Here is a 72089-nt window from a genome sequence, read left to right as displayed (position 1 = left end):
GATTAACACCCCCTGAGTTACAGTCTGGTCCTTTATGGAGAGTTTTACCTGAGTCAAGGATCGAGGAGGAAAGGCAGAAGCAACCCTGCTCACCAGCGCCCTCCTCCTGGCTGATGAGCTTGATCTTTTCCCGGGCAGGTGGCGAGTTGATGGCCCAGCTGTCCACACTAGAAGCAACAGCCCTCCTGTAGACGACACTGTCTCTGCTTTGCTGAGATCTTGGTCCTCCCCAGCTGCATCGGCTCCTCAGATCCTTGCGATGATGCTGGTTTCTCGGGACCTGTCGTCGTGGGGAAGGAAGAGGTCCTTGAAGGTCGGATACCCGGAGGAACTGCAGTCCGTTGTCGTTCTCTTTCTCTCTCTCCGAGTCTGTTATCCGCACGAATTGACATGGCTATGATGGCTTCTAAATCCTGGGGTAACTCCAAGGGAGCCAAATTATCTTTTATGGGTTCTGAGAGTCCATTCATAAAAGCGTCTATTAGAGCTGGTGTGTTCCACCCGCTATCTGCGGCTACTGTGCGGAACGCAATTGCATAATCGACTACTTGGCGATGGCGCTGCTTGATCTGCATAAGAGCCAGAGAGGCTTCGCTAGCAGGTGAGGTGTGATCGAATATTTTGCTCATGGTATCTTGAAACACTGTGAGTGACTGGCAGATGTGAGAGTCTCTGGACCATTCTGCTGTGGCCCAAGTAGCAGCTCTGCCAGTTAAATGAGACACCATAAATGCAACTTTAGCTCGGTCCGACACAAAAGCGGCTGGGTTGTGCTTGAAGTGCAGATCGCACTGAACTAAGAAAGTTCTACAGTCCCCTGAGTCCCCCGAAAACTTCTCCGGGGAGGCCAAACGCAGAGACATGGGAGCCGTCTGGCTAATGAGCGGTGCGGCTATGATGTTCTCCGCCGGTGGGGCTGCTGGAGGTGGCGTCCCCAGGTGAGTGAGGACTTGGTGCAGTTGCTTCGCCAGGTGGTTGATCTGGGAGGTGACAGAGGCTTGAAACCCCTCCTGACGCTCTGTGAGGTCTTTCACCCCATGACCGATTGTGCTCAGCTGTACCTCATGCTGCGATATCTTGGTGCCCTGTGCAGAGAGGGCGGTTTGGAGTCTCTTCGAGTCGGTTGAGTCCATATTTTGGTCAGTTCGTTCTGTCACGACCTGGGACAGACTGAGGGACTCAAATGCACGACTCTGTTCTTGGTGTTCAACAAAAAGTATTTATTTCCTTTTCTTTCGTGGAACAAACAAAAAACGCTCTCAAAAGAGGTTGCAAAATAAACAAACAAAAGGCGCTCACAAGGAGGATCAACTACAACGACCTACACTAGATACTGGACAGGAGTACACCTAAACTGGGCGAACGCATCCATGACATGAACAAGACGAACTGACAAGGACAAAGGGAGACGAGGACTATTTATACATGAGGGGAGTGAACACAGGTGAAGCCAATCAGGGGCGGGGCAGACAATTACCAAGGCGGGAAAATAACACAAAGGGAGGAAGTCTGGGTCTGAAACGAGAGGGAAAAGGTGAGTACAAAAAATAAAACAGGAAGTGCTTGAACACAAAACACTGAACATGAACATGACTAACTTCAACATACTTGACGAGACATAACACCTTGGTGAATATGGTGATTGCCAATAATGCCATCACTTTGAGGGAGATTCAAACCCGCATTATTGAAGACCAGGCAATATTTCAAGGGACAAACAGCATAAGCTTTTCCACCATTGACCGGGTAATACAGCGGAACCACATAAGGACGAAGCAACTTTACTGCGTGCCTTCTGAGAGGAATTCCGACAGGGTTAAGGAGCAATGATTCCAATATGTGCAGGTAATTGCTATACTGTACAGAAATGCTATAGTATGTAAAGACCCCTCTTTAATTCCAATACACACAGTACTGTGTTTGAAGTAAAATGTGTGTTTTTTGACTCCTGTAGACTTTGAGATTGATGCAATGGCTGACCCTCATGAATACATCGTTATCGATGAGGCAGGGTTCAATCTCACAAAAAGGCGCAAGAGGGGCCGCAACATCATTGGACAGCGTGCAATCACACAAGTTCCAGGCCAGAGGGGAGGCAACATCACCATGTGTGCAGCCATTAGCAATCGTGGCATCCTCCATGCCATACTGGGTCCATACAACACTGCACTACTCCTTCAGTTTCTAGATCAGCTGCACAATAACATTCTCCAACAGGGAGGGGAGCCAGGGCAACCAGAGCAAGCCCAATATGTTGTCACTGAGGATAACGTGAGCTTCCATCGGGCTGCTCTGGTTCGCACCTGGTTCAATGACCAACCCAGGTTCAGGGTCCTTTTTCTGCCAGCATACTCCCCTTTTCTGAATCCAATAGAGGAATTTTTCTCAGCATGGCTGTGGAGAGTCTATGACCGCAACCCATACACACAGCACAATCTCCTGGAGGCAATGGTGAATGCCTGTGAGGATATTTCTCTGGAATCTATCCAGGGTTGGATCTGACACACAAGGGGATATTTCCCACGCTGCCTGGCGAGAGAAGACATAATGGGCCCTAGTTTCTTAGACCAGGCGTAGTCAGCACGCAGCGCACCTGCGCCACGCCGACGGGGTGTGTCCGCCTGGACTTTGCAAGTTTCGTGCACCACGCAGGCTAGCACAGGCATTCCTCCCGTCACTCCCACCCACAGTGGGAAAGAGGGAGGAGAAGAAGGCGTAAGTGGGAGACGAGGAGGAGACAAGGCGTGGACTGGGATTAATACAGCTGATTCAAATCTTCACCAATCAAATGAGCTCCTCTCCTCACCTTTAATGCGTTAGCAGCGCTGCCGCTCCCACCACGCGCATCACGTGCCGTGCATGCATATAGTCATAATAATTATAATGCCGATATTATATCACTATAGAAATTGTAGGCACATTTTAGGCATGTCTATCACAAAACAGGGTCAGGGCGCACAGCAGTAGACATAATAGTGGAGAACCCGGTGCCTGCATGAGCCGGCCGGGCCATTCATCATCATCATCACCGTCTTCATCATCTGCGCTCCACAGCTGCACCGGATTCCCCGTCCAACACCAGAACGGCGGGACACCGGGACCTTGCGTGCCCCTCAGACCAGCTGCAGCCCCACTCCGGTTCCAGCTCGTGGCAAAGTTGCGCGTTTCCACGGACACGGACACTGTATTTTTAAGATTTTTTCAGGTATAGACGCATTTTATTAGCAGTGGATAGATATGAAAAACAGGAGAGAGAGAGGGAGATGTTTTGGTCCGAGAGGTCCAAGTTTCAGCTGTTAATTCAGTCAAGCTGAGTTTCCGTTTTGGTGCCATCCGCCTTTGATCTGACGTCAGATGTGACGGGACAATCTATATAGATATAAATTCACGTGTTGATTCAATAAGTTGCATTAAAGTGTTTGTTGTGATTATTTATTGCATTTACAGTTTTCTCAATTGTTTACACACAAATAGTTTTAAAACACACTTTTTTCAAAACACTACACAGAATTCTCTGCATTTGGCACAATTTTCATGAAGAAAATCTCTTGTTTTCACAAGGAAAACACTGCCATTCAAAATTCTAAAGTTAATTTCCCTACTATGCACACTGACTCATCACATGGGCAAACACCTGCAACACAGTTTTACAATTTGCAATCAGAGCATTAGCATAAAAGGGCAACAGGTGAGCTCTTCTGTTTTGGAGCAATGGATGCCAACATTGGCAACAGAGGCAGAGCCAGAGGAGTGAGAGTACGAGGAGGAGCCTAGCATGGATTTGCCATGCTAGGCGATATTTCCCCCGCTGCTTGGCCATCGCTTGCATTGCCTGTGATGTGGATGAGGTGCTGTGGCCAGACCGAAACAGAAGAGAGGATGCGGGATAGTTTTAGTTTTTTTTGTAACTGTATACAGTAAATTCTTCTGGTTTTGTATGTAGACCACTGTATATGCAACTTGTTGTTGGTTGGGATGAAAACTGCATACATTACAGTATTCTTGTGGGGAAAATAAAATATATAAAAACAATATTCTAAAATATTTTACAACACATATATCTATGTACTGTCTGTAGTGAGTGTAACACTGAATAAAAAAAGGCCTAAGTCATTATGGTAAATGGAGAAGAAGTGTTTTCCATTCATCGTGTTTTACATTGAGCACATCAGTGTTCAACTGGTTCTTATAAATGTCTATTCATATGATGGTTTGTGTGTGTCATTTGAAAACAAAATACCATTTTGAGAAGAAATAACATTGTTTTGAATGTAAAGTTTCATTTTGCAGGAGTATTGAGGGGTTTTCGCCCATTGTGTGTGTGTTTTTTGATTTGTGTGTAGAGTTTTGAGAGTATGAGGCATGCGCTCAGAAAATGTGGAACTGTGGAAACCTGCCTGTGAGGTCTTGTTGACGTGTGCGCACTGCGTGCCGGTCAGCCAAACTGCCACTCCGCCAGCTGTAATTCGCCTTACGCCAAGAGTAGACTAGGTTGGAGCTGGCGAGCTTTCGGCGCAGTCTCGGCGAGGCTTTTTGCCAGGAAACTTCCGCTGCACCAAGCTGAATCTGTGACGCCTCCCCCTGCTGCGCCGCCACACCCATCTTGGCGCAGGCGATCCACCAAACTGCCAAACTGACCATGCGCAAGGCTGCGGCTGGTCGAAACTTGTATTACGCCGGCTCCGCCACCCTGCGCTGCGCCACGAAACTAGGGCCCAATGTGTGAAGTTGATGAAATACTATGGCCTGACCCTGACCTGAGACAAGATCATGCTGATGTTGATGCCGATGCTGATGAACCTGTATATGTGCTCAATATGGAAATACTGTGAATTAACCCTATTCTTGACATTTTGGTTGCAGTGTGTTGAATTAATCCCTCCTGTGTGTAACAAACACTCATGTAGTCTGTGTTTTGACCGCTTGTGTGTATTGTCTGAGGGTAAAAACTGATTGGGACCCAGAAGTTAGATGTTTGTTAGATGTTTGTACTGTTGGGTGTGAGTTTTTAGAATTGTGTGTGAAGATTTGAGAAAATAGTTAGTTGTTCCAGGAATTGTGTCTAAGCAATATAGAAAAACTGTAAATAACATTTTTGTATACTTAAGTGTAATTGTAGAAGTATACTGATGACTAATCATCGGTATACTTCTACAATAGTCTGTTTATGATTCGTAATTATTACAGTTTTTCTCGATCGTTTACACACATTTTCTGAAGCATGCCTCATACTCTCAGAACTCTACACACAAATCAAAAAAACACACACAATGGGCAAAACTCCTCAATTCTCCTGCAAAATGAAACTTTACATTCAAAACAATGTTATTTCTTCTCAAAATGGTATTTTGTTGTCAAATGACACACACAAACCAATATATGAATAGACATTTATAAGAACCAGTTGAACACTGATGTGCTCAATGTAAAACACGATGAACACTTCTTCTCCATTTGCCATAATGACTTAGGCCTTTTTTTGTTCAGTGTTACACTCACTATAGACAGTACATACATAAATGTGTTGTAAAATATTTTAGAATATTGTTTTTATATATTGTATTTTTCCCACAAGAATACTGTAATGTACACAGTGTTCATCCAAACCAACACAAAGTTGCATATACAGTGGTCTACATACAAAACCAGAAGAAATGACTGTATACAGTTACAAAAAAAACAAAAAAACAACAACTATCCCGCATCCTCTCTTCTGTTTCGGTCTGGCCACAGCACCTCATCCACATTACAGGCAATGCAAGCGATGGCCAAGCAGCGGGGGAAATATCTCCTAGCATGGCAAATCCATGCTAGGCTCCTCCTCGTACTCTCACTCCTCTGGCTCTGCCTCTGTTGCCAATGTTGGCATCCATTGCTCCAAAACAGAAGAGCTCACCTGTTGCCCTTTTATGCTAATGCTCTGATTGCAAATTGTAAAACTGTGTTGCAGGTGTTTTCCCATGTGATGAGTCAGTGTGCATAGTAGGGAAATGAACTTTAGAATTTTGAATGGCAGTGTGTTCCTTGTGAAAACAAGAGATTTTCTTCATGAAAATTGTGCCAAATGCAGAGAATTGTGTGTAGTGTTTTGAAAAAAGTGTGTTTTAAAACTGCAATTTGAGTGTAAAGCAGGAATTGTGCTTGCAGTTTAGCAGAGTTAGTTCAGGGTGTTGGTGCATGAGTTACATGTTGTGGTCATTGTGTCTCAAGTACCAGTATTTGTGTGTAAACAATTGAGAAAAACTGTAATGACTAGTTAAATTAGCTATTTTGGAACAACTCATTTTGTGTGTTAAAAGTGCTATTATGGAAAAAGTATGTAAATATGTATACCTTTGATAGATTTCGAGATAGATTTGGGAGCAGAGGATATATTTAAATATATGATTTTGCTACAGAGGACCTTACACCAGCTAGCTATTTAGTAGTATTATAAAGTTATCATGCGCCTGCAGACTATATGAGAAGTGGACGTCATCATGGTGACGTTACCCATTGGTTTGTGGACTACGTTTTTGCAGAAAACGAGCTCATCCTTAGAAAGCAGAGCAACATAACTGCAGCAAAGTAGAGACAGTTGGCTTGGCTGACTTAATGCGTATAACTGAATGAAACAGTCGATTAATCTAAAGGTGATAAGTCTTTATTTTCAACTTCGCTGCATGACACTTCACTGTGGTGTAATGGATAGCAACACTGCCTACAGTGCAGGCGACAAGGGTATAACTCCCGTCGTTCACGAAGTAGCGGAATGAGCAAATAACCATTTTCATGTAGGTGTAATCCCCCCAGGCACAAAAAGAAAGTGTCTTCAACTGAAAATTATGCATAAGAATATTGCACAAATAGGTAGACTAAGGCATATGATTTCAATCATATTTCATTTTAAACAGTAAATATAAGCGGCTATTTCAACAAAGACATTTTTCAGAAAACTCCCGTTCGCAAAAAGAGCTAAAGAGCTCTTCAAAGAATCTGGATCATGTCCGCGATATGAAATGTTGAAAATGACGGAGAATATTGTATAGATATGCGATTGGTAGGAAAAACGGTAATTTTCTTCTAAGTAATCAAAATCCTCTCCCGACGTAAAGCTGCTAGAATCACTTTTATTTCCATATCGATGGTTGATGAGGAAAGGACGGCACATTTCTCCAGAGTTGGTTGAACGGGGCCCTGGTATGTTGAACTCGCGTCGTAGTATAGGGCAAACGACAACAACAAAAATAAAAACAACCCCAAAAAGAAAAACACAACGACAAAAAGAAAAACACGACATCAACAAAAACACGACGAAACAAAAACCCAACCACATTAACAAAAACACGACAAAAACACAACCACATTAACACAAACATGACATTAACAAAAACACGACTACAAAAACAACAAAAAGAAAAACACAACAACATCTACAAAAACACAACCACACAAAGAAAAACACGACATTAACAAAAACACAACATCTACAAAAACACGACATTAACAAAAACACAACATCTACAAAAACACAACGACATTAACAAAAACACAACAACATTAACAAAAACACAACGACATTAACAAAAACACGATGACAAAAAGAAAAACACAACTTCATCATCAACTTCGTCGTGTTTTTCTTTTTGTCGTGTTTTTGTTTTTGTGGTTGTGTTTTTGTTAATGTTGTGTTTTTGTTAACGTTGTTGTGTTTTTGTTAATGTCATTGCTGTTAGCCCTTCTGGGCCACCGTAAAGGTTATTATCAATGTCACCCCTCGGTGAAACAGACAGAAAGGAGAGACACTGGATGAAGCGGTGTGCCTGTTAATTACACTAAAACACAGTAGAGACTCTTGACAACGTGTTTTTTCTTTTCTTTCGGCTGAGGTGCGGTGACAAACACTTATAATGTTGGAGAAAACCCTGATGCTCTCGGCCCGAGATAACAGATAACAGAATAGATTTGTTTTGTTGCTGGATGGACACTTCAGCGTGAGAAATCAGGGGTTTGGCGTCAGAGAGTGTGAAGCCAATCATATGCGTGTCTCACGGCCAATGCGTGAGAGTTGGCAGCCCTGGTAATAGAATGATGCTAAGTTAAAAACAGTGAAGCTACAAGCTAAAGTTATGTAGACCAAGTCCAGCAGTTCATTAGCTTTTTATGCTCTGTTACTTTATGGAATTAGCAAGCAAGCTAGCTAGCTAATTTTATCATGTGCCTGCCGACTATATCAGAAGTGGACGTCATCATGGTAGTAATAGAGTGGCGAAGTCCCGCCGCTTCCACTAGACTACCATGGGACCTCTGAGATCTTAAAAAATGTATGGGTCTCAGTGCAGCTAAAATAATTATTTGCTGGTCCCAGTCGTTATATGCCCCGAAGTAGAAATATGTTGTTTGTGGATTTAAATGATAATTTTTCGTGTCAAGAGTTTGACCGTTTATTTTGCAATTATTCAGTTTAAGGCTGTAGAGGAAACACAATGAGAAAGACTACATTCTTTCGCGTCTGTGACGTCACGTCATCACCCTTTCTCACAGAGATTCAGTGCCGATCAAACGAAGATGCAGGTGTGTTTTGTTCCTGAATGTTCCCATTACAGCACGGCTGTAGATGCTTTTGGTTGTGGAGCAGAGAAATGCCCATGTCTGTACCTCGTGTACAGCGTACCAAGTGCGGGTGGTGACGTATAGCCTATCATTCAGCAGCGAAGAGCTGTAGTTCACAAAGCGGCCTCATACAAAACCTACCATTATCAAACTTCTTCGGGATAGATCGTAGTTTTTTTGAAGGAAAACATTTCTTTAAAAACCTAAAAAAAACTCAAATAAAACATATGTGAAATTCATGGCACAATTCAAATGAGACCAGAAAATAATTTCGATCTCACCATAGGAATACATCCATCAGAAATGCATAAGTCCCATGTACCGGAAATAGAAAGACAGGACTTCGCTACTCTATTGGTTTGTGGACTACGGCTTTGAAGCGTTGGAGTTCTGCTCCAATTACTTGGAAATGTGAAGTTGCACAGCATGAATTATTCCTAATTCCGGCATGCTAGCAATTAGCATTAGTGACCAGTGATTTCTATTAGCGGTAGCGATTAGCATGAGCAATATAATATTGATCTTTTGTGTTTCTATATAACAGTTTTAATTTTCTCAACAGAGATGGTATTCTGTTTCCTGCCCAGGGACTACAGATGTAAATTAGCTCATAGCTAACTCTAGTACAGCTTAGAAGCTGTGCACTGTCCATGTTAAATAAACAAATAAATAAATAATGGCAATCATTTATTCATTTTTTTTTTGCCCAGAATTTGCAAGCTAGCTAACTGGACAAGTAAATGCTTCATCCACACACTGTTGTCACAATGTAGGAAAGCACATTTCTAGATAATCGCCAGATAATTAGTCAATAACACTGATTCACCAGATAAACCCAATTTTCAGGGTTGAGGCAAGTCTTTAGGGTTAGGTGTAGGTTGGGTTTTTTTATCAGCTGAGAAGCTTCTATGGTAACTATAGATAATCTATTCATTCATCACATTACCTCTGTCTCTTCCCCATATGAACAAATAACTGCACTAATATTGAAGAGAAAGTGACATGACAAGGAGAAGAAGTCCTTCATTTAGCTTCATAGTGACCTTACTTGGAATGTGGGTGTGTCTGGATTCCATCACCTAGCTTTGTTTTTATACTTAGTGAAGGAAAACAACGGAATAATGTTTCCTTAAGGTGATATCCAAGAAAGGGTCAATATTTGGAGGGAATGTAATATTTAAATAACATGACTCACAGAATACAGTCCACTGGCGGAAGCAAGTGCAGATATTTCACGTTGTTTTCTAAAATTAAGTAATTCACAGTAATGAAAATAGCATGATCATGAAATCTTTATCACAACATCTGATCCATACTTATCACACTGGTATTTCCTGGCTTGTGAGAGTTAATGAAAGACAGCGCTCTCAATTAACCTGTCGCTCAGTGGCTCACTTGCTGGAGACGGAAAGAAAAGCTCTCCATAACACTCGGCTCAGATTGTGTTTCTGCAAGAGATTGAGCAGAAGGCAACACACCAGATCTCAGCCTCCCCACAGTTTTAACTCCCTCGCCCCCCTCTAACAACTCTATTATTGGTTGTTCACGCACTTGAAATCAGATACTTTATTTACTGAAACCAGCCTATTATCTGAACATGGGTTATAAGTATGAATTTTATTGTTGTTATTATGTATTTTTATGTATGGAAGTGACGCGTCGAGATGCCGAAAAGATATTGGTATCAATTTTCAAATGAATGGACTATTTTCCACTTTCTATGTGCTCGTTTTCTCAATAAGCATGAAGTATGATGATCAAGGTGTGAAGTAGGAGGCCCTCGTTTCTCCCCGGTTGCCATAGTGACTCACAGTATCGGAGCTCTGTTGATGAAGGCTTTTTACAGTCGGCAGGCACGCACGTAACTCAGAGTTAATAGACTCAGAGTTGATTGAACTAATTCAGAACAGCTGTTCTGTAACCGAAAATTCCCATTGCAGGGTTGGTCGACTCAGAGTTCAGGGTATGGTTCTCCCTTCGTGTTCACACTCTACTGCTCTGAGTTCAGATACTGCTCACAGTCCTGCCACCTGCAGATGTTTTTAGATGACTCTGCGGTTGTGGGCTGTATCAGCAGGGGACAGGAGGCGGAGGACAGGAGTGTGATGGAGGACACCACCTGCAGCCCAACGTCACAAAGACCAAGTAGTTGGTGGGGGATTTGAAGAAGGACCCGTCTCAACCCAGTCCGATTTATTTATTTATTTATTTCGGGCATGTCAGTTAAATCATCATCATCACACTTTGTTCAAATAATACAATACACATGGCCGAAAGGGAAAGCGGGAGAAGCCAAGGCTTACCTAGTCCCGCCCCCATTACCCACAGGATAAAATCGTCATCATAATATTATCTTATCTTTAGCATTTTCCATTTGACATAACATTTTCTTTTACTTGTGACATTTGACATAACATGTTACAGCAGTAGGTGGTACAGAGAGCTGTACTCCCTGCTACGTACAACTGACATCGTACCATACAAGCTTCTCAGGTTCAACTTATTGTTTGGGTACATAACTAATGAGCATAACAATGTTCATAAGTTATGCTCCCATCCCGACACAACACCATGTCTGCTGATTCGTGCCTCAGACCTTTTTCAACTCTCATGCAATAATCTGTACCGGTCAACGGTTGAATTTACATACTTTTTCTTGAAGACACTTAGTGTTGCTGATTTTTGGACTTCTTCTTCTAACACATTCCATTGTCTAACACCTGTGACCGATAAGGAAAAGGATTTTAACGTAGTTCGTACCTTCCTTTGCCTGAAAATCATGTTCCCTCTAAGATTGTGTCTCTCCTCTCTTTCTAGGAAGAGTATTTGCAGGTTGTGAGGGAGGCTTTTGCTAGCAGCCTTGTACATCATTTGTACTGTGCGATAGTTTATTAAGTCATATAGTTTGAGTATTCTTGATTCGATAAATAAGTGATTGGTGTGTGCCCTGTAGTTGGCATAGTGTAAGATTCTCAAGGCTCTTTTTTGGAGAATTAACAAGGGCTGTGTGGAGCCTTTATGTGTGTCCCCACACCTCTGCATAGTATTGCAGGTGCGGAGAGACTAGTGCGCAGTATAACAGATGAAGTGCTTTTTGATTTAGTATTTTTTGTACTTTCCAAAGTATGGACACACTCCTGGCCAACTTCCTTTTTAATTGTGTTATGTGTGGCTTCCAACTTAACATGTCATCGATAATCACTCCCAGAACCTTATTCTCACGGACCCTCTCAATATTAACTCTGTTTACTTGAATGTTGGGACTGTTGTTGCAGCCTCTTTTCCCATATGGCATGTATTTAGTTTTCCCAAGATTTAGTGATAATTTATTTATATTAAACCACACTTGAAGTTTGGCCATTTCCTGATTTACTGTTTCCACAAGTACCAACTTGTTCAAGTCACTCCCCGAACAGAAAATATTTGTGTCATCCGCGAATAATATTAATTTCAGAGTATTTGACACTTTGTATATATCATTTATGTATAGTATAAACAGCTTTGGACCCAGAACTGACCCCTGTGGGACCCCACAGACTATGTCCAAGCTAGTCGATGTGCTATCATTTATTTTGACATATTGGGATCTGTTGTGTAGATAGCTCTTGACCCACTGCAGTGCTACACCTCTAAGGCCATATCTCTCCAGTTTAGCTATTAAAATATCATGGTTAACGGTGTCAAATGCTTTTGCAGTCCGCATCGAAGGTGCAGAGGTCGACATTGTGGATGATTACAAGTATCTGGGCTTCCACATAGACGTTGGACTGGGCTAATGTATGTCTTGTTATACAAGACAGATGTCTTGTATAAGAATCGTCAGAGTGTATTTTCTCAGGAGACTCAGATCTTCCAAAGTCTGCAGAACCATGATGTTTGATTACCCTATGGTGGACAGCGTCATCTTCTACGCTGTTGTGTGTTGGGGCAGCAGGGTCAAGGCAGCTCATCAGGAAAGCTGGTTCTTTAGTGGAGGTGTCAGAGAGAAGGATGCTGAGGAATCCTCTCAGTATTTAAGCCATCCATCGTCTACCACCTATCCTGTATTCCAGGGCTAACATGTAGAGACAGACAACCATTCACAATCACTGCATGTCTTTGGACTGTGGGAGGGAGTCGGAGAACCCAGAGAGAACCCACACTCATGCTACCCACTACTCTACTGTGCAACCCCCTCTCAGTATTATGCACAACAATTCAATTCCATTGTATTTATAATGTCCTATCACAACAAGAGTCTCAGGACACTTAACAAATAGAGCAGGACTAGAACATGCTCGTGATTTTCAGGATCAATGACACCTCTCCCCCCTGAATGCCACACTGGAGTCATATTGTTTTTATTCTTTGTGATTGTATATGTGGGCAACATCTTGGATTAGTAAAGTTCTATCTTATGCAATCTTATTATTAATGGTAGTTTTATTGCTCATAGTAACAGAAAAAACTCCATCTCATATGGTCGAAAGCTCCATAAAAGTTAGCAGAGCGGCTGTTGTGGTGTGAAGAAAGCTAAATTCCATTCCTCAAAATAAACTACTGAGAGGCCTATAAATGAAGCCTGAACTCAAACTGTCCCGTGAAAACTCTGGTGGGTGTTTTGAAATATTGACAATAAAATTGTCGACCGTGTTGTTGTATAACTTTGCCGTGTCAGAACATGTGCTTTATACAGCTTGAGGGTGTAACCACTGGAGCTGTGATTGGGGTGAATGGGCTCTTCAACTCATGAAACCATACTTGCTCTCCTGTTCACCTTCAGGCTGGCTGTAAATCTCAGTCCCTCCTCTACCTCTCTCCCCCTGGCCTCTGGCTGCAGCTCCTCCTCCTCCTCCTCCACTGATCTGAGCCCAGCCCCCTTTTATTTTTCCCAGCTGGAGTCCTCACACACTCACACACAAGCCGCCCAGCTAGACGAGGAAACTCAGCGATCATGACCCTGCTCAAGGACAACGTCCAACAACGGAGCCTCGAGGAAGTCTCTTGAGAAACGTGATGAGGAATCTCTGAGGAAGTTCTCCTCCTCTTTGCAACCTCACTGCTCTGCCTCGTCCTCAACCTCAGGGATTGTTAGAGGAACATGAGTATGAAGAGGAAAAAGGCTGGACTGGTCATCAGCTGGCAGAAGTCCTTCTCCATCCTGGCTCCTTGGAGGAAAGGTACATCTTCTTATTTTATGCCTTTACATGTGTGTTTGACCTTGCTCACGACCTCTGATGAGGGAAGATGGGCTTATCTTTACTTATCTGACTGTATACATCGAAGAAGAGTGAAAAACCTCCAGAGCTGACACACAGGGCCACTTTGATGGGAAGTAAATCTGTGGTTGGTTAAAAGACACAAGCAGCTCCATCATATGAGTCACTCTGTTTAATGAGAGCTTAATTGGATTCCCATTTTTCTTTCTAAAGGGCAATAAACATTTAGGAGGAACTTTTTAAGACTTAATCTTCTCTGTCTGTATTAGATTTAGAGTGGAGCTGGAATGAAAACTGCCCTTTTTACCCTTTTAGATCACATCTCCATTCAACAATATATGGTTCAAAATAAAAAAAAATATTCTGGTAAAAACAAAATATGACACATTCTAACATCATTTAGTACCAACCAATTAGATCCTGACATCCATCCATCAATCAATCTGAAAGCTAGAGAAAGCAAGGTAATCTTTCTAACCATCAAATTACATTCCTCCCAAATGTTAAGTCCCGCCTCCTTTCCTGTTTCACTAGAAACTCGTCACCATACGGAAGATAGAAATTCTGGAGAAGGGAAGCTGTAAATAGTGTTTCTGGTCTGGTTGCCCCACATGTAGAACTCATGTGGGCCTGTAGTCCTCCTCTTCCATGTGTCTACTTCACGTATTGCTATGTAATTGCTGTACTACTCCCAGTACTAGTAATAATGTGTTTAAATGTGACTGCTGCATTTAAGCAGCCCAGGATGGAAAACTATTAGTAATGTCATAAGTGTAAAATAGAATAGTATAATACGGTAATATATGTATTTTTCAGATTGATTCACCATGAACACCATAGAAATAACGTAGAAGTAGAAGGGACATTTACATTCATAACAACGCAGCTTGATAGCCAGAGCGGTGGGCATCTTTCTCTGGTACCATTAGCATAGCGGCCGGAGTAGTAATGTTATGAAGCATAGAGAGACTAATTTTATGTAACAAGTGCAACATTGAAGCGGAGTTCATTTGGAATTAGCTAGCTAATTCTGTCATTCTTTGATGCTACACTGGCTACAAAAAATTAGCCGAGTAGCAGGTTGGTGAACAGTGGCAGAGCTGATTCTAACAGCCCCTCCACTTCACTTCCTGCCGCTACATAGCCAACTAGATACCTAGCTAACTAGCCAACTAGCCAACTAGATACATAGCCAACTAGATACCTAGCCAACTAGATACATAGCCAAATAGGTACCTAGCCAACTAGATAACTAGCTAACTAGATACATAGCCAACTAGATAACTAGCCAACTAGATACTTGACCAACTAGATAACTAGCTAACTAGATACCTAGCCAACTAGATACATAGCAAACTAGATACATAGCCAACTAGATACCAGGCCAACTAGATAACTAGCTAACTAGATACCTAGCCAACTAGATACATAGCAAACTAGATACATAGCCAACTAGATACCTAGCCAACCAGATAACTAGCCAACTAGATACTTGGTCAACTAGATAACTTGATACCTAGCCAACTAGATACATAGCAAACTAGATACATAGCCAACTAGATACCAGGCCAACTAGATAACTAGCTAACTAGATACCTAGCCAACTAGATACATAGCAAACTAGATACATAGCCAACTAGATACCTAGCCAACCAGATAACTAGCCAACTAGATACTTGGTCAACTAGATAACTTGATACCTAGCCAACTAGATACATAGCAAACTAGATACATAGCCAACTAGATACCTGGCCAACTAGATAACTAGCTAACTAGATACCTAGCCAACTAGATACATAGCCAACTAGATACCTAGCCAACTAGATACATAGCAAACTAGATACATAGCAAACTAGACACCTAGCCAACTAGATACATAGCCAACTAGATACCTAGCCAATTAGATACCTAGCTAACTATATACCTAGCTAACTAGATACATAGCAAACTAGATACATAGCCAACTAGATACCTAGCCAACTAGCTAACTAGATACTTAGTTAACTAGATACCTCGCCAGACATCTGTCTGGTTAAATGACCACTGAATACAGTTCAATGTTGTTCTTCTTGTGTTCTGTTTCTATGATGAACACATTATTAGATTTTAAAGTTGCATTCATTGAGCAATTGGAGGCAGCAAAATGAGTTGTAACCAGATATATTATCGCTTTATGAAGGTGTTATGATTATTGTGTTTGCAAATAATAAGCTATTTACACACTCAGCAGAACAAAGTCACTATGATTGAGACTGAACAAATGGTACATTTGAATGAAGCTAAAAGGTTGTCATTTTGAATCTATAAAGGTTCAGATTAGGTACCAGTTTGATTTGTGCTACTTGAGGTTTCTGTTTCAAGGCTTTTGTAAAACCATCGTCCAAGTGACACTGGACGAACAATCTTAGTGATAATCAAGGTATCCAAGTGGATTTCACCTCTCCCAAGATCTTTACAGCCACAAAGCGCCTCCTGGCTTCCCATACAGTATCAAGCTGTTCTCCATAAATTTATATTCCTGCACAACTTAACTACTTTGTTGAATATAGGCCTACTTCAAGGGAAACGTGTGTTGTCGTGTATTACGTTTGCTCTTGACGTATCACAAACTAGTGTCAAGGAGTCCATGGAAGTCCACATGGACGAGGTCTGGGTGGTGGATGGGTCATACCAGAAGACTGATGCTAGTGTCCTGTTAGAACCAAGTACTTTTTATTGTGTTTCAATTCCATAGTTATTTGTTGTTGTCTAAACCTAACTATGTCGTTTTGGAGCCTGTTTTGTTTTGGTCGTTAACAATGTGTTTCAGACTGAGACTGTTTGGACCGGAAGAACTGTGCACGTAATGCTGTGTTCATCCCAAACAAAAAAGTGTGAAGTCATGCTTTGTTAGGTCTGTCTACAAGACCACAAGCAAACAACTTTTAAAATGCTTGTTTTCTGAATGGAGTCTGGTTGATGGGTTCTATGCTATGCTAACATTGTAGCTGCTCCATCAACACTCCTAATAAGAGCAAACTAGACATAGACAGTCTCTGGTTCCTCCACATAGTCTGGTCTGGTCTCTGGACTAATGTGAGCTACTATCATAGACCTCTGGGGGACCACAGACACAGGAGATTTATTTCCTCCATGAATCATCCAGCAACGTCACAACAACAATCTCAACACTGATTTTATGACACTATGTTGCATGAGTTAAATTATTTCAACTCAATATTACTATATTCATATTCAGCAGTATGAAGTAAAGCAGTGGTCACCTTTGCTGATTTTGTGAAATCATCCATCCATCCGTTGTCTACCGCTTATCCTGTATTCAGGGTCGTGGGATGGCTGGAGCCGATCCCAGCTATCATTGGGCGAAGGCAGGGTACACCCTGGACAGGACGGCAGTCTATTGCAGGGCTAACATGTAGAGACAAACAACCATTCACGCTCACACCTACGGGCAATCAATGAACCTATCCCCATCCTGCATGTCTTTGGACTGTGGGAGGAAGCCAGAGAACCTGGAGAGAACCCCCACGTACACAGGGAGAACATGCAAACTCCACACAGAAGGAACCTGGGTCCGACCCGGGAATCGAACCCGGGACCCTCTTGCTGTGAGGCGACAGTGCTACCCACTACACCACCGTGCAGCCTGATTTGGTGAAATCCCTCTCTGTAAATACAGCTTAGTGCGAGTTCTCCCTTTTCTTTCCATCTGGTTGCTGTCCGTTCCTCGTGCAGCTTCGTTCCATCGGATCACTGTCAGCTTAGTTACAGTACGAGCCTCCACACTTGCCAAGCCGTGTTATTGTGGGAGGCTGATAAATCTGTTCATTGTTGCAGCTCAGCATGACGGCAGGCACATTGTTTGTTACTCAGAGTACGAAAAAGAGGGCCATTGTTAACATAACACTACCGTTGTGTACAGGGCGTAGTGGTGGGAGGGTGTCTGGGGAGCTGAAGTCGTATGAAATAACACTGTAACATCACATCATCTCTGCATGGAATCTGATGTTCTTGCTTTCGTACGGTAGAAATGTGAGGAACTGTCCTCTCTGATCACCATCAGGTGACATCCTTCAGAGGGTCCATCTGAAGAGCGAATGCATCAGCGGCTGAGACAAGGCTGTCTTACATCTAGGACTCCTTCTGATGCAGCCCAGAAATGTGGCCTTCTTTTTCTGATATGGAGGATCCAACTCATGGATCCCTTATGGCCCCACTTATCCCAAGATGCATTGCACACCGGTGACATTTGGATTTGAATCCACTGTGAGCGGAGATGCAGAATAAACTCTCTCCAAATGGCAAAAATGATGCAAACAGGATATCCTCTGTAGACCGGACCATCTCATTTTTGGTCCCCAAAATGAGACGCTTCGTTCGGCCTTCACGGTCCTCAAAGGACCCGGCTGATTGGTACATGATCCATTTAGAGTCAAATCGATCATAAAGTAGGGGATGCTTTAAGGTCTATTTCATCACTCCTTCACAGTCCAAATATGGTCACTTCCTTCCCTGGTTGCAAAAATTCAACGGCTTCAACCATCACGTACTATTTGTACTTTGGATGGATGGGAAGTCAAACTCAACTGTCAGAGGAAATTAGTGGAGGAAGGTCTGACTTGAGTTACAGTGTCCTGCACATTCTTGCCTTATCTCAATGCTTTCTGAGTTGGGGTGGGGGGCTCCATTAACTTTGATAAAGAGGGGGTCTGGGATTCATCCTTAAGGTTGATGACGCCACGGTCAAGAGAGAGGTGGAAAACAGAGCAGGCTTCCCAGCTGGGCCACGTGTTGACAGATGAGTCCAGAGGTGTACTTAGTTTGTCCCACCAGTAGACTCCAAACATGGACGTAGTCTCCCTGGAGTCATGGAGGATTCTGAGCTTCAGTGAAGCTCAAAGCATGTGGCGTCACCACAGCGCCACTCAGTATCACTGTACGGGCAATAGGGGTGGATCAGGCGACGCAGACCACACCCACCTGTCACTCAAAGAGGCCACAGCCTCAAGTATATCTAACTTTAATCATAATAAAAATAACTTTATTCATGTAGTACCTTTAAAAACAGAATTTACAAAGAAAGTTAGACAGAAAAAGCAAAAACAAGATCCAAGACAATGTAATGGCCAAACAAAGGGAAGACAATACTGAGGTCAAGTGTTAACACAATAAATTATACAAATAATCCAATCAGAGCAAAAGTAAATAAAATCAATAAAAGCAGCAGTAAAATCACAGGATAGCCAGTCTGTAAAAAATGGGTTTTTAAAGTGATGTCAAAGTGATCACTGATATGATCCTCTACACATGTGCGGTTGTGTGTCAGCTTCACTGTGTACATTGAGTCTTGCTCATGTTGATGCATTGGGCTATGAAGAGTTTGAAAGTGTGGTGTTTGGTTCTGAATCAATGATTGGATGCTTTGAAGTACAGGATCATGAATACGCATCCATTTGATTTTAATGTGAAATGTAAAAATTGAATTTATGTCTACCAGACTGAACTCAGCTTTTACACAATTCTACGGAGTTTTACCAGAAAGAAAAACAATAGAGCAGCTGTGTACGGCCCGTTCACACTGAGACGCGTCTCAACAGGACCAGCCGCTTGAAAAACGCCCCTCTTGAGGTGCGTTAGTCAAAACAGCTGATGATGGTGTGTAGCGGGGTGCGTGATGAACCAGGTGACACTTTGTACGATGAATGGTGTAACGTCAGAGCGATGAGGACGATCCGTCTGAGGCCACCTACACGGTGATCACAGCACTCACCAGCAACATTCAGTGTCTCTCGACCGATCTGCTCCACTAATAAGTACTTTTCACTAAAGTACTTTTCTTTGTCATGATGGCGTCTGTCTGACATGTAAAGCTCCTCCTACATTTTCTACACTGACCTCACCAGCACTTTTGTCAAACGTTCACAGATTTTCAACTTTTCAACTAACAACTTGGAGTGGCAGCACGAGAAAGACGCTGGCTATCCAGACTGTTACATACATTAGGAACAACTGGAAAAAGAAGCTTGTTCTCAGAGAATGAGGCTGTATGGACACAGGCCCATGTGTAGCCTGAAGCAGATATGAGGAGTGGTCCACTGGCCTCCGTTGACCCCTGGTTTAACTCTGGGTGGAGGCTGATTTTCCCTCCAGGCAGTGTTGAGCTTTGTTCCCATGGCGTCCATCAGAGAGGGCAGCAGGCCAATCCTCATAACACCTTAAGACCTGAAAACTCAAGTGAAGGACAATGCCAGCACCGCCAGGAATGCGAAATGAATCTGATGGGAAATGGCTGAAGGACGTCTTTAGACCGAAAAGTGGCTTTAGTACGGGGGGGGTGGGGGGTCAGGTGGACTGTCTGTAATTATACCTTGAGGAGACTGGAGAGAGACTGAGTCAGCCTGCGTAGACAATTACAGGATAGCATATGTTTGTGTTGTTTGGGAGGGAGGGGCGAGGACAGCTGGTTACTGGCCGACACCTGTCGACAAGATTGTAGTCGACAGAGAAGTCAGGTTACTCAGCCGAGTGGGCTGGATGACTTCACACTATCATTAAAGCCAACCTGCTGGTGATTCACAGCAACAGACAGACTCCGAACAAAAAATACACAAGAAAACTAAATAATAATCATAGTGAGAATGGAGGTGGTGGATGTTTGATTCACATTGTCATCTGATGTTTTTTCTGGAAACACATTATTGGATTATGTTCCCACACAGCTATGCTTCACTCTCAATTTCCAGGGAAACATTATTTTACTGACCAACTTTACTGTCTCAGTTTTAAACAATATGAACAAAACATGCTACAAAATGACATTGTTTAAGTAAAAAAAACCCCACCATGGTTTGGATTCAAATCACTATGAAATAAACAAAAACACAACAATTGATTTTAATCAACAACCTCCAGTTCTAAAAAATGAAAAAAATGGTAAAATGGCCTCATTTATATAGCGCTTTTCTCCAAAGCGCTTTACAGGAATGACTGACATTCACCCATTCACTCACACATTCACACACCGACGGCAGAGTCAACCACGCAGGGCGCGGTGTCTTGCTCAGGGACAATATTAAATAGCCAGATACCTTGAAACCATCCAGATTTTCATCTGACAAAGACAAGTATGACTGTGATGCAGCAACAAGGGACAGGAAGTTGATCACTAAGATTTCAGTAAGATTGAAACAAACTAGTTTGAATGACATGTCAGACAGAAAAGTGGTCTTGATACCAGCTTTAAGAAGGGGTTAGATGCTCTGAGAAGCACTTGATTTAAAACATACTGAGGCCTGAACAGCATTCATGTGAGCTCAACCAACCTGTTCACTTGAAAATCACCAACTCATCAACAACTCAATTGAATTGTGAAACAAAATATGTTAAGAGGGAAACAGATGTGGTCGTGGATTACCTTTGCCTTTGACGTATCACAAATTAGTTTCAAACAAGTTTGTGGAAGTCCACGTAAGGTGGAGGTCTGGGTGGTGGACGGGCCAAAAAACTCCTGATATATAATCTCAGTAAACATTGTAAACATGAGTTTATGGTCTCAATCTCTAGTTTCAAGTCTTCTTCAATCCAGCATGATGTTCATTTAGTACATTGTGATCTATTTACGCAGTAAGAAAGAAATATTTGGCATAGAATGCTAGGAAATGCCGGCGTTCAGAGTAAACAGTGCTTTTAGTGATTTGTCCAGTAACAGTTCTCATTATTGTTGGCATTAAACTGCTCTCTTCTGTGCTGCTGATTTGAGATTCAGCTGTGGTGATAACTTTCTTACCTCTCACTCTTGACTTGTCCTGACACTAGGAACACAGAATGATGGACGAGGTAATAGAGATAAGGTCCTGAATAAGGTTATCGTTGGATGAAAACACACACATCCTCTTGGTTTCACACCTCAGACCTCAAGTAGCCGCTTGACCTACATTCTCTTTTTGGTGTTTTGCTCCAACAAACGCCTCCGTTCCAATCATACATCACCAATGGTTTTCAGGTGAGTTACTGTTTGGTTTCTTTCCAGGAGGTGGTTAACTGAATCTTGAATGAATTCTGTTCTTTAACAATAGCCAATAAAAAACATGTAAACCTCCCATATGAAGCAGGTCAGTGTAGGAGTTTAATTAACAGCCAGATGTCTGGCTCAAAAGACACATGTGTCAGGTTTGCAGATACAGGACCCAAAAGCAAATTTGAGGCAAAAAAGAGGGAATTAAACAAAAGGGTGGTGAAAATAAACGTACTGAAAAGGGTCCAAACAAAAGGGAAGAGTCCAAAAACAAAGTCAGGCAAAAATCCACAAAAACACAGGAACATGAGGGGAAAATAGGCTGGAACCACATGGAAAAAACAAATACGCGGAACAAGCTGACAAGGAAACCGAGAGAACACAGACTATACACACCAGGACTGATCGGGGAATGAGACACAGCTGGACAGACATGAGGAAAGGCTGACTGGACCAATCACAGCAGGCGGCGGGGAGACAGGCACAGGTGAGACACATGAGGACAGACAGGTAATCAACACAAGAGGACGGGGAAGTTAAGACACATGAACGTAGCCAGGGGGGGTCAGAACAAGGAACAGGATGTATCATAAGGAGGATATCAACAACACCAAACACGAGAGAAAACTACAAAATAAGAGGAAATCATCTCACTAAAACCCAACATCATGACAACCCGAGTGAACCAGCCGTACATGTTCTAGCAGTTGTCCGACCACTCGACGTCCACTAACAGCTGCCAGTTGACATGGGATTGCTATTATCCTGGCCAAAATAATTAACAACCCACAGTGTTACTACAAACATATTCATGTTAAATACCTTATAAATAAAGCTACTACATTATATCTGCTAACCATTACTTCTTGACTGTTCTTGGCAGGTTGACCTCCAGGCCTTGAGCACAATTACACGAAGTGTAGATTATTTTGAAAGTAACAAAGCTGTTCATTCCTCCAGTAAATGTCAGTCATGAACCACATGTTATCAACTTGTGAAGCTCTCCTGATTGAACAACTAACTGGATCCCATCTTCAGAGCCAATTATGAGATTATTTGGTCTCTGTCTCCCCTCAGTTCACAGTCCTGTCCAGGGCCTGGTTTCCCGAAGCCTTCTTAAAGCCTTCTTAATGCTACGTCATTCGTAACCCCTACTTAGAGTTCCTACTTAACATTTCGCGTGTTTCCTGAAACGTTCTTTTCTACGAATCTCTTTCGTACGTCATATGTTGGTAAGAGTGGTCTGGAGCACTCTTAGAGCCTTCTTAGCTCTACCGTAGTGATGTTTCAGCTCCTGACGCTAGTCGCCACCACTGTACAGTAATCCAGAAATCCCCGCTGCACATGGAACTGCACATTGCCAGTGTTGTTTCACCAATTTTATTTATTTTTTAAACAGACCCCGCCTTTTTAAACGGGACGGCCTGCACCCAAACCAGGAGGGGTCAAGGCTTTTAGCAGTCAACATTGACCTCACTGTCCAGTCCTGCACCACAACCTCCTGACTCACTACACCCACACACAGGCCCTCTGCACCTCACTCACACTCACCTTCACCCGTCCCTACCTCCATCATACACGCCCCTCCCTCAGTGACCCCAGTGGCACAGGACAGTATTCACACAATCACAACCATAATCTCACACAGACAGTTGAAACCCAGGACTGTTTTTAGACCAAAATGTGTTTTTAACATTCCACTGAAAAAATGTGATGAGCGCACGTTCAGCACAGACGTTAAAATGGCTGTGCTGAACGTGCGCTCTCTTTTAAACAAATCTTTTATCATAAATGATATCATTTTAGATAATAACCTGGACAGCATTCTCCTTACAGAGACATGGCTTGGCACTGATGCACCTGTTGTTCTCACTGAGGCTTCCCCACCAAATTTTAACTTTTTATTCTCAACTAGGGGGTGCAGAAGAGGGGGAGGTACTGCTTCAATCACAAATAACACCTTGAACATTAACGAAGTATTTTTTAACAGTTACTCATCATTTGAGTACCATGCCTTCGTTTTTAGCAGCCCACCGATTCTATGTATGACAGTCTACCGATCACCCCAGTATTCCACTTCTTTTATAAGTGAAGTTTCAGAACTTTTATCAATTATTCATACCACTTTTAACAGAATTTTAATAACCGGTGATCTTAATCTACATGTGGACATCTCCTCAGACTCAATGTCTAGAGAATTTTTAAACCTTTTAAACTGCCTTGATTTTAAGCAACATGTGACGCAGCCGACGCACAACAGGGGGCGCACCTTGGACCTGGTTATATCTTATGGCCTGTCCGTTGGTGCGCCCTCTGTTGTGGACCTGGCTGTATCTGACCACTTTTGTGTATTTTTTACAATCACCAGTTTTAATCAACGGGAGGCCCCTGTGAGAACAGTGAGGAAACGCTACCTAACTTCTGAAGTGGCTGCAAATTTTATCCAGATTTTACAGAGCACTCCTGCCGAAATCTTACCAGCACCCTGCGATTTTATCACTGACAATTTTAATAATAAGATAAAGTCGATACTGGACACAGTTGCTCCAGTTTTTATAAAATCAATTAAAACAAGACCTACAACCTCGTGGAGAACTGAAGAAACTAAACAACTGAAAAGAGATTGCAGGAGTGCAGAAAGGAGGTGGAGAAAAACAAAATGAACAGTCCATTATGAAATTTTACGTCAACACCTCAAAAATTACAATAACACAGTCAAACAAGCCAGAATCTCCCACTTCCAAAAATTAATCAATGACCATAAAAATAACCCCAAATTCTTATTCTCCACCATCGATCTTTTAACAAACACAAATTTTAAAAAATCCTCCAGGACAGCAGATAACGCCCTTTGTGAGGACTTTGCAGACCACTTCAGAAGAAAAATCAATGACATCAGATCCAGTCTTTTATCCCAACAGCTTTTAACACCTGGGTCATTGCTTTTACCTGAGGAAACACTGGAGAGTTTTGCCCTGGTTGATGCGAGGACACTTGGTCGAGTTTTCTCCCAGGTAAAGCCCACAACCTGCCTTTCAGATCCAATTCCCACACCGTTTTTTAAAACACTCTATGGATTCTTTAAGGAACAGCTGTTGTATCTGGTGAATTGCTCTCTCACACGGGTGTCTTCCCCACCTCCTTTAAAATGGCGGTGGTGAAGACCCCAATGTTTTAAATAACTACCGGCCTGTATCCAACTTACCATTTTTAAGTAACATTTTAGAAAAACTTGTTTTTAATCAAGTAAATGATTTTTTAAACTCAAACCATATTTTAGAGACTCATCAGTCTGGTTTTAGGAGGAACCACAGTACAGAGACAGCACTTTTAAAGATTTTAAATGACATCAGGTGTAATTTAGATAATCATAAACTCACAGTCTTGGTACTACTGGATCTAACCGCCGCCTTCGATACAGTAGACCATGACATTTTATTAAATAGACTGAGGAACCTGGTCGGCTTCTCTGGTACTGTTCTTAACTGGTTCACGTCCTACCTTACTGATCGAAGTTTCTTTGTAAGTATGGATACATGTTCCTCAGGAACCCATAAGATAAAGTGTGGGGTTCCCCAAGGGTCAATTTTAGGTCCAACTCTTTTTAATCTGTACATGCTTCCCCTTGGGGACGTCATCAGGAGGCACGGCATCAGCTTTCATAGTTATGCTGACGATACGCAACTGTACATTGCCGTGTCTCCTGATGACACAGGGCCAATTGATGCCCTTTTTAACTGCATTATAGACATCAAGTCATGGATGGCAGCAAACTTCCTACAGCTCAACCAGGACAAAACAGAGGTTTTAGTCATTGGTCCTGAAGGCCAGAGAGAGAAACTTTTACCAAAATTACAGGATTTTAAACCCGCCAAATCTGTAAAAAATCTGGGCGTGATTTTTGACTCTGAGCTTACTTTTATTCCACATATCAAAAACATAACAAAGATAGGTTTTTACCATCTTAAGAATATAGCCAGAGTCCGCCCGTTTCTCTCTCAGGCCAGCACAGAGGTGCTGATGCATGCTTTTATCTCTTGTCGTTTAGATTATTGTAATGCTCTGGTCTTCCCAAAAAGAACATATACAATTTACAGTTATTACAGAATTCAGCCGCACACGTGCTGACGAGGACCAGAGGGCGGGAGCACATTACACCAGTTTTAGAATCGCTGCATTGGCTCCCTGTGCGTTTCAGGATCGATTTTAAGGTTCTTTTACTAGTTTTTAAATGTCTTAATGGTCTTGGGCCTTCTTATTTATCCCTATCAACCCTATCAACCCTCACGGACCCTGAGGTCCTCCGGTGCTGGCCTTTTAACCATACCAAAAGTAAGAACTAAAACACACGGGGAGGCGGCGTTCAGTTTCTATGGCCCCCGATTGTGGAACAGCCTGCCGGAGAACCTCAGGGCTGCAGAGAATGTTGATGTTTTTAAAAAGAGGCTCAAGACCCACCTTTTTAATCAGGCTTTTAACTGACTTGTTTTATTCTTTCTAATTCCTTTTATGCTTCTTACATTTTTTATTATGATTCTATTTTACATTATCTATTTTAGCTTATCCTGTTTTACTGTTTTATATATTATATTTATTTATTTATTTTTATTGTTTCATTTATTGGGTCTATTTCATAGATTTTGATGCATTTTACTGTTTTTATTCCCTCAGTTTTTAGCTTCTACCTTTTTATCTTATTTTACTGTTTTAGCCCCTCGGTTTTCCAGTGTTTTCCTCCTGGGGGCCGACCGCACCGGGAGCTGTCTCTGGTCCACCGTTGGGGGTGCTGTCCTGTGGACGGCCCTGGCCCGGGTGGCTGGAGAGCTCTACACCTTGGTGTGGAGCCTCCTGTCTGCCTGTTCTGGGGTGGTCCCTGTGGTGGCGCCCCCTGCAGTCATGGACCATGATTCCTCTCGGTGTGCGTCGGCCCCAAAAGGTAGCTTCTTCCTCACCTCAGATCTTGGTGCCCAGCCATGTCTCTTCAGTGACAGATAGTGTATGTGTGTGGGTGTGTGTGTATGTCTGTGCATTTGGCAATGTGTGTGCGTGAGTGTGTATGTCTCTGTGTATCTCTGTGTATATTTGTGGGGGTGGGAGGTTTGGGTTTCATGGTGTTTCTTTGTGGTTCATATTTTGTTTTGTTTTTGTTTTGTTCGCTCTTATTTTCTGTAGGGCACTTTGTGTTACTGCAAAGTATGAAAGGTGCCATATAAATAAAGCTTGATTTGATTTGATTTGAATGGTTTTAAGTCATTCATGAAGAAAATAAAAATAAAATGCGCATGCATTTCATCAAAAGGCTAAGCTTTACCTCAACCTCAGAAGTAGCCTAGGTATATTACAGTGTCATTTAATTAGCCCATTATGCCTAGTCAATGTCAAGGCATGTCATAAATGGATGCCGGTGACGGTTGTGAACGGTGGCAAAACTATGGCAGCGAGACAACGCATCCTCGTGCTGAACCAAAGACGTCGCCGTCCTCGGAGCCGTTTAGTTGGAATACATAATTTCATAAGGATCAACTTCAATCCCATGGATATATTGACCGACGCGGCTATATTGCATACGTTTCGGCTACAACGGCAACAAATGTTATTAAGGATTGGCTCAATCTCCTCCGCTGTTTCTTTATTTATTATATATTTTTTTAAATCATTATAGGCTATGGTAGTATGTTCGACCATGGTTAAATAAATGTTTAGGCCTAGAAGGATTTCTAGCAATCTTTTATTCGCAAACACTGCAATAGCCTACATTTTATAATATAGTGCTGTCATGCACCTGTGCATGAAATGGAAAATCAAACTCTGAGCAATCGATTTCAGCACTTTCTTTCTGGACACCGCCGTGTACGTACGACAAAGGAGTGTTTCTTAAGAAGACTCCTAAGAGACCGTTCAGGAACCACGACTATAGTGGTAAACAACTTTGGTAAGTCATAACGTAGGAGTCTGCCTAGCGCGCTAAGAGTGGACGTTATCGGGAAACCGGGCCCAGATGTCTAACTGAAGTCTTTAATGTGACGGCTCAGTAAAACATGGAGAGACGTCCTCTTTAATTCTGTTGTACTGACCTTGTCTTTTAAATAGTTGCTCTATAACCACACAAACAGTGGTCACTGTCAGGTTCGGGCAAGACGGAGACTCGGAAAAAGGGGAGGTGAGGACCAAAATGCAATTAAAAAAGAAAGATTTATATAAATAATAAACTAAATACAAAACAAGAACTAAGACAACAACAAAGTATCAACCAAAAAAAACACAAAGGCAAAAACAAACATCAAAGAAACACTTACAAAAAAAGGAACCAAAACACGAAGGGACACGGGAGGCAGGACGAGGTACAAAAATATCCAGAGACAAGACGTGGTACAAAAATCCAGAGACAAGACGTGGTGCAGCATGCAGGGGAAGACAACGACAACACAGCGACAATGAACCGACAACGAGACAGGGGAAACACACAGACTATATACACAGGGAGGCAGGGAGCTGACGAGGAACAGATGAAACACATAAGGGCAGGCATGGTAATCAACACGAGAGGGTGGGGGAGTCAAGACAGCGGAAACAACAAGGACCAGGAAGTACGAGACAGGAAATCACACTGAGGACAAAATTACAAAATAAAACAGGAAATCAAAACGAGGGAAACACAGAACATGACAAAAACACAGATCATGACAGTCACCTGGGTGAAAGTCCTGTGTTTGTTTGACCCGTCGACTACAACCCCCACTGATACTCATTATGATACCACATTAACTGTCAATAATGTTTGCTTGATATACAACCAGAAAGCAGGGTGTGCTTTAGGGGGCGGGGCTACTTTGTGATTGACAGGTTGCTACTGATGCAGTTAGGGACCATTCGGTATTTATGCAATGGACCACCGGAGGAAAATAGGGGGGTTATATCTTAATATTCTTTGTTGAGAGGTGGGTCACCCAACAATTTTTAGTCTGAGGGGGTTTCTCAGCTTTGTGTACGGATTACTGACAGTGTCCATGTCTGAAACTTCAAAGACAAGAAAGACACAGATCATCCTCACCTTGGTGAGGCCACAATGATCCAGTTGGAGCATTAAGACAGTGGGAAGTTCATTCCGCAAACAGCCTTGTCCAAAGTTTCTGTTCCCGCACAACTAAACTACATAGGGAACTACATTTCAAGTAAAACGTATTTTGTTGTGGATTATGTATGCTCTTATGACGTATCGCAAAGGAGTTTCAAACGAGTCTGTGGAAGTCCACGTAAGTTTAAAACTGAGCGTTCTCATGATTGCTAAACAGTCATAGTTGAGGCCAGGCCAGCTGACAGTCTTGCCTGGGCCCAGGACGAGATAATCTTAGATGCCCCCCCCCCCACGCCCAGATCTCTCCTTTTCCCTTGCTCTTCCTCTCCTCTGCTCTTCCTCTCCTCTCCTCTCCTCTCCTCTCCTCTCCTCTCCTCTCCTCACATCTCTCTTTGCAAAAGACAAGTGACAGGCATTGACTATACCTATATCTATTTTTTCCCTTCCATTGTGGGATGTCGAATATGTCAAATAGTTTGGGAATTCCCTGCTCTCTGCATCTGCTGGCAATTCCTTTGCCCTCTCTGAGAAAGGCGTTGGTTTTGCCATCACACGTACGATGTTCACTCTATCAGAGTCGGTCATTCTAGTTGGCCATAATGCAGGATCGCTGAAATTAAGCGTGTGATCAGTCTCTGATCCATCCTGCTCAGACTCTCCGATGGGGCAGCCGGCGACTCCCGCTCCACTGTGACTCTCTCTCTCGTCTCTCTCACAGGTAGCCTGACTCTGTCCCTCCGCTCCGGGGCAGCGGGCCCCTCCCGCATCACTGTGACTCTCTCTCTCTTCTCTCTCACAGGTAGCCTGACTCTGTCCCTCCGCTCCGGGGCAGCGGGCCCCTCCCGCATCACTCTCTCTGTCACCTGACTGCAGCTGGATCTCTCTCCTCTCTGTCTCATCCTCTCTGACGGAGCTAGCAAACTCAACTCTTTCTGTCAAAGATAACGTGTTGTGTCAGGCTTTTATACAAACTAATGGACGTTAACATTAGAGCTGACCTGTTAAACGTTGGCTGCGCTGTTTCTTACCTTGCTCTACGTTGACTTCACTAGTTCCAGCTTCACCGTCACCACCTTTTTTTAAATATTTGTTAAGAAAATCTCTGAGGCCTCTATTTTCTTCTTTTCTTTTTCTCTTTTCTTTCCTTTTCTGAGCACCGGACTTGTGCTGATTGGACATTTTGAGCGTATTGAACTTCAAATCAAATGACAACATCAAATTTTGATCAGTGGCCATCCATTTTTGTGTTGGGGGTGGGGGGGTTCTTGGCCACTATTTCAAGGAAAATTAGGAAGAAAACAAATAAAAAGCGTTTATGTAACACAAATATGACATATTTTTTCCACAAATAGGCCTATTTAAAAATAAAAATAATAATAATAATAATTCCATAATTTGATGAGGGCCCAGTTCTGGCCCCCTACCCTACCCTGGACCCAGGACAACAGACCTGTTTGTCCCCCCCCTATCTGCGGGCGTGGTTATATATAATATTTTGTTATTTAGTAGGAGACAGAAAAAAAAGAAGTTTCCCTGGAAACCTAATTGAGGGTGTACTTTAGTTGTATGGACATGTGATGTAAGAGAAGGATTGTTGTCCCAGTAAAACATACAGACACAGTAATGGCTAGAGGTGACCACAACATTTGGCCCCGACAGTCATAATGCATAATGCACAAGGCCACTCAGAGGTCTTTGTCAAGTAAAACTGTCATATTACAACCATCTCTACTGTTTCGGGAGGAGAGTGATTCATCATTGGATGATGCACACGTTCATTACTTGTTGTGGTCATTTGTTATTTGGAGAGATAATAGCTACTTTGTGTTTATCCATAAGCTCTGTGTAAATAAATGCCTGAGCGCTTTGTGTTTGTGTGTGGAGCCACAGATGAGAACATGGAGCTTGTTTTAGGAGGAAGAGCTAGTTCAGAGCCGGCTGATAGCAAACACACAAACACGGTGCTATCAGTGTTTTGGCAGAGCTGCTCCGATTCGAACAACAGGGTTACAACAACATGGCTCGTTTTCCAGGAACTGTAGGTGTGTTGCTGTTTTCTGAAGGGAATCTCCTCCACATCAACCTGACTTTTCTTTTTTTTAATTACCACTTTGCATTGTTTTGTATTCATTAAAATAATAATAATAAAGATATTTCAAATGTTTTCCTCCAATCAGTTCCGATCTAACATCCTGATTCTGATTAACAACATCACCTCTGGACTGGAGATGGCGGTCTGACCGAAGAGTCGGGTCTTTGAACCGAGTTAAGTCATTGAGTCGATGGAACCGGGTGTCGGCAGCAAATAAGTCGATTCCATCCATCCATCCATTGTCTACCGCTTTTCCTGTATTCAGGGTCGCGGGGGGGCTGGAGCCGATCCCAGCTGTCATTGGGCGAAGGCAGGGTACACCCTGGACAGGTCGATGAATCGATTCTTATTCAAATAAAGTTTTCCTGCTGTCTATCCCAGTAGCTGCAAATGATTACGGGCTCGGCAGCAGGAAGTCCGTCTTGTTCTATGTTGTTTAACATGAGGCTCCTGGTTCACTAGCTCCTGGTTCACTAGCGCCTCTACTGGCTATATAGAGCTACTGCGACTCAGTACTCCCTTGCCGACAGAGTGCCGCTGTGACTTAGGAAGTGGTCCCATCTACCACTGTGAGGTATTAATGCAGTAAATGAAGTGGCGAAAATGACTTTGTAATACATAAGTCAACTTTATATGTATAGCACATTTAAAAACAACAGGAGTTTTATCAAAGGGACCTTCCGCGTGCACTCCTGCGAACCCTCAGGAAAACATGCAGTGCCTCTTCACGTTGTGTTTCAATCATTTGGACACAAATTTAAAAATGTTTCTTTGTCACTGAGCACAACTTTCCAACTAATGTGTTGCAGTTGGAAGTATTGTTCTCGTCTGCACCAGGTTTTTTTTTTTTTTTTCTGTAAGTTTGGACATTACACTACAAAATGAAAGATTTGTGTCTTATGTGTGACACAATAACAATATTTGTTTCTTAATGAGATTTCAAGTGATACCATCATGTCATTGATGCCATTAAAGAGTTTTTAGCAATTACTTGGGCAAGGATAATTGTGACCTGACATTTGTTTATCGCTGTAGCTTTATGTACAATTTCTATTGGTTTTGTTGTTGCAATTACACTACAAAATTGTGATTTGCATTTGATCTGATCTAAAACCACAAAGAAAGAAGCGATTGTCCACATGCATGCTGCATTTCTGTTTCTGTGCCTATTATCAATATGCCAAAGACTTCCATTCAATGGCGCGCAGGTGGCCGAGTCGTTAGAGCGCATGCCATGTACGTATGTACGCGTAAGCAGCCGACCTCAGTTCGAATCCCAACCAGAGGTCCTTTGCTGCATGTCACACCCCCTCTCTCACCTGACTTTCCTATCGGTCCACTGCTAATAAAAGGCTTCTATGCCTGAAAAAATCTTAAAAAAAAAGACGTCCATTGAAATTATCTCAAGATGCTTTCTTCCAAAGCATGTTGTGTGAAAAAGCCTGAAAGCTTTCCAAGGGCCTCTCCCCTCCAGAGAGGATAAAAGCGTTGGCTTTACCACTTCAAAGAACTTGTAATCTCATATTTGCAAGATCCCCAATTCACCTTGCAGCATGGCGCCCAAACTCCATTATTCCCTAAGGAATTTTATACTCGGCTGCAGTTTTATTCAAGCATTTGACTAGATAAACATAACCCCGAAACTAAAGCAGGACTCCTGTATTGTGCTTGGAAATCAGGGAATTCTTTTCATCTTTTCTCTTAAAACTCAAAGGTTTGGAGAGGAGGACAACATGTCCAGTTGACTGACACAGAGACATATCAGATTGCCCACAGTGAGAAAAAGGAGAGGACACATATGACTGCTCCCTGTAATGGTCTTCAGATCAAAGCTGGACAGGTAGGGGACACGGAGACCTTGTATGGCTCCTGTGATATCTGAGTTAAAGAATGCAGGATTACATAAACACCAGGCTTCAAGCAACCAGTCCTATCACTATACCTACTGTTTGATGGTGCATATGCTCTACTCATAGTCAAAAGGATTAGTCAACTGATGTTGACAGCAAACTTTCATTTCATTCTTAAAATGCATAATAGTTGTACATCAGCCCTGTATTATATAATTTGACTCTTGTTGAAATTCCTTAGGTCAAGCAAATCCACTCTCTGGCAGCCCAAAGCTCCACTTTGGCTTAACCTCCGTCTCTTCAGTGTCTCTGCTTTTTTATTTGAGGCAGTTTAGAGACATTTCAAACAACCCCAACCCTGTGTGAAAAGATAGGCGTCCAGGTGTGCAGCTGGAGGACACTGTTCTCCCAAGAAAAACAGCAGACTGGGTTCTTTCACTAGCAAGGCCCACACCATCAAAAATATATGTTTTAAAGATTTATGACAGAGAAACATGGTTGATGTGCGAAGCTTGAACTGCTTGTAGCGTATCTCTGCTGAATACGTTGTGGAGGATTCGATGGGGAATCCGCCGTAGTGCCGGGCATGGTGAACCCTCTCAGGGCGATACACAGGGGAAGAACTTAATGCTTCATCCACACTCTCATCTCAGACCGGGAAACATTGGTATTAGTACCATTAGTATTTTATGTAACAAGTGCAACATTAAAGCAGTGGAATGAACTAGATACCTAACTAGCGAGCTGGCTAAATAGCTAGATTGCTAAGTCTGTCATTCTTTAATGCTACACTGGTAATGGAATATGAGCTGAAGAGTAGATGAACAGCAGCAGAGCTGAGTCTAACGGTGAGTCTAAGGACAAGATCCCTTGCTAACTAGCTGCCTAGCTAGCTGCATCCGCTCTCTTCCTGGTGGTTTTGTTGCCGTGTTTAAGGCAATGTTGTCCTGCTGATACAGCATCAGATCAGAAATGACAAACAACTTATTATTTAGGAACTTGGGGCTCCTTGAATTAATCTCTATTTCTTCATTTTGAAACAGGGAAAGGAGGCAGAGACGCTGTACTGGACAGCGATGTAGTCCTGACCAAAATGAAGCTCTTCAGCAACTTCCACGAGAAGCTCCTGATGGCCGACGACTCCGCCTCCACCATCTACACAGCGTCGGTTGCAGAGCAGGACATCTCGGACCCCACCAAAGCCCCGGAGGTGAACGCCCATCCTGAAGACAAGCCTCGGATGGAGTCTGGCTCAGACTACCTGTCTGTCATGTTCTCAGACTCTCAGCTGCCGAGGTTGTACAAGTTTGAGTCGGAGGACTCTGGCGTGGAGCTGCCCAGCGGCGCTAACTCTCCGTCCACACCCACGGGCTCTGAGCAGAGCTTCATGGTCCACAGTCGGGAGTCCTCCTGCAACCTGAACTCTGAGGGCAACGCTCTCCCTGATGACCTAGTCCTATATGCAAAGAGCTCTGACAGTCAACAGGCGGAGGACTCTGAGAATTATAGTCCGAGTGCAGCAGTGGACAATGTGTCCGTACACTCAGAGGGACACGGCTCAGATGACAGAGAGGACGTCCACTCAGGTGCGGACGTTGACCGGTGTAGGGCTTCAGGACTCGGCCCTGAAGGAGACCAGGACCATACTGTAACTGAAAGCAGCTGCTTAGAAGGAGCCTGTGAGGACCTGGATCCAGAACCTGTAAGGAGGAGCACCACCAGTGACAGTCTGGAGGAGTACATGGACCAATGCTGCAGACTCAGTGAGGTAAGAAGAACATCCAGACATCAACTGATCCATCTTTACTCTGCTCTTTGCACAGGGGCAGGCTAAGCTAGTTTGCTTACGTTTACTTTTAGTAAAAGTCGACGTATATGCTGCATCACGGCTTACCAGGGGAACTTACATGACAACAAATTCAATTCACTTTTATGTATAGTGTCATATGACAGAATATATAAATATATATCCATCCATCATCCATTGTCTAGCGCTTATCCTGTATTCAGGGTCGCGGGGGGCTGGAGCCGATCCCAGCTGTCATTGGGTGAAGGCAGGGTTCACCCTGGACAGGACGGTCTATTGCAGGGCTATATACTATATACTATATATATATAAACAGAAGTTATCTCAGGACACTTAACACATTGAGCAGGACTAGAATACACTCATGATTTTCAATATATGTCAATACAAATTAGCTTGCATGTATTTATTATTATGGATGATCCTCCAGCCACCACATAATCCTCTAGTCCTCTACATAGTTCTCTTCATAGTGTATAGTGAGTAGGGAGTTTATACATGTGATAAACACACAGAGGTCCTTTGATTTTCAGGTATTGATGTAACTAGCAGAACAGAAGAATGCAAGAAGCACTTAGGCTGTCTTGTACTTTGACCAAACAGCAGACAAAAAGACAAGTGTGCTGATTGGTGAGGACGTGCAGGGACATGTTTCATTCATGTGAGTTCCTTGTTGACATCCAGAATGAGAGAACAAAGTTGGCTGTACAGTGAGAACACCTGACAGCTGTGGAAGCTGAAAAGTCATAATCAACTGTTTGATGTTCCTGAAAGCGTCAGTCAGACCTTGAGGCGGTCTTTCATTGCTGCAAGAGAATCTAAGGAAAACCCAACAAAAGGTTCACTTCTGGCTCCATCATAGTGAAGATTCATCTGATGTAGAGTGGCTGGCAACTTATTCGGGGTGGGTTTTGTCAAGAAAAGCCTCCTCAATGTATTAAATTCATGCTCCATTTTATACGGTTATGTCAAAGCAGGCGACTAATATGCCTGTGTGGAAATTAAAGACAGAGGGCCCTAGTTTCGTAGTTTCGCCATGCCGACGGGGTGTGTCCGCCTGGACTTTGCAAGTTTCGTGCACCGCGCAGGCTAGCGCAGGCACACCTCCTGTCACTCCTACCCGTGCAAGTGGGAAAGAGGGAGGAGAAGAAGGCGTGAGTGGGAGACGAGGAGCAGACGAGGCGTGGGCTGGGATTAATACAGCCGATTCAGATCTTCACCAATCAAATGAGCTCCTCTCCTCACCTTTAATGCGTTAGGGGAGGTTCAGTGCAAGTTCCGTCACTTGACAACCCGATGACAGAAGCAGCGCCGCCGCTCCCACCACGCGCATCACGCGCTGTGTATGCGTATCATAATAATAACAATGCCGATAATATAAAAAACAGGAGAGAGCGAGGGAGATGTTTTGGTCCAAGAGGCTGAGTTTCCGTTACGCGTGCCATCCGCCTTTAATCTGACGTCAGATGTGACGGGACAATCTATATAGATATAAATTCACGTGTTGATTCAATTAGTTGCATTAAATAGTGTTTGTTGTGATTATTTATTGCATTTAAATGTGCCTGGAACTGTGGAAACCTGCCTGTGAGGTCTCGGTGACGTGTGCCAAACTGCCACTCCGCCAGCTGTGATTCGCCTTGAATGAATGGACTTTATTTGCGCCTTGCGCCTTACGCCCAGAGTAGACCAGGTTGGAGCAGTCTCGGCGAGGCTTTTTGCCACGAGACTTCCGCTACGCCAAGCTGAATCAAGCTGAATCTGTGACGCCTCCCCCTGCTGCGCCGCCACACCCATCTTGGCACAGGCGATCCACCAAACTGCCAAACTGACCGTGCGCAAGGCTGCGCGGGTCGAAACTTGGGTTACGCCGGCTCCGCCACCCTGCGCTGCGCCACCCTGCGCTGCGCCACGAAACTAGGGCCCAGAGTAGGTGATTCTATTCAGAAACACTTTCTGTTAAATTACTTGAAATCCTTGTAACATACTGATAGTAATGAACACATTAAATGCTCTGACATAAATCTGTGGCCGTGGCAGGACTGTAAAAATCCTGACCAATCAAAAAACGTCGGTCCGGAGAAGATAATTGGACGGCCTTCATGTCTTTCAATGCTTACTTCCTGATTCACTCTGCCGATCTGGAGCACTCGTTTGGTGTTCTGGGGGCAGGGCTTTGAACAGAAGGGGGCAGTACTTTTTCTGATTTCTATAAACGACCCACTCAATCTTTAAGTGTATTTTCGCAAATTTGCAGCCTGTACTACTAACACAAGAAACTAACTTATTACACTAAGAAAGTTTCTTAAATCCAGAAAATACTTAAATCCATGCTCTACTTTAAAACCATGACTAATATGCCTGTTTTGAATTTAAGTGTATTTTCGAAGAACAGGGCTATTAGAGACCTTTTTTCTGAAGTAAAACCGCTAATACCAAAGAATAAAGGTTTGCTTTTAGCTCTATTATGATGCTGGGTTCAATTAATAATAATGCATCACAGTTGAATTTCTCAGGTAAATGTGGTAGCGAGGTGGTGGGTATGCACGTTACAGTATTTTCATGGACTCGCGTGTCACGCAGCACCTGTTCATCTGCGCGGAGGAACTGGAGATTTTTTCCAGTGATACTGTCGCCGACCACCTGCTCTTCTCTCATCTGAACCCCGGGGCCCAGAAGTTGGCGACTTACCTGGAGGCATCAGATAGGTGTCAAATATCTCAAATGACTCACATATTTACCCAGATAAAGGCTCTTTGATAGGCCCCTGGAGCCCCTGTGAGGTAATGGCTTTTAGGGGCCCAGCGTGACGGGCTAGGGCCCCCATGGTCATCATCACCTGTCACCACAGCTTATAATGTAATTCCTTATCCTGCTAAATGGGACCCTGTAGTCGAAGGGATATTGAATTTTTCTTGCCTCAAATAAGTCAATGCTCTCTCTGTTTTGACCCATGTGCCTTTTCTCTTACTCGCCGTCTGACATGGAATACAACATGAATGGATTCTATAAGCTCTGCAAATCTTAATGTGGAGATATCAGTGAGTGCATATCTGTCATATTTCATTTAGATAGTAACAGTGATCATGTGGAGCCGTTTATCTGGATGTCTGATGGCACAATTTGGTGTCCGTTTTCAAGGCTGCCTGATCAGTGCGAGTGTGAGGTGTAATCATGAAGCCTGGATGCAACACAGATCCAGAGGTTCAGGTCCCAGCACAGACTCCGACTACATTTACATGCATGTTTGTGGATGCTGCTTTCACACCAAGCTGATTTATCACATTCATGTACAAAATTCTGTAGATTCAAATTTTGTGAGAATTTCAAGACCTGCTGAAAGACTGAGAGTATTATTTTATTTTTTTACACAGCTATGAATGCCTTACAGGAAGGATAACACAGTGTGCACCATTATCCCCATATTCATAATACTCCCACCCAAGATTACTGTACCTCACAATATACGAGAGGACCAACTGAAACTATGTTAACTGCGCACATGACTGTCACGCCGTTGAGGTTTGTCTTGTCTTGGTTTTTGTCTCATCATTTCCTGTTTTATTTTGAAAGTAACTCCCCTCTCGTTTTCAGGTCACTTGCCCATGTGTTTCCTCCCTGATCCCTGATTGTTTTCACCTGTGGCCCATTATCCCTCTGTGTATTTAAGTCTGCGTCTCCCCTTGTCTTGTGCCAGTTTGTTTCGTCTTTTGTCATGATCTTCCTGCCAAGCTCCACGATCCTCATGTTAAGTTAAGTTGGTATTTTTGTAGTTTTGTTTGTAGCCTCGTTTTTTCCTCCCGGTGGAGTGATTTTGTGTTTATACTTTTTATTTTTAGAATAAAAGCCTGTTTAAACTGCCTTTGCCCTGCGTCTGAGTCCTCCCTCCTCGTCCATACCTGACAATGATGATGGCATACGTTTCAGAATACATAGATACATAACTTTTAACTAGCTGCCAAACTAGACTACATTTGTTTTTGGTCGGTGTATCTTTTGGTCATTTGATTTTGCTTTTAGGAAACGGGTACTAAAAAGGAAACCAGTGGTTATTTGATTATAATTTGTGGTTATTTGATTATCACATGGTGTTTTTCATTTTCTATTTTGTACAACAAAAAAATATGATTTTTTTTTCATATTCTGAGAACAAATGTGGTCAGAAGGGGCCAAAGACACATGAAGACGATGATACATGGACATGGATCAGTATGTAGTATGGAGCCCAGGAGTGGCCATAGAGAGTAATATATAAATATCCAGGCCACAATTAACTAATTAGTGTGCAGGTGATAAGTGTGCATACAGAGAGTCAGCCCAGCTCACCACTACAATACAATGTCATTTTAGTTTATTGTTTTTTGTTGTACGAAACAGAAAATGAAAATATTTTTAAAAAATCCCTTTTGACCACGAAAAAAAGCACTGTGTAGTAACTTTTATTGTATTGCATTTTTTAATTTTAATACCCATTTCTGGAAGCAAAATAGAATGACCAAAAGATACCTGGACTGTTTGTACTGTTAGCTGCTAAGCAAACCCAAAACTAATGAAAGTGAAACAAAAATGTGACGGAACATTTCATCAGAAGACTAAAACCAAATCAAAAGATGTGCAGCAGGGAAGCGAAGCAGAAACACTATCTGTGTGTTGAAAGAACGAGGTCTGGCTCCGCTCGTACCTGCCTCCCTATCTGGAAGCTCCACACATCTGTTGCTTCATTCCTATCCAACACTGTCATGTTTAGGAAAGCATTTGGATGCAGCAGAGGGAATGGAAAGTCAAGGTCAGAGAAGGCCTCCGTTTCCACGGTGATGTTATTGTCTCTTGTTTTTAATATGAAATGGAAAAATGAAAAAATATATTTGCCAATTTTTCCCCAAAAAATATTAACGAGTATTTTCCTATATGGAGGATATTTTCAGCCATAAAAAAAATTGGATTAAAAACGGAAAAAAAGTCATAGAAAATGTAAAGATTACTATCTTACTACACTACTTAAAAAAAAAAAATACATTTAATTTCTTAAATATCCTAAATATTAAGAAAGACTACTTATGGTGAGGTAGATGGCTCCAATAACAAAAGACTTGCAACCACCTGACAGGTATTGGACACTGTGTCTCAAAGTGTTGGTTGTTATGAAGAGACACGTTGTTGATGGTGGTTTTTCTAAACCTAACGTTGGTTTTGTTGTCTAAACCTAACATTGGTAAGTCACAATACTCCATCTATCTTCCTCCTAGGACTTGTGGGACAACATGAATCCTGATGTGACTCAGCCACTAATGCTCAGACAATACTGGATCCATTGTTGCACATAGTTTTCTATGATTGGACAGTGTGCCTGGAGCATTATACAAACCTGACATGTAGCTTTTCACATATTTGTGCCACTCGTCATTCCATGTGTGAGATATTATCGGCCTTTGATGGCAGAAGCTAAGCGGAAGGGCAGCAGGATGCATGACTGTTTGTTTGTTTGCATGTGCTTGCCTGTTTAAAATGGCTCTGTGCACGCAAAAGAGGGCATTCCCAAATCTCTTTCCCAGTTCCCGGCTGTGGATCACTCAGTGGTCTCTGTGGGGCCGTGGATAAGATCAGCCTCAGCCCTGATAACGTGCCTCTCAGCCAGAACGGATTCTGGTTACAGACTAACCACTAGCTCTGAGGAAGTGAGGGTCATCCCCTGGAAGGAATAACGTTCCTTATCTTAATTAGCCACCAAAAAAAACCTCTAGAGGTCTGGTAGCTTGTAGAGTCAACAGATGAGGAAATACAACCGATAAATATAATGTTAACCCTTTGACCCTGATTCATGCATTTTTCTGTCCTATCTGATTGATGAGAACAGAGAGAGTGAACCATAGAAATGAAACAGGAGTTGAAGGGACATTTCCCTCCAAATCAACGTCAGAGCGGCAGACATTTTTATGCGTACAATTGCCATCGCAACTGTTGTAGTGGGCCACTTCTGTATAAAGCAAACCGACTTCCATGTGGTGGACTCGCTGAGGTATTACAGTAACGATTATCAGTGGAGTCGTAACGTAATGAGGCACAGAGAGACGGAATAAATGAGTCACATTTAACAATGTAATACTTCATCCACATCTAAACTACGTTAGTATTGTCAGAGAGACAGCTGGCTTGTTAAATCTGTCATCCGTTAAGTCTACACACTGAACAGCAGCAGTGTTGGGTCTAACAGTCCCTCTGCCTCACTCCCTGATGCTCTGGACAAAGGACGAGACACCTAGCTGACTAGCTAACTGGTAACCTAGCTAACTAGCCAGACATCCATCTCCAGAGCAGAATCTGTTCTCTTCCTGGTGGGCTGTTGTGTGTTGTCACCACGACAACTAACAACAATCACTAGTTTCTTTTGTACTCTTTTTTTATTTTATTTACCAATGTTGATTCAGGAAACAAAACCAATGTTCGGTTTAGGGCACACTCACACTAGGGCCAGTTGATCCGTACCGTGCCATGGCCCGATTGCCCCCCTCCCCCCCACCCCACCCCCGCCTGCACTCACACTGCTCCAAGCCCAACCGGGCCTCGGCACGGTTACCTGTTACCTGTATGTCATCACGTCATATCATGTTGCATGGCTTTACGTAGTTTCCAAGAAGCGCAGAGACTGTAGCTGTAACTTTGTCGCGTCTGCTGAGGTGCCTTAATGCACGGGCTTTCCTGGGCTTCACCCAGGGGCCTTGACCAATCAGGGGCCTCTTAATTATAATAATGAATAATAATGATGATAAACGTCTGTATTCGCGGACTCTGGAGATTCTACCATATCACTGAGCACATCGCTCTGCAGTGCCCCCCCGTCTTATGTAAAGTATAGATCGGACCATATCCACCATGAAACAGGATCCTAATGAACTTTCCATTGACATTGTTTTAATGCTGAGAAACACGTTGGCAAATGTTTGTCTCCATACATCAATCACTAGATTCGGCTGTGAGACTGTTGAATTATGACGAGATGAAGGTGTGAAAGAAAGAAGGCAGTTAAAGGGTTCCTCCATACGTTGTGGCCAGGGCCATAGCCAGGGTTTAGACATGAGTGAGGTCCAGAATGTTTTCATTCAATGGAGCTTATTTACTGCATTTCTTCTTTTTTTTTTAGATTATTTTTTCGGCTAGAGGGCCGTTCAAGCCTTTGATTATTTTTCAGACAGTGTGGAAACAGGGAGAGAGGCAAAAGACATGTGGGAAACTGATCCCGGGCCGGGAGTCAAACCCGGGACCACCGCCTCTGTACATTGCTGCGCCGCTGGCTGCGCCACTGGCTGCCCCATTTACTGCATTTCTGGATGAGCAAAATTCAGTGTGTGTGTGTGTGTGTGTGTGTGTGTGCATGTTTTCGAAAACATGCACTGAATCCTCGCTCACATCTCTGTTTGGATATGACTTCACTAACATTTCTAAAAATAAATAAAATGAAAATGTTTAATGTAATGATTACGGAGGTCCGGATCTCGGTGACCTCATAGCTGGCTACGGCCATGGTTGTGGAGAACGGGTCCATAGTCCAGTCTGTGGTCCACAGAGGTCCTGTCCGTTAGAGGAAATGAGTGATGTCAGTCCTCCAGCCTGTTATGACTGCTCGCCCATTGTTCGACCAGCAGTGGGGAAGAGGGGCTTCAGACCCTGACCTGAGCTCACATCCTGCTTTTGTTGGGACACATTCGGAATGTTGATCTTTGGATAAGTTTGCTCCAAAATTCCAAAGAAACACAACAAACTCTTTTCTGGGTTCTAATTTGTTTCAAATTAATTAATAAGTTCATTAATTCTTCTCTATGGAGCTAGCATAACTGAACACCTTCTTTTCAACTATGGAGATGTGGTTACTTTGAGATTAATTATTTGGAAATATAGGCTAAATTAATAGAGTTGAAACCATGAGCAGCATTCATGTGACTGGCTGATCATATGATGACACCTGGCATTTACATGCCATAGGTGTCTTAGGGACTCTCCCAGCATGCACTGGGGCAATATATTCCCTGAGAAAAGTCTCAACATATGTGTTCCTGCAATGTTACTGCCTTTCCATCCTGACAGTGATGTGCAGAGTGAATCGATCCTGATGTCTGGCATGAATACAATCAAAGTTTAAAGTCATCCAAATATTAACATCCTGTCAGAACTAACAGATTTCAGAAGTTAGGTCTCAGAGAATAAACTCCTGGTATCCTGACTAACCTGCACACCCTGTGTTTGTCCAGGCCCAGCAGGCCAGTTCCAGCCCTCTGGGATCAGGTCTGGGTTACCTGGAGCACATCTGCCAGCTCATGGAGAAGATTGGCCAGCTGCAGGAGACCAACCTCCGGCTGCAGAGGAAGATCTGCACCCTGACCAACGACAGCAGGATGGCGAAGACCAAAGAGGTGTGTGTGTAACTGCTCTGTACCTATTCTTATTTTGTAGTTGGGCAGTTTGAAAGACAAGGGGTGTCGAAAAAAGGGGAGGGCCTATGACATAATGCTTTGTTTGTATGATATTAAATGGGAAATGTAGGATTTAGTCTTTTTGGAGCTTGTTACTTAAACACTCTACTTAAACACAGGTTTAACAAGATAGAGGGGTGGAGTATAAAGAATAAATATGTTATGTAGTCTTGCTGTAATACTTGTGAGACGAGGTTCTTTTGTATTGACATCAGGAGGGAAATGTGTGTGTAGGCGGAGGAGCTCTTGGATGTGTTGAATGTTTCCTCCACAGTGGGTGAAAGGTAACTTCAGAGCTGGGAGAAAGATTGCTTTTGGTTTGTTAATATTATTATTTGGTTAGAAAAGTCAGAAGTTGACTTTATATAAGCAACGTTTCAAATTAAAGCAGGCAAATAAACACAAAACAGTAACATTGTGCTAAACCAGCAGCAAGAGGATGAAACAGGGCTGATGTCATTTTGTCTTCTTGTAATCGTTAAATCCAGAGCAGCTGCATTTTGAGTCACAGCTTTTTGGCCGAGTTACAATTATCTGAGAATAAAATAATATTAAATTAAAATACATTAGTTTAGCTAATAGGGGCGGTTAAGCTCAGGAGCGTTTGGCTGGCTACCGCAAGATTGCCAGTTCGATCCTCCTAGCTGAGTGCCTGGTGTCCCTGAGCAAGACACCTCACCCTAAATGCTCCTGACGAGCTGGCTGTCGCCCTGCGTGGTTGAATCCGCCGTCGGTGTGTGAATGTGTGCGTGGATGGGTGAATGTCAGTCATTCCTGTAAAGCGCTTTGGAGAAAAGCGCTATATAAATGAGGCCATTTACCATTTTAGTTAAAATACTGGTTTATGAAGAATTTGAGTTAATACATTAAGGCTGCCTACTTTTGAATCCTGTTCAGACTGAGACAGTAAGTGTCTCACACACTGTTCAGAAGTATTACATCATGTGATATTTATGTCAAATTGAAACCCTATGTATATTGGAAATGAGGTCACTGGAGGAAATAAAAGGATGGACAGAAGGTTTTATTTAACTGCCCACTATGATATCTGATAAACCCAAGGAATATTAGTAAATCATTATCTTTTTAAACAATGTCCTTACTTGACTTTGTACTTTGATAGTGTTTTGTTATTATTGTATGTTCTGTTTATGTTCATACCATGTGACCATGATCCTGATCACATGAATAAAAGGACATCAGACTGTAGTCAGGGTCCTGAGCAGGATTTCAGTAAACCTCTGATGTACAATATTCTTGTGATTTTTTGAACAGGACTTCCTCCAGCAGCAGTGCAGCTGTGGTGCAGCCAGTCTGACCTATCAAGAGGCTCAGAAGACACAGTCCAGAAGTGAGTTCCTGTCTCCCAGTGGGACCGTCTCTGACCTGTCCACCATCCACGAGGCCGCCCGGCATCCACTCATACCAACCAGCACAGGTAATGTTGGGACATATTTGACTTTGCGTGCCTGGTGCCCCCAGTTGGCTGCATATAGTTCTTCCTAATTAAAATGATTTTATTTCATTAAAACCCCCTAATATCAACCTTTCATACCACATCTACCACCATCAAAATGGAAAGGAAGTGGTTAAGTAGTAAAGCCCACCTCGATTTAATTGGCTGCCTGGGCCAAATGTGACATTGACGCTGGGCGTGGAAAAATTGAAAATATTTGATATTTCATGTGCGTAAAAAAAATGGCTAGTTCCATAGGAAAACAATGATTTAGGGGGCGGAGTGTTTCTAGCAATGTATCTTGGTGCGATCAAGACGGTAGACAATTTGTTTAAGTCCAATAAGTTCAATGTCCAAGTTATGTCCAATGTTATCATAAGCTAGTTGAAATAATAACGCCAACAGGCAGCAGCAGGAACTGCAGGGATGAATGTAAGGTTGGCAGTGTGGATGAGTGAGTATAGATGCCTCTTGATGTGGTACAGTGAAAGCTTCATTCTTTACTGGACAGACACACCGAGTAGTCTATGATCCGCAGCTGAGCTCTCAACAGGTTACTGAAACCAGCCATGTTTGACCTTCAGCATTTAATTACTAGTGGGACCAGGATTTAATAACCTGCCCCAGAGGGATTTGTCACCAAACATAACTATGTATTATTGTTTTAAATCAGTGTTTGTCTGACGTGTTCCTGACATGGATCTATGACTGGAGGTATGTTATTAAAACGGCTCATGTTGCCCGAGGAGGTGGCGGTGGCTGACAGCCGGGTGGTCCCATGAGGAAGATGAAGTTATGACTCGAGTGGGATGCACAAGGAATTCCTGGCATCCTGCTCCTGACGGGGTTGAGGAGTCAGGAGCGAAGGGGGCCCAGATTAGGTCCAGTAAGTGGACTGGATCGCTCAAACTGGGCCATGGTTAAATGTTGGATACTCTTAGCAAGATAGGTGCTAACTAAAACCATATGGGGTTCTCCAGCTTGTCTCCATTGAAAAACCTATAAAAAGGTCCCACCAGGAATCCTTTCAACCTAGAGCCCAACAGAAAGGGTTCTACCTAGAATCACCTGTGAAAGGTTCCACTCACAACCTTGATTGATGCTATGAAGGTTATGTCCAGAAGCTTTGAAGGGTGCCAAAAAGAATGCAGCCAGTGGGTTGTACATAGAACTCTTCTATTGTGTAATGTTTCCAACATCTCTGAAGGTTCTGTCAAGAACTTTTCCACCTTCTAAGGATGCTAACAAGAACATGGCCGGGGATTCTATGGAGAACATTTCTATGGTGTAATGGTTCCACCGTCTCTAAAGGTTTTGTCGAGAACCTTTCCATTTCTAATGGTGCTAACAACAATTCACCCAGGTTGTTCTACTGAGAACTCATTTACACTCACCGGCCACTTTATTAGGTACACCTGTCCAACTGCTCGTTAACGCAAATTTCTAATCAGCCAATCACATGGCAGCAACTCAATGCATTTAGGCATGTAGACATGGTCAAGACGATCTGCTGCAGTTCAAACCGAGCAGCAGAATGGGGAAGAAAGGTGATTTGACTTTGAACATGGCATGGTTGTTGGTGCCAGACGGGCTGGTCTGAGTATTTCAGAAACTGCTGATCTACTGGGATTTTCACGCACAACCATCTCTAGGGTTTACAGAGAATGGTCCGAAAAAGAAAAAATATCCAGTGAGCAGCAGTTCTGTGGGCGCAAATGCCTTGTTGATGCCAGAGGTCAGAGGAGAATGGCCAGACTGGTTCGAGCTGATAGAAAGGCAACAGTAACTCAAATAACCACTCGTTACAACCGAGGTATGCAGAAGAGCATCTCTGAACGCAGAACACGTCGAACCTTGAGGCCGATGGGCTACAGCAGCAGAAGACCACACTGGGTGCCACTCCTGTCAGCTAAGAACAGGAAACTGAGGCTACAATTCGCACAGGCTCACCAAAATTGGACGATAGAAGATTGGAAAAACGTTGCGTGGTCTGATGAGTCTCGATTTCTGCTGCGACATTCGGATGGTAGGGTCAGAATTTGGCATCAACAACATGAAAGCATGGATCCATCCTGCCTTGTATCAACGGTTCAGGCTGGTAGTGGTGGTGTAATGGTGTGGGGGATATTTTCTTGGCACACTTTGGGCCCATTAGTACCAATTGAGCATCGTGTCAACGCCACAGCCTACCTGAGTATTGTTGCTGACCATGTCCATCCCCTTATGACCACAGTGTACCCATCTTCTGATGGCTACTTCCAGCAGGATAACGCACCATGTCATAAAGCACGAATCATCTCAGACTGGTTTCTTGAACATGACAATGAGTTCACTGTACTCAAATGGCCTTGTCAGTCACCAGATCTCAATCCAATAGAGCACCTTTGGGATGTGGTGGAACGGGAGATTCGCATCATGGATGTGCAGCCGACAAATCTGCAGCAACTGCGTGATGCTATCATGTCAATATGGACCAAACTCTCTGAGGAATGTTTCCAGTACCTTGTTGAATCTATGCCACGAAGGATTAAGGCATTTCTGAAGGCAAAAGGGGGTCCAACCCGGTTCTAGCAAGGTGTACCTAATAAAGTGGCCGGTGAGTGTATATTCTCAATGGTTTCATTTAGAACCCACCAAACCAAGCACTTAGATGGGGAGACGTGACTGGAAGGTATTCAGTCATCATTAGATACCACGAGAATCAATCCACTGCTCCTATAAGAGTGTTTCTATTGGATTTGTGGAATTAATAAGTCGGGGTGAAGCTGTTGCTGTTGGATTTTGGTTTGTTGCATTCGCTGAAGTTGACAGAATTATTCCAGATGTGTGTTGACTGACTTTAATGTGCAGAGGCTGCGGTGATAGTCCAGGGTTGGGAGTGTCACTTAAATGGTCAATTTGCCATTTGTGTGATGCCATGATAGCAAAATACTGGCTCTTGTCTTGTCTGTCCACAATGACATGAATTTACTTTCAATAACTAACCATGGTGCGGAGCCGGTCAAAACGGTGCCTTTCAAACTGGTGCTCAATGCCAAACTGAGTGATGAGACGTGGAATATAACGTTTTTGTTGTTGCTCATGCTGCTCATCTTCCCAATGCTGTTCTTGATGCTGAACCTAATTAAGAGGTTGTGTTGCCTAAACCTACCATTGGCTTTGTAGCGAAATGTTGTCCTGACTGACAAAAAAACAACATGGTGCAGGCATGACCGATACTTCCAACAGAAATACATTAAACATGTTGTGACTATTTCATGGACTGCCAGTCTATGTTGGAATGCAGCCCGACACAACAACATGAGTCCCAGCTGTGGACTTATTTTGGGGTTTTCCATTTTCCTAGCGGAGGGCCTTGATCAGTAGAAACTGAGCCCATGTGATGAGGGGAGGCACGTATACATGAGAAAGGTGGGGAATGGGACGAACAGAGGCAATAAACAGGCCTTTGCTGAGTTCCACCACCATTTGTCATAACTGACGTTACTCCCTTCTCAAAATGAAACAGATGTTTCACCTAACTAACCAAACGTAAAGTCATAATCTAGACTAAAGGAAACACATCTTAACTGACAAATGCAGGAAGCACAGCTGGTAACAAGAAATGGAATACATTAGTTATAATATCACTGCCATTACATCATATTAACTTGTTGCTTAGATGTATTCTTATATATGATTATGTAGGACAATATTTTATTCTTTCAGCTGTAACCCCCGACAGTGAGAAATTGAGCAAGTAAAAATAAACAGGCTAAATAATTTAAAGCACGTAGTTTCATTTCCTATTTGTAGGTCTGTACTCAATAGTTGTATGCTTTATTCACAACATTGGCATAATTTGATAAATATCAGACAGTAATATCATTAATATTATCCTATGAGTAGAATCAGTGGTGGTGGCGTAGTTCCAAACTCTCCTGCATGCAAACCCACCTGTATTAACACAGTACAATGAATTATATTCATTTAACCACAATAACACTAAATCAGTGTATTACCTCATCACATATTCATATCATATTCACTTATATGAATCCGTTTTTTTAGTTGTATCTTGCATGGTGTTGAATGCTGCATCTCCCTGCATCACTTTACTTGTATGCAGGGGCGGATCTAGGATTATGGGAGATCCGAGGCTTATTCTTTCTTATGTCCATCATGTAGCTACGTCCATCTGACTCTCTGTTGGACTCCAGCACTGCAGGAAGGCTACACTTCAGACTCCGGTGCGGTCAGGGGAGGGAGTTCCAACAACACTGGATTCGATATGCATTGGCCGAAACCCATCCGTGGTCCTGAATTTCAGCTGTCTAAAAGTTGCTTAAATGAGGTCTCCTGAGAACAGGCTGTTTCTGTGCCTGCACCTTAAAATGCTAATGAGCTCTGTCTGTCATCGCCTACTTGGAGAGAGACAGAGACGATGCCGCTTATGCTAGCGGTAGCATGCGCCAATGTTTACAGTGGATGTATCGCTATGGCTCGCCTATGTGGCTCAGGTGAAGTTGCTGGGTCCCGTATGGTTGGGACAGATCCTTTTACGAGGGTCAGTGTCGAGGCAAAGCCAGCTTTGTACTGACCCTCGTTACTGAAGCAGTCCGATGTGAAGTGGTTAGCACACACATACAAGCTAACACGGACCGTAGCCAGCACATTGTCATTAAAAATGAAACGCCACCATGGTCTCTTCTGTTCCTCTGTAGCTGGGACCGAATATAAGCACTTATGTTGATTTGTACAACCAACAACAGGGCAATCTGCGTATCTAGCTGTGAGCGATGACATTGTGGACCACTATGCACCGCTATCTCACTGCTGTCTCACCGCAGAACACACCAAACTTCACCTCGGTGATGAACGCCCCCTCACGGATATCTCCTATCATCAGAGGAGGTCGGCCTATCAGGACACACCGAACTTCACCTCGGTGATGAACGCCCCCTCTCGGATGTCTCCTATCATCAGAGGAGTTCGCCCTATGCAAATGACTCCCTTTGTTACGTAACTAAGGGAGCTGAATCTGAACAGCCTGTAGGAGCGCTGTTGTACCAGTGGGGGGGCTGCAGAGACCTTACAGGAGTCGCTTGTTTTCCTGGGAGTTGGCAGGCTCATAGCAGGGAGGACCATAGGTGTAGAGACCAGAGAAAACCTGTTTTTCATAATATGGGACCTTTAAACTGTTGCTTTTAGTGTGATTATGTGTTTAACTTCTTCATATTTGTCTAATATTATAGTTTCTATATATGCCACTCTGCTGGCAGGAGACTGTGATAGGTGAACATGCTCACAGCCAAATTGGGAAACCCTGGTTGGGCGGGACCTTGCTATTGACAGGTTACTACCCCGGCGTTGCTACCACTGCCTCTACCACGCTACGAATGCTATTAGCTACTAAAATGGCTTTAACACATAGTAGCTAACTGTGTTAACAGCTTCACACCAGAATCCAGATGGATCCAGATCCAGTAAGGGTGCTGCTCTGCCGCTTGTCTTCATCAGATCCACCCGTCACTCCTCCACGGTCCAAATATGGTCACTTCCTTCTCTGGTGGTGAAAGAAATGAACCGCCTTACAGAAATGCTGATCGAAGCGTGAACATTGATTTCACCCACAAGTCAACACTCTGTAAACACCTCTGGTTTGTGTTTCAGACGTGAGCGGTGAAGGTCTGACTCCAGTCCCTCTGTGGAGGAGAGGCTTGGACCGACGGAGTTACACTGAGGGGGAGGTCCGCTTCCTGGGAGACAGTACCGAAAGACTGTCCAGCCCCCAGCGCAGGGTGAGTCATGTCCTCATGGTCCACTGCAAACATCCCATTCAGCAGTGTCTCTTCATGATGGATTAGTTAGTTAGCCTGCTTCATAAGCCACAAAGCCTTTCATTTAAATTAAATATATATTTATATGATCCATAAAGCTCTTTTAATAGAAAATAATAACGTTTAGCACGAAGTGTATTGCAACCATACTCCTAAGATGAAATGTTTGGAGCATTTTAAAAGTAGTAAGCTTGTGGTCTTGTAGACAGACCAAACTGACTTCACACTTTTTACTGATCACCATCATTATGGAGTTATTTCAGCATCCTTTCATCTGTTTATATCACCCAGCACCTCTTGATGATGTCATGAACTCAGACAGGATGGTGTTTGGTTTCCTGGTGGATCTGGGACTTTACAACAATAGTGGTGATTTCATCCGTGATGGATGAAACCTGGTTGGTGTCGACATGGAGGCCCTTCAGCGGCATTTGATGACGTAGCGTGCTTGGAATTTGGCCGTTGAAGGGTCCCTCCTTGACTGTGAGAAACACTCAGTCACTGATCAATTGGTAGCTAACTTACAGCTAATGGATATTTGATACATCGGCTGATTGGGACAAAACAACACTCACTGCACAAACGGTGCAGTGGTCTAATTTGCACCATTGACTCAGGTGGAAATGTTCCTCGCTTCCTATCTGGACACACCTAGAGGCCAGTGAAGCCGACGGCAAGCCTTTATAATGTAACTTTGGTCTCATCTTCACTTGCTAAATGTGTATTAAAATGTGTTTTTTTTGTGTCTTTGTGTTCAGCTGAGTGAAAACTACACGTGGGGTCGAGTCAAAGACCTGGTGAGGAAAACTAAGATGAGGAACCACAGTAGGCTGGGACTGACCTCCAGCTCACTGAAGATGTCCTGCCCACAACTCTACATGTGAGGAGTACACTACACACCAGGCTTTGTGCTCTATGTGGTCCATTATACTGAATCAACACTAAGTGAAAACATGACCCTTGCCACACACTTTCATTTTCATCTGGAGCTGTTTCTTCCTGCTTTGATCTGGAACGCTTACATGCCGTGCAGGGGAATCTTAATGCTGAAGCGTGCAATGATATTTTATACTTAACAGTGTCGAGGGAAGACACAAAGCTGGGTTCTTTACCAGTCCTGTCTGAAAGGGATATTGTGACTTTTGTATGAAAAAATAAAATAAAAAATGACCATATATCCTCAAAATACAGACAGATTCTCATATCGGAATCATTTTGGGGTAAACGATATGAAGAGAATAATTCATTCAGCCCTGTTTTCTCTTTCCCCTCGTGTGAAACGTTGAACAATCTCAGATTTGTTTCTAGATGTTTCACTGACAACATCCAAACTCCAGTGTTTTTTGGTGATATCTCATCCTTTTGGGTTGAACCAGCAAGACCCCTAAAAGTGAGCGGGGCTTGTTTCCCTTGTTTGTTGAAGAAAAAAGAGAAAGAATGCAAGTAATTTGAGTGCAGTGAAAAGGCCAGCATGGAGGGAAAGAAAGGCATTTCTGGGTGGAAAAGTGGTGACAGCTTCAGTGACTATTGAGCCAGAAGACGAGCCTGACAGGTTCCTGGCAGACGGAGACACAGGCAGCCATTAGCTAAATTTCTGACTGGATGCACTGTGGCTTTTCTTTTTTCAAGAGGTTGAACAGTGTAGGAATCTGCTGCTGGCCCTTCAGCCGTAGCCTCTCAGCGTCCTGACCAGGACTTGGCATAGACCCAGACGGACGGACGGAAAGATGGGGGTTGGAGAGTCAGGCCTGAGGTATGCCTGGAGGAGTGGGAGAGCCCTGTGGATTTAAGCTGAGGTCTGGTGAGATATGGCTGCTGTCCAGGATTCATTAGAAAGAACATTGCCCTCCTGGTGAGACATGAATTCTAACTGCAGCCCCTCTGACAATGTGGGATAACAGACAATACATGCTATACGTACTCCCACATTGGTGTTCACCATAAACTGGATAGAAGAAGTGGATGTAGTCTTGGTGATGTCACCCATTGGTTTGTGGACTACAGGTTTGAAGGTTCTTTTCACAACCAGAGAATTCGCCCCTTGATGGCCAGTCGAGATAATGCAAGTTTAAGGCACTTTAGAATTGGCTTCACTTTTCCAAACCAGAGGCTGGTGCCTGGTGTTCACCATAAATACTTTATATATAATTTATAATTGTCTCTTCTTCTTTACAGGCCTGATTTTGAACCACTAGAACCTGCTGGCAGAAACAGGAACTCCATGATTGCCTTGGGCCACCAGAGCAAACTGGACTTCCCTTGGCTACAATAAACATCCAGGTAGTGCAGACTTCTTGTTATCTTTCCTCATCAGTGATGCACTTGAAGGTTTAGCATCAGATTCAATCAGCAGAAATCATGCAAGAATGATCCATTGTATGATTCTGTATCCATCCATCCCAACTATTTTTGGGTTGATTTTGGGTTGATAACATTTATTACACAGCGGCGCATAATCATTTTTTTTTTACCACTCAAGAATCGATGGAAATGATCAGAAATCCCTCCGAAGTACCACATTAAGACACCAAGACCTTCATGAACACCATAGAACAAAAGAAGTCAGCCTGTGATTTGATTTTGAGCTAACATTTCTGACATTTGGAGTTTTCTGCAAGATTTGCATTTTTGGGTGCACTTCTGTTGTGTAATTTGCTCACAAACCTTCTACTTAAACCCATATAATATAATAAAATAAAAATATTCGAATTAAACAAACAGTGCTTCCTGGTTTAGACCTGCTTTTAAGAGGCAGAATAGAGGTGCGCTCTCACCGGCAGTTTTTGTAAATACTGGGAATTATATAATTAAGTGCAGTTAACGCTTATCCTCCCATCTTTTTGTGGGGAACTCCCACTTTCCCCATGAGCCTCCCATGAGTGCATATTGAAAGCGCTACTTGCCTCTTTCCGCTCATATGGCAGGCAATCTGCGCTTTTACCCAAGTGACCCTGTTTTCTAAATACCGTTCCATGTTTTTACGTGCTAGTTGCGAACGGATTGCGCAAATGCGTTAGTAAATCTGGCCCTCAGTTTGAGTTATACAACTAAACCTGATCCATGCTACAGACCAGTACAACAACCTCTAGACCACTAAAAATCTCAACAACAATGAGACTTAACACAGTCACTGAAAAAGGTCAAAGGTTATGTCCGAAATCACTCTCTCAATCCCTCTGCCCTACTCACGATCCATGGAGTTCTATATGGAGGACTGCACTGGATTTAACTTGGTATTACTGTGAACGTCTGGTAACTGAGTCTCTCTCCACTTAAACAACGTGTTGTCATTTATGTTATCATTTCCCCCCTCATCTCTCCCCTCCATCTTTGTGTCCTCCTCAGATCACAGCCAGTTGGTCTCACATTGGGAAGAGGACGACACCCTGAATTTATACAGATGGTTCAAGAATGGAAAATAAGCTGCGAAGAAGAAAAAGGAGGGAAAGAAGGAGGAAAATGACAGAATTAAAAGAAAAGACACTATTGCTGCATGGAAGGAAGGATGAGAGTGTTAATGTGACGCCGAGGTGACCTTCGCTGGAGGCTACTGTATGTGTAAAACACTGTGACATAATTTAATGCCATTAAACATTCATACACTATTTACACCTGCATAGGTTTCTATTAGGATACTGTAAAATATGTAACAATCCAACTAATGTGAAACATATTACATTACCTTTTTTACAATATTTGTGTTAAGACAAATGTGTGTGTGTGTGTGTGTGTGTGTGTGTGTGGAGTGCAGGATAAATACACTTTTACATTTCCAGCCCATGAACTTCATTGACAGGAGGTCGTATAGACCTATCTTGATACAACCAGAGAATATAGTGCAGACGTGGTGTGTTTAATGACTTCTGTTTGACACATTAAGATCTGTGATTTCTCCAGATTACCAACTCTGTCTTTTTCCAGAGGAGATGCAGAAGTCAAAGTTTTCAAGCAACTAAACTGCAAAGTATGATGCACGTGATTCAAAACAAAACATGCTACAAAACTATGTAGTTAGGTTTAGTAAAGAACATCATGGTTTGGGTTAAAATTACTCATCTAGATCTAGATCACAATAAGACTACTTGTGGACGTAGTGAAGCTGTTAACAAAGTTAGCTTCTTAATTCAAGGTCAAATTTACAGCTAAGTGTTAAAGTCATCTTAGTAGCTAACTGCATTGGTAGCGACCTGTCAATCAGCAGGTAGCCCCTCCCCTAAAGCATGCCCTGCTTTCTGGTCTGTTAGACTCTAAATGGACCATAATATACTAAATAAACATCATGCTGGATTGAAGAAGACTTGAAACTAGAGATTGAGACCATAAACTCATGTTTACAATGTTTACTGAGATTATATATCAGGAGTTTTTTGGCCCGTCCACCACCCAGACCTCCACCTTACGTGGACTTCCACAAACTTGTTTGAAACTAATTTGTGATACGTCAAAGGCAAAGGTAATCCACGACCACATCTGTTTCCCTCTTAACATATTTTGTTTCACAATTCAATTGAGTTGTTGATGAGTTGGTGATTTTCAAGTGAACAGGTTGGTTGAGCTCACATGAATGCTGTTCAGGCCTCAGTATGTTTTAAATCAAGTGCTTCTCAGAGCATCTAACCCCTTCTTAAAGCTGGTATCAAGACCACTTTTCTGTCTGACATGTCATTCAAACTAGTTTATTTCAAGCTTACTGAAATCTTAGTGGTCAACTTCCTGTCCCTTGTTGCTGCATCGCAGTCATACTTGTCTTTGTCGGATGAAAATCTGGATGGTTTCAAGGTATCTGGCTATTTAATATTGGCTGTGTCCGAAATCATTCCCTACTCCCTACTCCCTACTCCCTATATAGGGCAGTTCTATGGAGGGCACTATATAGTGGACTCAAAGGCAAAATGAAAAAACACTTTCGGACACTACTCTGGGGATTTCTTTCGGCGCCGTTGATGACGTTGTCCTGACGCATAATTAATACGTGTCAGATTCCGCCAACGGCTCTTAAGTCTCACGCAGAGAAATTACCAGGATAATTATTTTTTAATACATATTCGTTGCGAAAAAGACTTCAGGACCAAGTTGCAGCACTACCGGCACCCCACATCTCCGCGATCCACCAGACCTGAACAGGCTGCAGTCCGTCCCCGATCCCAAACTCCTCGGCGATCGCTCGCCACAATCTGTCCCTCATCTCCGCATCTTTATAGTTTTCAGGCTGTCATACGGCGCTTTGGTTTGAGTGACGGTTTTTGACGGACGAAGACCCCGCCGCCGCCTCTCACCGGCCGCCACGGCCACCGCCGCCGGCCACAGCCAACTGTCGCCGGCCCCTGCCGCCTGTCGCCGGGCGCCGGCCGGCCGCCGCTCGCCCAAAGTCTCATATAAATAATTAATATATATTGCGTTTTTTTTAAGTAAATAAAGGAAAACATCACACTTTGGCCGTTTGTGTCGTCTTGTTCTGCTCTGCAATACATATATTAAATATTAACATTTATTATTGTACGATTATTCATATTTCCTCCGCTTTTTCCTGCTCTCTCTCCTCTCGTCCCTTTGCGATTTGTCTTTCAGCGCAATGCATGATGGTAAAATTTGCTCGGCTAGTGACCATCGGCTGTACACTACTTTTCACGATGCATTGTGGGAAACTTTGAGTGGACTATATAGGGAATAGTAATGCTCACTACACATTCGGACACCCCTACAAAATGGCGAACTCCCTATATAGTGCACTATATAGGGAGTAGGGAGTGATTTCGGACACAGCCATTGTTGTTGATTGATTCAGGTGCAAATTTTGACATTGAAGTGCAAACTATTTGATTTCTACATATTGTAGAATTCAAATAGTTTGCTATTGATTTCTGGCTGATCTGGAGCCAGGTGACGTATATGGAGGCAGCTTTAGTCAGCAACGAACAAAACGTTTATGCTAAACTGCATTTTGTCACTATAACGGACCTTTACAGCACTAACCTAACCATAATCCTAACAACAGCATCAGTGCTTTCAATTTGCATGAGCCATCATGAATGTCAAAAACAGTGATGTCCAGCTACATGTAAGAGTAATGTAAACCAAACCCAGCAGTTCATGTGGTGCTGTTTATGTTCTGGAGCTGTAGTGTGGAATTAGCAAGCTAGCTAGCTAGCTGACTAGCTAGCCCTAAATGAGTAATACAAAACAATAAATGCTTCAACAGAGAAAGGGCCTGTGCTGTGATTGTAATGGTAGAATGGTAATGAAAATGAGCCGACTATTGAAATGACGGCCTCCCCGCCTGCTCTGTTTCATAGCCACGTTTCGAATTTCCAGGCTAGAGGCACTTCAGCCAGTTACCCTTTAAGCTTCTTGGAGTCTAAGAGAAACAGGAGAGCCTCGTTTTACCTCAATTAAAATACATTATTTTAGGGGCTTTCAAAAGTTTTGAACCTTACTAGTTTTCACAGGGTATCTGCAGGTTTCAGCAAGTCAAATTTAAGACTTTTTAAGACCTTTTTAATACCACCTTGAATGAAATTTAAGACCTAAAACCCGCGATGGTGGGGGGGGATCCCGCTTTACAACCCAAGCATAGCATGTGTGTCACTCAATGAGACTCATTCAAGTTTACTTTTTGTCTGTTTATTGAACATAAAGTGATACTCAGTGCTCTCTGGTTCAAAAACTGTAAGTACAAGTGCAGTTTAACAGCATGTTTCCGACCAAGAAGTATACAAAATACACACACACACACACACACACACACACACACACACACACACACACACACACACGTATAAACACACAAACATAACACTCAAAGCTACAAGCACTTTATATTCATCATACAGCCACATTATACCGTATAGTATTATTGACAGTCAGACTCGATTTTTTTTGGAAATGCGTGTTTTATAATCTGGCATTTATCAAATAGCTGTGTGCGGAGACAGCAGTGAGGGCTGTCATCAGGGGGAAGGGCGGGCTGTTTGATCATGTCAATCAAACTGGGACGCGGATGCCGGTTAAGGGCACGCGCACCAACAAGAAACAATCAGGTCAGAACAGCAGGAGATATGGAGGAGAGCGCGACCCGTACATGCGTTCACACCAAACGCGACGGGGCGACAAGATCCCATACAAAGTGAACGTAGAGACGCGTATCGGGCGAATTTTTCGCGAGAGAAAACCGGCGACAAGTTTTGATTTGTCGCGCGGCGCCACACTTTCGACGTGCACAGGCGAGCGCGTTCACGAGGATTTGTGGCGCGACAAATTCGCTCGAGTTGAAATATTTCAACTTTGACGCGAATTTCGCGTGATGACAGCCAATCAGCGTTCAACAACGTGGCCACTGAGTGACATGTGTAACGTAACAGCCAATCAGCGTTCAACCGGCCAACTCAGTGCAGTGCAGTCCGAGGTGAACTGCAGCATGAAGGAGAAAGTGATTGTTGGCGTTTGCGACTCCCGGAGCTCTATATATATATATATATATAATAGTATATAATATAATTGTATATACAGTATAATATCACGGCCAAAAGCTCTGTGCGCCTCCGGATGGCCGTAGCGCGGGGGGCTCTCATAGGGATTGGGCTTCTCGGGGTTTGTTTACCGGCGTTGCTATGGTTTCCGGTCTTGTGCGTTCCAACGGTTTATTAGGTAGTTCCATCTAATAAATATGTCTAATCAATACTTCATTCACTGCCTCTTCCGTGGTCATTACAATATTATGAATAGACTGCGTCGGTCCTCCGACGTCTCTCCCTCTTCCACAAAATACGACAAGGCAATGGTGGTTATCTTGTTGTGGCGTGACAAATTCGACAAAACTTGCACAGCGAGATTATGATTTGTGGCGCGACATAACTTCGGCGACAACGCGAACGGGCGACAAATGTCACGTTTGGTGTGAACGCACGGAAATGCAGCTACAACAAAGACAGGGAAACCATATATCCCTGGGTGAAACCAGTGCAAGGGCAGTCTTGTAAAGTGTTATGTGAAGTTTGCATAAGTCCATTTCACACGGAGGTGAATTCGACGTAAAAATAGACAGAAAATGCGAGTCACAAACAACGGGTTGCCCCCCCCCCCCCCCCCCCCCCCCCCTCCCCCCTCGGAGGTGTCGCCTAGAGCGTATTTTCACGTAAAACCGGGCCTGCCCACGTTGTCCCGCATTGTCCCGCGCAAAGATAGTCTTTGTCCCACTTCTGGTGAATTGGGATCTGGTCACCCTAACACACACACACACACACACACACACATGCCATCATTCCCTATTTTAGGCCTACCATTATACTGAATAGGCCTGCATAATGAATTTGCCCAAATGCATATAAAGTTAACAATTAATCATTGAAAAAAATGTATATTACTTACTTTGAAGTGGTGCAGTAAATCTCGGGCTGTTGCGTGTCCCATGAATTGCGAGCCCAAGTACCGGGAATGCACTTGATCTCCGACCCAATATCGGACGTGCACGTCAAGTTGCTTGCTTTTAGTGGCGTGGTTCAACGTCTCATCAAACATCAAAACAAAATCAGCCTTGTTGACGCTGCAGATTAGCTCGTTTCGGATGAAAGGCGCTAGTCCGAAGCGAGTTATATACGCCGTTTTGTCCTTTCCAACAGTAAAGGTGCTCGCGATTTGAGAGTCAGGGAACATCAAACCGAAGAGATCTCCTATCCCCTCATTCGAGTTGTAGGACTGGTGCTTGACCACTGTTTTTAGAATCCACAACACCTCCGCTTTCAGTGTTGGTGTCGCACCAAATGCTACCCTCAGGTCAGTGCTAGCAGCGCGGACCGTTGTCTGCGGCGGTGGCGCCGGGGCAGAGATGCAAAACGTGGAAATGGCTGGGGTCTGTGTGTGGCTCCTGGCAGAGGTTTTGTGTTTTTTGCTCTGCATATGGCTGACGACAGCCTTAATCCCCATGGTGCCGAGCTTGAAAGTAGTTTTGCACGGAATGCATCTGGCCTCTTCTGGGTTGGCAACGGACGCCAGCCAACCTCGGAAACGGACGTCTTCCAGCCAACTGACGTTGAATTTGCACTTACCCATTGTCGCAGACTAGCTAGCAAGCGCGCAGACATCCGTTTATATACGCAGCTAGCAAGAAAGTAGCCTCTCTACATCTCCTTCCCGAAAAGTCCCGCGAGAAAAATAAAAAATAAAATAGTCCTGCCCCGACAAATTTAAGACCTCTGAGTTATTTATTTAAGACAAACATATGACATTTTGGACGAATTTAAGACTTTTTAAGGCCTTAAATTTAGAAAAATGAATTTAAGACTTTTTAAGACTCCGCGGACACCCTGTTTCATGGAGAACATAACTCAATATATTTGACAGTATGATGGCTACCAAAACTGGAGAACAAGGTTTTCAACCAAAAATATAAAACTGATATTTTCCGATTTATATCGTATAATATTTTCATATTTTTCAACCTTTAACCAGTATTCATAAGGGTACCTTTAGCCTGAATTAAAAATGCATAAAATGCCTGTAGATATTTAGTATAAGCAAACCCTCACATGTAACAACGTATAACTGTTTAGTTTTGTCATATACACCGAATAGAAAACAACATCAAGGCTAAGGACGTCTGCTAAACTTTCACTTTTCAACCCTGATTAACGCAAAATTAAACTAGATGATGAAAGACAAAGAGATCTCACAGTACACAGCTATTAAAATTATTTTGGACATTCTTGGTCAGTAGAAAAATAATGATAATGACTTGTTCTCTGCAGAGTAACCTGAGAAAATATAATTCTTTGGCAGATTTAGCAACAAATAAGTAGCAGCTTTGTTGTTTAGGACAACATACTTGTAGCTTCCAACACACAACATTCCGAGTTGGACATAATACGTGGTGATGCTTAATAGAGCACGTCATCATCCTCCAAAACAATGTCTTCACTGTGTCCTGTAACGAGTGTCCGATCAGACATTGAGATGTGTTGACTTTTTGTTTTTTCTGTAAATTATATCTGATGTTTATCTGCATGTCATTAGACAACTGTATGGGTATTATTATTGTGTTGCGGGATGCATATTGCATCAATATTAAAATGTATTTTTCAAAATAAAGTTAAATCGAAAGATTCTCCCATATATTCCAATGGCTGATAGGTGGGTACATGGGCATAATTTATGGTATGGACGGTAGGGACATGTCCATACCACTTTTGGAATGAGTAGAATTGTCCCCACCACTTTTTCACAAATCGCGTTTACATAAAATACTGTAGAATAGGCCACCGCCTTTCCCCGCCGCTTCATGGTATGTGTCCACAGGGGCGATTTAAAACGCGAGTGGACGCGCCGCTTGCCAGTATTGCACGCTACTGTGCTGCAACTAGAGGATGATTCACAGGCGCTCTCCCTGCTACAACCACTTCATGGCTGCACCTGATTGGAGGAACGCTTTCACAGCTGTCCTGTCTGCTCCCGGATTTCAAATCCCAACATGGCGGCTCGTTTGGAAACTTTATCTTATTTTACGAAAATAGTTCACCGATATGTGTTTCTGAAAACATTTTAAGCGAGAAATAAGCTATGCAGTTGCTGAATCTGTCTTTATTTTAGATCGACAACATTCAGTTTAAAAGAGTTTCGCGAGCGTTGGCGAGGCGGCGAGTCGAGCCGGGCGGCTCTGATTAACATAAAGTAGTGCAAATGAGGAGCGACCAACTCGGCGCGCTGTCTCTCGAGATTTGCCGCGATGCTACCAGAATGCATTGTACGGCTTTTCACATAGACAATGAATGGGACGCGGGGAAACACCGCTGCCTGTGGACACGTAGCATCACAGTCTCCCAAAGAGTATTTTGATAGCCTAACCCTCTACTCGCAGGGGAAACAGCGCTTCTGATTGGTGCTTTTCCTCTTTGGTCCCGCCTATGTGTCACGGAGCGCAATCATTTGAAATACTGAACGAACGCTTAAGTTGGAGTGTAGACAGCTGCACTGTGACCGTTGTTCAGGAGAGGAGAGGTATGAAAGTTTCCAACGTTTCCTGCAAAGATATAAGGATTTTCTAGACCTTGAACTAATCTATTTTACCGGAGCTGCAACGTAGGCTAGATGGAGATGCTAAATGCCACACTGAAATATGTTCGTTATTTCTGGTCCCTTGCTCAACTTGCGTTATTTCAGCAGGCAGAAGCAGATGGATTAGCTACTAGCAGCATCATGGACACTGGGTCAAAAGATATACGGTCTTATTTCTTGAATGTAAGTAGGCAATCTAGACAGGTGGCAGTGATGGAGAAAATACTTACTTATTCATATGCTTGTTATTTGCATTAGCCTATGAATTCCAGATAATTTCAGTTTGTTTTGCTGTATACAGACGTCAGGCAAGAAGATAAAGAGGGAAAGTAGCATCACTACAGATCAGACAGGGAGAGAGCATAGTAGCACTGAACAGGTAAGCTAGCCAACACAGTGCTGTAATTTGTCTTTATTACACTGTAGAACAATCATCTTCCGTCAATAATATCTTTCAAATTCACAAAGATGAAGACTAAAAATGTAACCTACAAATTATGTAGGCCTGTATTCTGATATTAAGAGCTTTTCATACTACAGGCATCAGTTAACGATGAGAGAGCGAAACAGAATGAAAGAGAGGGAGAAAAAGGTGACCAGGTAAGGAGTTCAACTGTGAGTTCAGTTGTAATGTTATAGGCTAATTTGGCAATGATTACATAGTGGCTGTCCATACTACAGGCCGCATCAGACAGAGTTGAACCACCTGAGATTGAGCACCTTAGTGTAGGACAGGAGAGAGGAGAAAGAGATGATGAGGTAAGGATTTCAACTACAGTGGCAAGAATTAGTAAGTTAACCCCATGCTTAAGTTGACTAAAAGAGGAATTAAAAAAAAATCACCCTTTGGAAATTAAACAAATGAGGAAAAATCCAACCTTTTAGGCCACATATTTTTTTTGTGAATGAATAATGTATCGTAAATAAATAAATGTTCTTCATTGAATACAGGAAGAATAAGTTTGTGAACCCTTCAATGAATGGGTTAAAAGAAAATTGGTGACCAAAGATTATTCCTCATTTTACTCAACTTAAGCATGGGGTTCACTTACTTATTCTTGCTACTGTATGTGCTATAATGTTATACAAATGGCAATATGTAACAAATATATATAGAAACAGAATGGCATGTGTTTGTAGGAGATTGGCTCACATACAGAGGACAGCACCAGGACCAGTTGCAGGGACAGTGAGAAAGAAGACATAAGGGAACCTCAGGGAAAAGAAAGGATGGACATTGGCATTAAGCCCAATCAACCCGACCCTAAGCACATTGAGCCCCAAGTTCTCTTGAATAGAGTGTTACGATTCCAGGCAAAATGGTATCAGCTGTACCCTTTCCTTCATTACTGCCCATCTCTAAAGGCAGTGCTTTGCTTTGATTGTGTCAGAGCATATGTGATTAAAAACAGCAATTTGGACAAAAATGCTGACCCAGCATTTTCAACAAGAGGTTACAAAAACTGGAAAAATGCAACTGTTAATTTTGAAAAACATAAGTAAAGTAAAGCTCACCATCATGCAGTCCATGTTAATGCCCAAGACGCTACCCCTGTGGATGCCCAGCTTTCTAGGGCTTGGGAGAAAAAACAGATAGATGCTAGGCACTGTCTTGAAAAGATTTCAGATGCATTGCAGTACTTTTCAAGGCAGGGTATTGCTATTCGAGGCCATGTGGCAAGCGAGGGAAATTTGCCCCAGCTTTTAAAAGTCTTAGCTAAGGATGACCATGTTCTTGCTAATTGGTTGTTGCAATCACAGGATTATACCAGTCCGCAAATTCAAAACGAACTTCTAAGTTTATTTGGTAACACAATTGTCCGACAAATAGCAACATCAATCAAATCTCAGTATGTTTTGCAGTACAGCATAATCATTGATGGCACCCAGGATTTTGTGGGGTTGTATGAGGTATCGGGAACCAGAGGGGAAGACATTGCTAGGGTAGCTGAAGATGTCATTCAGCGCATGAATCTTCCTTTGTCTGGCTTGCGTGGACAGACGTATGACGGGGCTGCCAATATGGCAGGAAAATTCAATAGCACACAGGCTCTGGTAAAGAGACATCAACCACTGGCCCTGTATGTACACTGTGGTGCCCACTGCTCACATTTGATTGCACAGTCTGCTTGCAATGCGTCAACCGTTGTCCGTGACTCTTTGTTTTTGGGTTAATGAGCTAGGGTGCCTGAGTAGCCAGTCAGGAAAATGTAGGGCTATGTTCAAAGCAAATGCAGGCCCTGAACCAAATACTGCCTTAAAGCCACTGTGTCCAACCAGATAGATAGTGCGCTACAATGCAGTTCACTCTGTTCTTAGGCAGTACAAAAATGTTTTGACAACTTTAGAGGACATGGCATCTTCCAATAAATCAGATGTGGGCACAAGAGCAAGTGGTCTGTTAGAGACATTTAGTAAGGGAAAGACTGTCCTGGGGCTCATGATGGGTTCAGAGGTTGTTGGACGATTGGAAAATCTCAACAAATCACTGCAAAAAAGGACACAAACAATTTCTGGCATGAGAGAAGCGGTGCAATATGTGAGGGATTCTATGCAAGCTAAGAGAACTGAGGAGAACTTCCATAACATGTTTCAAAAAGCTGAGGCCATGGTCAGTTCACTCGACATTGAACCAATTGAAATGCCACGCCAGAGAAAGCCAAAAAAAGAGGTACAGCTGTGAAGCAGAGCAACATGTTGCTGAATCTGCTGAAGCCTTCTTCAGGTCAGAATTTTACAGAGTCTTGGACACTGTAGAGCAGCAGTTTGAAGAGCGCTTTAGCCAGGCTGACTTAGCTACCCTCCATGAATTGGAAATGGTCCTCCTCACAGGCCAGGTGTCTGATGTTGTTCAGTCATATCCTGAGCTTGACATGGATGTTTTAAGGGTCCAGTTGCAAATGTTCCTTTTGAAGCACAAAGTAAAGTCCAGTGGTGAGGCAGCCAGCATTCTTAGGGACATGCCTATGGAGGTGAGGGGATTGTTCAATCAAGTAGAGACCTTGGTCAGTCTCCTACTTGTTGTGCCAGTGTCCTCTACAGAGGCAGAGAGGAGCTTTAGTGCATTAAGGAGACTCAAGACATGGTTGAGATCTACCATGTCTCAAGAGAGACTTAACCATGCAGCCGTCTGCCATGTCCATAAAGCCAAGATGGATGAAATAGACCTCAATGCAATATGCAAACAGTTTGTTTCTGTCTGTGAGCGAAGACAACATGTTTTTGGCTCATTCACTTAAGCTTGTGTAACATGTCAATGAATGACATATTTTTGTAACCTTTAATTTTATATTTTGTGGTTTGTAGAGTTTTATTTTACTAATATGCTGTGTTGTTCATGGTAGCTGACAGGGGCGGATCTACCGGGGTGGCATAGGGTGGCAAATGCCACCCTAAAAGAAAGCCTTTGCCAGCCCTGCTGCCACCCCAGTTGGCAGCAACGAATTCAAAGAAAAGTTATGTCCAATTTGACATTTACGAGCGCGAATTTCCAATGTCCGACTGCAGTGAATGCAGCACAAGATTACGTCAGAGCAGCAAGACGCTGCTTTGTTTGACAAATTGAGTGGGGCGATTCGCGAAGCGAGGTAAGGTACGTGTCCACAGGCAGCGGTGTTTCCCCGTGTCCCATTCATTGTCTATGTGAAAAGCCGTCTCATAGACTGGTAGCGTCGCGGCGAATGTCGAGAGACGGCGTGCAAGTTTGCCGCTCCTCATTTGCATAAAGTTGAAGTCAAATCTACTTTATGCTAATCAGAGGCGCCGGGGTCGACTCGCCGCCTCGGGAGCGCTCGCGAAAATCTTCTAAACTGAATGTTGTCGATCTAAAATAAAGACAGATTCAGCAACTGCAAAGCTTATTTCTCGCTTAAAATGTTTTCAGAAACACCTTTCGGTGAAGTATTTTCGTAAAATAAGTGAAAGTTTCCAAACGAGCCGCCATGTTGGTCTGCGTGAACTCCGGAGCAGAGAGGACAGCTGTGAAAGCGATCGTCCAATCAGGTGCAGCCATGAAGTGTACGCGTGATTGTATGAAGGAGAGCGCCTGTCAATCATCCTCTAGTGGCAGCCCACCAAGCGTGCAATACTGGGAAGCGGCGCGTCCACTCGTGTTTAAAATCGCCCCTGTGGACACGTACCTGGAGCCAGGAGTCGCAAGGAAAGGAGGCACGGGAGGAAAGAGGTAAAAAACTGATTAACTATCTATCACAAAATGAAATAATAATGAAAGCACAGTGCTAGTATAGTTGCGATGCTGATTTTGAGATGTTAAAAATCAGGTTGAAGAACGTTATTTCGCTAACTATACATGCATGTAATGTTAGCTAGGTCTGACGTTAGTTCTGTGTAAAGTAGGCTAAGAAAGCTAATATTGATTCAACGTCTGTCAAGGAAAACATTGTACTAAAGTTACTTTGAATCTTACAGAAATGAAAAGGAAAGGTAGCATATTTCGTTTTTTCTCACCAAAGAGAAAGGAGAGAAAAATAGAAAATGAGCCGAGCAAAGTAGACGGAGGAGATGAGGTGGAAGGAGAGACAGAAGAGGTGGAAGGAGAGAGAGAAGAGGTGGAAGGAGAGAGAGAAGACGAATACGAGGTGGAAGGAGAGAGAGAAGGGCAACAGAAAGGTGACACAGATAGAATACAAGGCCAAGGCGACCAGGGACAGGAGGAGGTGGGAGAACACCACAGTGGTCAAGATATGGAGGAGGGAGAGCATAAATGTAATGTAAATGGCAGCATGTGCCCTTATGTAGTGTGTACATACTATTTCTGATCAAACTGTGATAACTGTGAGTAAATTCAGTATATATACACGTCTGCCATATGTTGATATAAGAGTGGTCTGGAGCACTCTTAGAGCCTTCTTAGCTCTACCGTACCGATATTTCAGCTCCTGACGCTAGTCGCCGCCACTGTACAGTAATCCAGAAATTCCCGTTGCGCATGGAACTGCACATTGCCAGTGTTTTGTTTTAAAAATAAAATGCGCATGCATTTCATCACAAGGCTAAGCTTTACCTCAACCACAGAAGTAGCCTAGGTATATTACAGTGTCATTTAATTAGCTCATTATGCCTAGTCAATGTCAAGGCATGTCATAAATGGATGCCGGTGACGGTTGTGAACGGTGGCAAAACTATGGCAGCGAGACAACGCATCCTCGTGCTGAACCAAAGACGTCGCCGTCCTCGGAGCCGTTTAGTTGGAATACATAATTTCATAAGGATCAACTTCAACCCATGGATATATTGACTTGGAATGACTTATCTGTGTCAGCATACAGCCCACTTACCACTTTGAATTATGTTTTTATATTTATTTTATTTGCTCCCAAGTCCGTTTTAAGCCGGGATGCAGCTGAAAGAATGAGGCTGACATTGTCAAACAGCGCCATAAAAATACATCTCAGCAACAAATTAATTTGTTTAGTTATCATTTCAGCTTTTTATTGCGGGAGGACAGTGTGAGAGTTAAAGGGGCGAGATGCTTTAAAAGAGGACGCAGGGTAGGGCTGGGCCATATGGACCAAAAGTCATATCGCAAAATATCGATATAAGATAAATATTGATATTTGTTGACGCAATAACATAGATGGCGTTGCCGCGTTCCAACTCGTCATTCTACATCAAGCACCACTGTGCATTCATTTCCAGCCTGCCTGCATCCTTGTGCTCGTAACCGGCTGATTGCAAACTCAATCCTAAATTTGTAAAATGAATCAGTCTGTCCAGCCAAAATCGCACAAGTTGCTAATGGACATCATGTGTCTTTGTCTGCTTTGAATGTGGTAGAAACAGTGGTAAAAGGCAAAATGCTGCATTCGATGTCCCGTAGATGAGACGAACCAAGACGTGTAACGGCCGCTCCGATGCATCATGAAACTTTTTTTTTTTACTGTAAATAATACTAGTAAATTTTGACCAGTAGTATTTGTACTCTTACTCAAGTACTGGGGTCGAGTACTCTGTCCATCTCTGATTATATTAGCTTCTTCCTATTTCTGTAAGATTATGGTTTGCTCCTTGTAGCCTATGTGAAATATGCCACTCTACAGCCCGTAGACTGATCCATGTTTGTGATTGGTCCAATACTGCAAACCCCGCCTCTTTCATGTGCACACGCTCATAGGTGGAAAGGGAAACCCTGGGTTGACTTACCGAGTTGATAACCAGCGTCGTGTGACCGCTTATCTCTGATTGCCTTTGTTAGGGTTACTTAAGCTGGATAACTGAAAGATACCCTGGGTATGTTGAACTTGTTGAGTAGTATAGGCCTCTGGGGGACACGCCGCCGGCAGATTTAACGAGCTCAAAGTGTAGATCCGAAGCAGATAAAATGCCTGTAGTTGCTCGTACGAGGTCGCTGTTATACGCATCAACATATTTATGATGAACAGCAACTTCACTTTCGGTTAAAAAGTCGCGTAAATATGCGAGGCGAGCAAAATTCACCTTTCTTCACACGTCACACGGCCAACGAGTCCATAAATGAGACCAGGGAGTCCATAGATGAGACCGGGGCCGCCAGTGGGACGTCTCATTCGTTCCGCAAAGCCAAGGTGCTATCTAAACAACAACAACAATAATAATAATAATAATGATAATAATGATAATAATTATAATTATAATAATAGATCATGTTTGTAATGCACTTTGCATTTGGTGAATCTCAGAGTGGTTACATTAAGAGTATTTTAATAATAAAATAAGCATGAAAGCATAGGCATAAAAAAACAAACATCACATCACATCATATTTGTAGTAGTAGTAGGACTACTATTCCCAGGATGTTTAGCTCCCACAATGCAATGTGTGTAATGGGCTACGGGGTTCACAGTAAACAGAGATACGACTCGAAGCAACACATCGGTGTCCCGTGTTATCATTATTATACATGGTGTCAGAAGTGCACAGCAAATATATGAGTGTTAATATGTCAGTGTCGGTGTTGATTAAAGAGTGTTGGTGTTATTTTAACACCACCCAGTTATAAAATAGCACTGCTAGTGTTGCCTGTGACTAATTGACGTTGTTAAATCGGAGTGTTAGCAGTCAACGGTGTTAATGCAGATCTAAGCCACACCCTCACGTAACGGTTCTCCAGGACGTGATCAAGACGAAAGAAATTTCTCCTGCGCCATTTTCTTTCGGGGAAGACGGTAGAAGGTAAGTGCTCAATTTCACTGACTGACTTGGTAATCAAGACTAGTCACACGCATGATATATGATGATAATATATATTAGCTTCATAACTTATTTATTTGTAACCGTCTGTTTTGCATGAATTCCACAAAGTAGGCCTACTAGCTATCCGATAACGTTCATTAATAGCTAGGTTATAGCTAATGGTTTTAGCATGACTCAATGCTCTTAGGTTAACGTTGGTGTACAGTTTAACGTTACTCCCTGATAATGAACCTACTGTGTGAGCGGGAATAACGTTACTAGCTATCCGATAACGTTCGGTAATAGCTAGGTTATAGCTAATGGTTTTAGCATGACTCAATGCTCTTAGGTTAACGTTGGTGTACAGTTTACTCCCTGATAATGAACCTACTGTGTGAGCGGGAATAACGTTACTAGCTATCCGATAACGTTCGGTAATAGCTAGGTTATAGCTAATGGTTTTAGCATGACTCAATGCTCTTAGGTTAACGTTAGTGTACAGTTTACTCCCTGATAATGAACCTACTGTGTGAGCGGGAATATATCGTTGGCCTTTTTAAAATGCCTTTTTTTAAAAAAAGTTATTGGGCTGTACTATTTATGTTAGTGTTGAAAGTTACAATGCGGCGGGTATCTTTTACTGTCTATAGGCCCATTTATACCCTCCGGTAAAAACGGATACGGACACTTTCGTCCGTATCCGGAGGTCGTTTCATCCGTCAACGGATCCGTTGCCTCTGAGCTTACGAATCCGGAGCGCTCCGGACGAAACGGAGCAATTGCAACGGTTGCCATGTCAACGGCCCTGTCATTTATGACACGACACGCGTTACGTCCGTAAAAACGCTGAAACCGGACGGAGGTATGAAGGCCAGTAGCGGAGAGTACGTTTGGTACGGACGGACGAATTTCGTCTGGATCCGGAGGGTATAAATGGGCCTATATGGCGGCGGGAGTAGCACGTTAATGCTAAGCAAGCAGGCTAACGTTAAGTTAACGTTAACGTAGCTACATTTGGTTGCTGTAAGCTCAGATGGAGAAACATGTATGCTAGCCTTCATTGACATGACAGGGTTCCCGCGGGGTCTTAAAAAGTCTTAAAAAGTCTAAAATTCTGAACCTTAAATTTAAGGCCTTAAAACGTCTTAAAAACGGCCACATTTTCACTCGAGGTCTTAAATTTCATTTCGTCAGGTCTAAAAACTGTTTAACCCTCGTTCATCCACAGAGACGCTGGCCGCAGACATTTGGTTTGGTGTGTAGTTTCTGGGGGATATTCGTGTTGGAATGTACGTGCAGTGTTGCTAACTCGGCGACTTTTTCGCTAGATTTAGCGGCTTTTCAGAGCCACTTAGCGACTTTATTAAAAAAAAAAAAAAAGCGACTAGCGAAACATTTAGCGACTCAGCAGGGGAAATGCGCTGCTGCTCAGCAGTCCACGGCTCCTCTGCAGCAGCGCCGGGGGCTCTCCCGTCCCCTCTCTCACGGCTGCGCAGCCGGCAGACCTGTGTGTGTGTGTGTGTGTGCGTGCGTGCGTGCGTGCGTGCGCGCGCGCGTGCGGGACCGGATAGCTGCCGTTTACTCTGTTTTCATCTGTTAATTCTCTGACTTCTTCGCGGTTCGGAGAGCGAGCGAGAGACAGGGGGGGGGGGTGAGGGAGAGAGAGTGAGGGAGGAGGAATTAATGTAAAATTGAATATATTCTATTTGAAGGCAAGTTTGTTTTAGCCTGTTTATCTGTTAATGACTGAACTCATTGTAATATAATGATTTTTTCAGAATTTATTTGATTTAGATTTGTTTTGGTAATGCGTCATGAAGGTCTTAAATTGACTTACTGAAACCTGCAAGAACCCTGCATGATTGGTCTGACTTGTGACATTGACATCTAACCATGTCCATATGTGTCTAAATAAATACACCGAAACATCGAAAAGCATTACTGGTGCGAATTGTAGATAGACGTTGCGAATGCAAAACTACATCTCCCATCAACATGAGCGGTTTCGCGCTATTTCGTGCACTCGGCACGATACTCAGGCAGAGAAGGATCTTTGCTAAAGTGCTCGCGCCTCGTAGTAAAAGCTGAACGTTCTTCCAACCAGCGAATTCATCGAGTTCATCAAGTAAATATACTAACAACTAATAAAGATAAAGGAAGAACAGGATGGCGTTCTGAGATTGTAGTGAGAGAGGGAATTGCATTAAGGGAAGTAGGCTATGCAAAACATCTGTGGTGAACAGGGAAAAAGTGAACGTTATCCTCCCTCGACTTGCATGCATGCTCATTTGCACCGAATAAAGCACAAATCGAAAATACAATTGTCCCGCTGACCATCAGTAAAATATTTCAAATAAATATAAATATATTTGTTTAGGTTGTTTAAAATAGTCTGTTTTAGTAGTAGTATTAGGCATATGGAGTCAGTCAGATCACCATGAACATATTTACTGGTGCATTGGCATGTTTAACTGTTTGCCTGACATTTGTGTTGTATCTTGTTTTATTTTTTAACAAAGAAATGCTGGTTCAAGTGGAGTGCAAGGGTGTCCTGAAATGGGTTCGAATACCAATGAAGGATGACGGCTACGATTACTTTCAGTTCATTCAGGAAGGTAAGTAAAAGGGTAACCTATTGATTTTTCACATCACACCTATTATTGCATGCCCATTTGAGTCAGTTCTTGATTATTAATAGCAAAATGTATTAACCTTATGATTATTTTATGTACTTTTCTAAAGCAGAACCTTACTGAGAGTTTATCTGAAGTTATTTCATCACAACATAGGTTATACTTAATGGCATGTGGTTGTGGTGCTGTTGCCAAACAGCTTTTACTGGCACCTTGTCACGGTAGTGCATTACTTACTACCAGATTTCTTATAGCCCAATGAGATAATAAGCCATTTCTGTGTTAGGCACCCAAGTATTAGTTGCAGGGATGCAGGAATTTTACAAAACAAAAAAAAAAAGTGGTTAATAGTTGGGAAATTAAGTGTTTTGGATCTCAGTTTCAGCCAAATTCAGCCTGCCAAATGAACCTGATGTGAACCTGAAGGACTCCTCAGGAGTTGATGTAGATGCTGACATTTTTGATGAGTTAGTGAGATCTGCTGCAGTATCTTTCAAAGTGTTTACTGAGGACTCTGGTAAGACACAGAAACACCCCTCCCATTGCATTTACATTCGGAACAGTGACAAAATATATTTTCCAATTAAAGTTAAATATTATAAAACTGCCACACCCTCTTTCTACCCTTAGCTGAGAAAGAGGTCTCTGAGGCCTCCTTCTGCTCAGATGAGGGATCATTCTCATCAGTTGAGTCTGTGAGTTCAGGCTCCACTGTAATTACAGAATGCACCAAAGCACGGAGAAGGCAACTGTTAGAAGGACCACCTGACAGTAAGGCAGCAAAAGATGTAAGTTGTTCTTAGATTGTGGAATGTCGAGCCATTTTCAAAATGCATTGCAAGTTTACATGCAACTTCTATATTGCAGATGGTCTA

General features: G+C 43.0%; 2 protein-coding genes across 2 annotated transcripts in view; both read left to right on the top strand.

Moving 5' to 3' along the window:
- Window positions 1–13497: 13497 nt before the first annotated feature.
- Window positions 13498–54359, top strand: LOC311021211 (uncharacterized protein). The gene is made up of 8 exons (XM_084021659.1): window positions 13498–13751; window positions 33865–34589; window positions 42872–43033; window positions 44369–44531; window positions 50202–50329; window positions 51127–51248; window positions 52544–52648; window positions 53714–54359. The coding sequence occupies exons 1-7, from the start codon at window positions 13673–13675 to the stop codon at window positions 52638–52640; spliced, it is 1476 nt and encodes a 491-aa protein (XP_083877785.1). The 5' UTR covers window positions 13498–13672; the 3' UTR covers window positions 52641–52648; window positions 53714–54359.
- Window positions 54360–70827: 16468 nt separating this feature from the next.
- LOC311020687 (uncharacterized protein) overlaps window positions 70828–72089 on the top strand; it is a gene marked incomplete at its 3' end in the record, with an annotated part of 2344 nt that continues 1082 nt past the window's right edge. Inside the window, exons 1-4 of the mRNA XM_084020895.1 lie at window positions 70828–71196; window positions 71594–71731; window positions 71845–72002; window positions 72082–72089. The exon at window positions 72082–72089 is cut by the window's right edge and continues 129 nt beyond it. Of these exons, the coding sequence (XP_083877021.1) occupies window positions 71019–71196; window positions 71594–71731; window positions 71845–72002; window positions 72082–72089 (482 nt within the window). The 5' untranslated portion in view covers window positions 70828–71018. The remainder of the gene's footprint in view (window positions 71197–71593; window positions 71732–71844; window positions 72003–72081) is intronic.

Source organism: Eutrigla gurnardus (assembly GCF_963514095.1).
Source record: "Eutrigla gurnardus genome assembly, chromosome: 11".
NCBI classification, from domain to species: domain Eukaryota; kingdom Metazoa; phylum Chordata; class Actinopteri; order Perciformes; family Triglidae; genus Eutrigla; species Eutrigla gurnardus.
The sequence above is the reverse complement of the archived record's forward strand: the minus strand, read 5'-3'. Positions and strand labels throughout refer to the sequence as shown.

Excerpts from the sequence above, each read along its gene's own strand:
- LOC311021211 (XM_084021659.1), top strand. The coding sequence starts at position 13,673 with ATGAGTATGAAGAGGAAAAAGGCTGGACTGGTCATCAGCTGGCAGAAG. Across the intron at positions 13,752-33,864 it reads CCTGGCTCCTTGGAGGAAAG|GGAAAGGAGGCAGAGACGCT; the intron begins GTACATCTTCTT and ends ATTTTGAAACAG. Across the intron at positions 50,330-51,126 it reads TGTCCAGCCCCCAGCGCAGG|CTGAGTGAAAACTACACGTG; the intron begins GTGAGTCATGTC and ends CTTTGTGTTCAG.